The sequence below is a fragment of the Lutjanus erythropterus genome, chromosome 1, assembly GCF_056507025.1.
Source record: "Lutjanus erythropterus isolate fLutEry1 chromosome 1, fLutEry1.hap2, whole genome shotgun sequence".
Lineage (NCBI taxonomy): Eukaryota > Metazoa > Chordata > Actinopteri > Lutjaniformes > Lutjanidae > Lutjanus > Lutjanus erythropterus.
In genome coordinates, this window is record NC_139317.1 from 45,461,324 (window position 1) to 45,533,412 (window position 72,089).

The 72,089-nt window shown below is 38.6% G+C and overlaps 3 protein-coding genes and 1 long non-coding RNA gene across 5 annotated transcripts; 3 read left to right on the forward strand and 1 right to left on the reverse strand.

Moving 5' to 3' along the window:
- Positions 1-10,696: 10,696 nt before the first annotated feature.
- abhd17c (abhydrolase domain containing 17C, depalmitoylase) lies at positions 10,697-47,406 on the forward strand. 2 transcript variants are annotated; one of them, XM_084722264.1, is made up of 3 exons: positions 10,697-11,594; positions 30,178-30,357; positions 46,385-47,406. In XM_084722264.1, the coding sequence occupies exons 1-3, from the start codon at positions 11,110-11,112 to the stop codon at positions 46,602-46,604; spliced, it is 885 nt and encodes a 294-aa protein (XP_084578390.1). In that variant the 5' UTR covers positions 10,697-11,109; the 3' UTR covers positions 46,605-47,406. The 2 variants fall into 2 exon arrangements, with proteins under 2 accessions (XP_084578390.1, XP_084578383.1); XM_084722257.1 differs by lacking the exon at positions 46,385-47,406 and adding an exon at positions 39,093-39,675.
- A 5,360-nt stretch (positions 47,407-52,766) lies between these two features.
- LOC146333358 (uncharacterized) lies at positions 52,767-55,165 on the forward strand. Its single transcript, XR_014771329.1, has 3 exons — positions 52,767-52,974; positions 54,624-54,703; positions 54,944-55,165. It is a non-coding gene; the product is annotated as an uncharacterized LOC146333358 (long non-coding RNA).
- Positions 55,166-55,582: 417 nt separating this feature from the next.
- Positions 55,583-63,313, forward strand: LOC146333359 (dual specificity tyrosine-phosphorylation-regulated kinase 1A-like). The gene is made up of 11 exons (XM_084725575.1): positions 55,583-56,358; positions 56,738-56,919; positions 57,095-57,218; positions 57,721-57,831; positions 58,756-58,830; positions 58,925-59,043; positions 59,281-59,367; positions 59,565-59,723; positions 61,125-61,340; positions 61,651-61,872; positions 62,003-63,313. The coding sequence occupies exons 1-11, from the start codon at positions 56,155-56,157 to the stop codon at positions 62,220-62,222; spliced, it is 1,719 nt and encodes a 572-aa protein (XP_084581701.1). The 5' UTR covers positions 55,583-56,154; the 3' UTR covers positions 62,223-63,313.
- Positions 63,314-68,919: 5,606 nt separating this feature from the next.
- On the reverse strand, positions 68,920-69,807 carry LOC146333360 (general transcription factor II-I repeat domain-containing protein 2B-like). Its single transcript, XM_084725586.1, has one exon. It carries the CDS (start codon positions 69,805-69,807, stop codon positions 68,920-68,922), a length of 888 nt encoding a protein of 295 aa, XP_084581712.1.
- Between the last annotated feature and the right edge of the window lie 2,282 nt (positions 69,808-72,089).

Genomic DNA, 72,089 nt, shown 5'->3' on the forward strand with positions numbered 1-72,089 from the left:
CAGGTTGGGACAAAACTGCCAAACTGTATAATAAGAACTTAAGTCAACCTCAAGCTACAACAGAAAATGCTGCTTAGATAAAGATAACGAATCATCAGTATTAATCAGAGATGAAATGTCCAAACTCAAGTACTGTTCTTAAACTGACATTTATTTTTTTCCCCCGGTGCTATTTATCCCTCTAGATAGTTTTTGGTGTGAGTTGTAGAATTTTTTGAGATATCAGCTGTAGAGATGTCTGACTTCTGTCCAGTATAATGGGACTAAATGGCACCAGCATCTTTTCCCAAACCACAGCCAGGTTACACAAGATAATCCACAGACCTTGTCGTGAGCAGTTTCATGTAGGAACTACTTTCTTGCTAGTAAAAAGTGTTCATCTTCAGTGCATGCAGCTTATTCCCACTGATATGTCTGTTAATCGTTAGGCGGCGCCTCCTAGTGGGAGTAGTAAGTATCACAGTAGGTGTATAAGGAGTGGAAAGGTCTGGATTTTGAGGAGGTGGATGATTCAAACAAGCACAAGACAAGTAAATGGAGAGTTATTTAAAATTGTGAGTAACTTAAAATTTAGTTATGTCTTTCACATGACCAGTGTTGGGCAAGTTACTCAGGAAGTCAAATAAGTTACTTTTTACTTTACTTACTTTACTTATTATTTAGAACAAAAGTAATTAGTTATATTAAAAGTTACATTACCATATTGCTTTTGCACCTCGTTGGCAGCTGGGTTACGCTTCAAAGTTTCTCTACTGATCCAGTGAACAGTTAACACCCAGAAAGCATTTGTTGTCAGTTGTCCAGATGTCAGCTGAGGTAGAAAAAAAAAGTCGACTTCTCTGAGTGACCTTCAGATTAGATTTCATCACCACAGATTGTCTCTGGAGAAGCCAAACAAACTCAAAATAATGACAATACTTCCACCTGTGGAAAGTCTGCCTCTCTCCCTCATCCTCCATCCTTTGTTTAGCTTTTTGGCTGCAGCTGATGTTACCTGAACTGACCTGCTGCATGTACACATGATCATAAGACAGCCTACCTGGGTCAAAAAGTAACTCAGTAACTCAGTGCCACTGCAGGGGGGTGAGAGGAAGACCAGGGCAGAAATAAAGAGTGAGGAAAGTTGAATTAAAATGATCTATGTGGGGGAAAGAAACAAACAAGAGTTCTTTGATTCTATCCTGCTAACCTTCATTTCCCTAAAATTCAAAATTTGTATCTTTTCAATCAGTTCCATCACCAACTACTGTCAATGATTTCTCTCATTTGGTGTGACAGATGTAAATTAATCATAAGTGAGATGGGAGGCAAACTTTTTTTTGCTTCTGAAAGGGGGACATGCCAGAAGAAGTTTGGGAACCACTTTTCTAAACTAACCAAACTTCTGTCACATGACATACATAATGTAGCTATTTTTTATACCAACCACAATTTTTTCCAAACCGAAACCAAGTAGTTTTATTGCCTAAACCTAACCAAACTGCAACCGTTTTACAATGTAAACCATGTGTGTAATGTCATGTGAGTTATGTCATGCTGCCGATACTCTGCACTGGTAATATATGTCATTTGGGAGTGATTAACAATCAACCTACTCTGGCGTTCAGCTGTGAGGATGTGTTGCCAGATGTTAGTGGGTGTTAGTGGTTTTTCCTCCAGTGTAAAAGCGGCTTAAGAACATTGTGGAACTAAAGAGACACACATTGTTGGTGGAGACCAAAAAAGACAGTGAATATTAGACTTAGATTCCCAGAAACAAGAACTAAGTGATCCAGTGATAATGTGGTCTGCATTTTCAGGAAATTAACATTCTATAAAGCAATGAAAACTAACTGGCTATTACAAATAAATGAACACAGATGATGACAGACGATGAATTTCGACCGTCTGTATTTGTACAGTTTTGTGTGAGGCTGTCAGTCACACTCCTCCAGCAGCTGGCACTGATGAATACCAACCTGTGCTGTGATATGGTCCCACTTAACAGCCAGTTTAGACATGAAGCAGACAGGAAGCTTCACACATAGACTCTCATAGTGTTGCAGTAACTGGCCTGCAGCCAGCCTCTGGCTCTCAGTGGTCCCTGTCTCCAGATAAAGCGGTCTGCAGGGAACCCGGCATCCTGCCTCCAACTGTCCCGCCTATAGGAAACATCCCCAGCCGGATCTAATCTCTGAAGGCATTCTCTTCAGATACATGTCCCTGCAGGCTCTGACTGAGCATCAGTCTGTGAGCAAAACACCTTGAGACGGATGAACCTAAACAGGCCTGAGATCTGTCAGCGCATTTATGTCATAATTGACCCTCAGGACCTGCAGCTAAGCCCCCGCCATGACCCCTCCTGCTGAGAGCACACCATTTCAGCAAGAGTCTATACACCCCTCAAATACTGGACTGTTTAAAGTGCAATCATCTTATGTAACACACAGCAGTCACCACTGCTTTCATATTGATTCTTGAGAAGGAGTGAAAGAGGATGATGCATCTGTCTATAAATAAACTCAAGTCTCTTTCAGACATGCACCTCTTTACATGAATCTCATGGCAATTTAGCATCCTGGTCACTTCTTTAAGTCACAACAGGAATCTTGCTAGGTGAGACCTGATAACATTTCCTCTGCACTCGTCTGAATTAAAGATTAATGTAAAGACAGCTGGACCACAGGATAAACATATAGAGAGGAAATTGTTATCTCAATCATCATCATCTCTTATGCACAAAGAAAATTAAAGCAGTTGAATAAATTATGAAACATTGTGAAATACGTAATGTTAAGTTGCTGAGGAGTTTACTGACAAAGCAATATTTGCAAGATCCCTTTTGCAGCATGACAAGATATTTATTTATGTTATTATGACATATTTTCTCATTATGTCAGGTGGTCAGGTCAATTAAAACATTCTAAGGTCTGTTATTTTTATTTATATCAGACCATTGCTCTGTATAACTATGAAGAGAACTATGAAGAGCATTAAGTTGCCATTGATGCAGTTCTAGTCCTAGACTCTGAAGGAGCAATAAGACTATTTTTTAAACCAACAAAATAATATTTTAATTAATATTTTGTATCAACTTATTGATTGTTTTGGTAGGTTACTATATTGTTGCAAAGAATTCAAGACCCTTCTGCTTCACGTCAGGATCCTAAATCACTCTGTTAGGGTTTCTTTCTCAGCAATGACCTGTTCACTGTACATTATTCCTTACTCATCACACAGCTTTGTTACAGTGCCTGTAAAAAAATATTCAGCCCCATGAATGTTTTCCCCTCTTGTTGCTTTTTATAAATGGAATTTTGACAAAATTACAAAAAAACCTCTTTAATATCAAAGTGAAAACAGATTTCTACAAAGTAATGTCAATCGATTAAAAAAATATAAATATTCACCCCCTTTAAGGTGACTGACCTAATTCAACAGAAGTCCAGCCAGTTGGTGCTTGTAAACTCACAATTAGTTAAATGGAGATCAGCTGAGTGCAGTGAATGTGTTTCAAGTGATTGTAGTAAAGACACTCATGTGTGGAAGGTCCAATCATTGGTTCATCAGTATTTCTGGCTACAATTACACCATGAAGACAAAAGAACACTGCAAACTACTCAGAGACAAGGTTAAGTATACGTCAGGGGATGGATACAAAATATTTCCAAGTCACTGAACATCCCCTGGAGTTCAGTAAAATCCATCATTAAGAAATGGAAGGAATGTTGCACGTGTGTAACTGTGCCTGGAGCAGGACGTCCTCACAAACTGAGTGACCGTGTAAGAAGGAGACCAGTGAGGGAGGCCAACAAGACACCTATGATACTCTGAAGGAGTTCAAAGCTTCAGCAGCTGAGATGGGAGAGACTCTGCATCCAACAGCTGTTGGCCAGGTTCTTCACCAGTCCAAGCTTTGTGGGACAGTGGCAAAGAGAAATCCACTGTTGAAGAAAGCTCATATTAAAGCTTGATATTAAAGTTCACCCAAAGGCATGTGAGAGGCTCCATGGTCGAGTGGAAGAAGGTTCTTTAGTCTGATGAGACCAAAATGGAGATTTCTTGCCCTCAGACTAGATGCTACATTTGGAAGACACCAAACACTGCACATGACCACAAACACACCATCCCCACTGTGAAGCATGGTGGTGGCAGCATCATGCTGTGGGGATGCTTCTCAGCAGCAGGTCCTGGAAGGCTTGTCAAGATAGAGACTAAAATGAATGCAGAGGAATATAGTGAAATCCTGGAGGACAATCTGACTCAGTCTGCAAGACAATGACCTGAAGTATACAGGAAAAACTACACAGGAATAGTTTAAAGACACCAAAGTTAATGTTCTGGAGTGGCTGAGTCGAAGCCCAGACCTCAATCCAATAGAGGATTTGTGGCTGGACTTGAAAAGGGCTGTTCATGCCTGATCCCTGATCAACCTGACAGAGCTTGAACAGTTTTGCAAAGAAGAATGGAGTAAAATTGCAGTGTCCAGATGTGTAAGTCTGATTGAGACCTATCCACCCAGACTTAGTGCTGTGATTGCGGCCAAAGGTGCATCTACTAAATACTGACATGAAGAAGCTGAATATTTATGCAATCACTTATTTTACATGACATATTTTTATTTGTATAAATCTGTTTTCACACTGACATTTTTGTAATTGTTTTCTCAAAAAAGACAAATTATTTTGACTACGATTCCACTTATGAAAGTAATAAAAGGGGATAACATCCAAAGAGGTGTATATTTTTTACAGGCACTGTAAATACTTGATTTTGATTGGTCAATTACAGCAGTCTAAGGTCTGTAATGTGTATAGTAGACCATTGCTATAGATGCAGCTCTGAGCATAGACACTGGAGAAGTAATAAATAATTTCTAAATCAACATGGTCCTTTTTAAATCAATATTTTGCATTAAATTATTGATTTATTTTGATAAGTAAGTGTAATAAGTGGGATAATTTACAGTGAGCAGGTTATTATTGTGAAATAAGCTGATTCAAAAGCTGCATTATTTCACAATAATGACCTGCTCACTGTACATTATCCCTTACATAATACCAGTACAGGAAAATATAACTGAACTTAACTGACAATAGTGAGGTCAAGATTAGTCACAGAGGTGATGGTGCCCTCACTGTCAAGGCTCCTAGACCTCGGAACGACCAATAGAATTAAGACAGCAAGACCAGTTTTGCATTAGAAGCTTTTAAGTAATTTTTGAAAATAATTTTGCTATTTTGGCTTGTCTCAATTTTCTGTTTTACTGTTTTTTGTCAGCATGTTGCCAGTGTAGTTCTTCACATCCTGGAGAAATATAAACAGGATTTGGCAGCTCTGCAGGAAATGGCGCCTGGAAAAATTAAGCTCCAGGAGAGTTTTTCAAATATAAAGTTGTGTTTATATTTTGTGGTGCTAAAATCCTTTTTTTTTTTTTTTTTGGTGTGCAATGCAGCTTTATTTGGTTTTCACTGTAAAGAATGGCTGTTGTTGCAAGCACCATCGACTGGGACCTGTTATACTGATAGTATAATTAAGTGAATGTGCACATAATTTACTAAACGCTTTAAAGTTTCTGTACCAGTTCTCAAAGACATTGAAGATTAGGGTTAACTTCTGCCTGGTGCTCCTCATGATTTGGGGGGAAGCAATGACCCTTTTCTGTCATCCTAATGAATCGTGTTGTTTTCAGCTACAGTTGCTTGGACGCAATGAGGACAAGAAAGAGAAGAAAACTGTGCAGCTCCACACGCAATAAGGTGAAAGATTGAATTTGATTGGACTTTCATGCTGGCAGGTTCATGATCCCATATTGTGTTGTGTTCTTCTAAATAAACTGCATGTCTGACAGGCCCTGAAACATGTCTGTGTGGACGCTTTGTTCCACAGTATGGTTATAGAATGCATTTGTAAGGGTGAGACGTCTTAGGTTAGATATCAGACTCATAAATATTCCACTTATGCTTGGAAAAACATAACTTTACCCTATCTGTTCCAAATATCAGACATATGGTGCTGAGCGATTGGCACTTCTTTCTGCTGTGTTTGTGTTGGAAGCTGGCACGGACTCCGTCTCTCGCAGTCTGTTAGATTTGAACACATTAGACTGTCTAGTAATGGCTTTCCTCCTCCAGGCTATGACAAATGCAGCCCACTCCTGTCTCCATATGGTTATTAGTGACAGTGCTGAAGTGTGTGTGTGTGTGTGTGTGTGTGTGTGTGTGTGTGTGTAGCCGATCCTCCTCTCCCTCTCAGGTGGGTTTTCAAGTACTTTAGCTATCTAAGGATACATGCGTCTGCTGTTGTAGTGCAACCATTCTTGAGAACTGGGACAAATCATGTCCTACCTTTAAAATTATAATCAAATTAAAAATTATATATCAACACTAATTTATTTTGTGTGTGTGTTTTTAAATGTTATTTAATTTATTCTGACTGAAGCTTGGGTTTAGTTTTTTAGTCCACAAAACACTGCTGGAGTTTCACAGGAAAACAGTGTTGCAGAATCTCACAAACAATGGAAGTGAATGGTGACCAGTTTTCAAACGGTGAAAACAACAGAACAAAAACTTAGAATGCCTCCATACTGCCCGTCTGGTATAATCCAAGTCTCCTAAAGCCCCAGCTTGCCGATCACTTGCACTCGCACCTTTTCACACCCAGTTTGGACTGTGCACACGTACATGTGAACATAAGATTCAGACTAAAAGCATGGTGCAAATGATATCTTTCAAGTCAGCTTAGCATGTCGGGGTAGGTGTCAGTATAGTTGAGAAAACAAGCCTCCTATAAATTACAGTCATGTACAGCTAATTAGAATGAACAAATATGTTTTCCACCATATCTGTAAAGCATTTACTCTCAGTATACATTTGCAATATTGTGCTTGTGGTGAGTATGATTAATGATTTTGTGTTTGGACAATTAAAAACTCTAAATCTGAATTGTCAGCTGTCACCATCACAGCTTCTCATTTGTCACTGTTGATTGGTTGTCAGTCTCAGGATGGTGGGTGTTACCTACAGTGTTGGGGAAGCTGTATTGAAAGCAAAGCTTATAAGCCATAAATGACTTCATACTAGAACAAGCTGAACTACAGCTAGTAGTTATCCCAGGGAGAAATCTATTTGGGTTAATTAAAGCTGCTTAGAAGACTACTACTTTGTTCACAAAAATCAAATTAGCAATGTACACGTGATATGACATTAACAAAATATAATTTCCCACTTGATTATTTTTTTATTTATTTTATCTAGTACTTTTATTATTTTCTCACTTTTTTGTTACTATTTAGGCTCTGTTTGCACAGCAAATATTTTCTCACAACTCCCTTTTTTCATTAGATACAAGTTTACTTTAAAGAAGTTGTTCAGTATGGTTTATGTATTCTTTGTTTGTTTTGTTTTGTTTTGCCTTTTTATAATGCATTGAAAAATGATAATAAAACTTTAAATCGAAGAAAAACGTGCTCACTTGTTCACAGGTCATAAACCAAAAACTGGTTGCAACTTCACTCAACCATTGAGTCAAGTTGCAGTTTACGTCCACATCTGTCCAAACTCATATAATGTATACAGTGAAGACACTTAAGAAATTTACTAAAAGGTATTCAGTGTATTTTTTGGCAAAATGTAAGTTCTCATTGTGTATGTGTGACAGTAGCGAATAATTTCCAGGGACAAACATGCTGTCCTCACTGAAAGACTATTTTTACAGAGGACAGAGGACTGACAGAGAGCTAAACATTATGATGTCACAATGAGGTTGACCTTTGACCTTTTTACCACCTTTATCCTATTAAACATTTGTGTGAAATTTTGTCATAATTAGTACATGACTTCTTGAGTTACTGCCAAAAATGTGTTTTGTGAGGTCACAGTGACTTTTGGCCACCAAATTCTAACCTGTGGATCCTTGACTCCAAGTGGATGTTTGAACCAGATGAATGGATGTAAGAAAATCCCCTCCAAGAATTCCTGAGATCTTGTTTTAATGAGGATGGGATGTACGTACCTACAAATGGATGGACAACCCAAAAACATAATGCCTTGAGCCATGGCTGCTGTGTGTGCAGAGGATAAAATACCCCACTATTCACTGGATTGTGCAAAGAATGTTAGCTTTGGTTTTAGAGACAACGAGCCTCATGCAAGAACCTTTTTACCTTAAATTTCTCTTACTTGTTGTCATGCCAATGGATCTCATGAACATGCCACGTCAGATTCAGCAAACATTCTCAACTTCAGATAACTCTATAAATGATCCGTCTGTGTATGAGACTTGTAAATTAGCATAATTAATGTCCCAATAATACCATATAATATAACCATATAAAAATACAATTATGCTTCTTGTCCCATATGTCAGGAAATGTTCATTCATGAAAAAAGACATAAAATAGTAAAAAGTAAAACTTTGTTTGACATCCTGCTTTAAGTGATCCAATAAAGAAAACTGTTATTTTAACAATGTCTGCAGTGGAATTAAATGACCTGTTAAACAACGGCAAAACCGACTGCTGTTAACGCCATATTGCCTGAGTGTCAGTTTGTCACTGAAATAAAGAGGAAATGTCTCTCAGTCTCTGTTGTTAAAATGGCATTACATTAGGTGAGGAGCACATTATGACTTGTTTTGTTGAAACTCAAAGTTTAGAACTTGGGATTTGACTCTGGACCTGAGTGCCATGAGTCCCCACGAAACAACTAATGGAGTGCTTAACGCTTACATGTTTCCTGTAAAACAGGCAGCTAGGGAGGGACTTGTTGCAGACATCGACAAGTCTGCCATGCAGCTAGGGCAGTTCATGGATGTAACACTGTGAGGGAGAACAGTCCTGTCATGTCCTACTTGCTGACTCTTCCTGGACTGGAAGCTCCCAGTTAACACAGCCAGATCAGGACCAAAACAGCCCCCAAGACCAGCAGAGGCCAGTTTGACAATAGGGAATACAAGGTGACAGTACTGAGGTGGTGCTTTAGCTAGGCAAGTAAGTTAGCTAACCCCTAAGTGAGGTGCCTGTGGTGCTGGGAGCCAAACCATCAAGAACACCACCTCAATATGACCTTGGTGCTGTATACCTTGTTAGTCTCCCTGTCAGGAGCTTGTGTAGATATGTGTTGGCCCGCCTTGGCATTCTGGAGACGCACCCTGAGAGTGGCTCCAACCCTGTTTGATCCATTCAGCTGGCCAGAAGATGCCTCTGAGCTGGCCACATTTGGAATCTCAGACCTACACCTCATCATGGAGCATATCCAGCCCCATGCTGTGTGCATGTTCTGATTCTCTTCTGCGGAGGAAGCACCGTCACTGCAGTCATCTGCAACATCATCGACTCCTCTGTAGTGACGCTAGGAGGGAGGACCAGTTTATGCACATGAGGGTAAATGCAGAAATTACCCAGGTCTTCTCCACGAGCAGCTCAGGCTGTGAATAGGGATTGTCTGAGATGAGGAGGAAAATTGTCAGACTGTCCAGCAGCAAGTGCATGGAGCAATGGCTGCATGGCAAAAGGACAGTTTGCCAATAAGAGTAGGTCAGTCTGACACACAGCAAACATTAAAAAAAAAAAAACTGCTGATTTATGAATTGAATGACTGTGATATGAATAATAAATATATAAATGTGTGTAGGTAACAAATATTTTAGTAAAATGTAGGGTAAGTTATAATTTAATAATTTCCATGGTGATTTTTATTTATGCCATTAATTATCAAGATAATTTACTTTGGGACAGAATAAACTGTATTTCAGGAAAAGAGAGAGATGATGATGATGATGATGATGATGATGATGATGATATTTTGGCAATATTATTTACCTGACATTCATATTGAATTGAACTGAGTTGAACTGAGAGAGACAGACCTGTTTCCCCAGAGAAGAATGACTGTGCACCCCACTGCACAGCAGGAGGTGGAGACCAAGCTGCACTTTTTAACCACCTGCCCACCTTACCAAGACAGAGACAAATGCTACACACAGTTTACAACCAGCCAAAAAAACTTTGGAAACATATTTAATAAAACAAAAACTTATATTTATGGGGCAAGATACAGCAATGTGCAGACACAGCAGCAAGATTTGTGAGCTGCTGTGACTGCTGCTACAGTACAGCTGCCATGAACACTGTCAGTCATCACCTGTGTATTCCTGCACTGACCACTTACACTGCTTATCTCTGTACATAGACTCCTGACGATTAGTTTTATCATCTCAATTTTTCATTATCATTAAAACTGTTTGATTACTGCACCTTGATAAACTCACAGTACAAACTGTCCAGCATCAAACAAAGATATCACCAGTCTCCCAGACACCCCAGACACTCCCAGCAAGTTTTCAGTGTAAACCTAGGTGAAATGATTTCATTGTGTGTCAGAACAACAATGTCTCTGAACATTTTCAGCAACTGTCATTATTTTGGTCACTAAAATTGCATCCAATTGTTGTTATTATACTTTATGTATTTTTTACATAATGAATTGTATGTTTTCTTCCCCCTCATGTCATTAAAATATGCATTATCCATGATGCTGAGACCATATCATTTACCTGATATTCATGCCAAGAGAGAAAGGTAAAAACATTTGGCAGCTGTCTGAAGTCGTGAGAAAAAAAGGTTTTTATTTTATTTTATTTTATAAAAAAAAAAAAAATCCAAAATGTACTCATTTAATCAAAAACAAACAATGAATTAAAAAGTTGACATAAAAAAAAAAAAAAAAAAAAAAAACTAAACAAACAAAACAAAAACCAAACAGGATATCCTGTTGTACCGGAAGACAAATGGCCGTTCTCTCTCTTACATTAGCATTAGCAACAAACCTGGACGGATAGAAAGTAATGTGTTATAAGACCGGAATTATTCTACAGAGACTAGTCGCTGCACAATAACATGAAGTGAAATGTTGCGTTGTAGTTCGTGTCTAATGTACATGAGATGTGGGTTTAGTTGTTAGCTAGCTGCCAGCCGGCTAGCGCGTTAGCTGCAGAGCGGAGAGCTCAGCCACCTGTCAGTGAACGCCGCTCTGCTACAGTCTGTTCATGGGAAATTAATAGCAGCTCCGCCACAAGAGAACTGTCTTTTTGATTTAATAGCTGCTAATTAACCGGTGAGCCCGCGTCTAAATGCCCGAACAAGGCCCCAGGATGAACGGGTTTTCTCTCGGTGAACTGTGCTGGCTATTCTGCTGTCCGCCCTGTCCCAGCCGCATCGCGGCCAAGCTAGCCTTCCTCCCCCCGGAGCCCACGTACTCTGTGCACACCGATGCTAACGGGGTAACTAGCTTACATTTAACGGAACGGGCGGACTGGCAGTACTCCCAGCGGGAGCTCGATGCAGTGGAGGTGTTCAGCACCAGGAGCAGCCGGGGGAACCGGGTCGGGTGCATGTTTGTGCGCTGCGCCCCGAACAGCCGGTACACGCTGCTGTTCTCCCACGGTAACGCCGTGGACTTGGGGCAGATGTGCAGCTTTTACATCGGCCTCGGCTCCAGGATCAACTGCAACGTGTTCTCCTACGATTACTCAGGCTACGGAGTGAGCACCGGCAAGCCCTCCGAGAAGAATCTGTATGCGGACATCGAGGCGGCCTGGCAGGTGCTGAGGAACAAGTGAGTATGAACCATGAGAGGAGTGTGAATCAGGACATGTTCCCAGTTTTTTGGTGAACAAATGTGAAAAAAAGGAATTCTGTAGCAATTAATCCATCAATCAAATTTCATTTAAATAGCCTAAAATCATAAATCACAATTTTCCTTCAGGCAGGTCAGGTCAGGGTTAGGCAAGTTTATTTATATGGCACCATTCAGACACAAGGCAAAGTACTTCACAGGAGCATAGAAATACACTGAAATAAAACGTTAAGAGTATTAAAAATACATTGGAGAGCATAAAAACAAAAGCAAGCCAATAAATAGTTAAATCATTACCGAAACTGCATTTAAAAGACATAAAAACAAAAGCAAAAAGTTACGTATCTACTTTACTAGAATGCTGCAGTAAATGGTAATGCTTTAAACACTGATTTAAATGAGCTGACAGTTTCAGCCCACGTCAGGTATTAAGGAATCTGTAAACTGTGCGACACCCTGTGTCTTGTAGATCCTCTAAAGAGTGAGGAAAACAAAAATGCTTTTAGCAGGAAAAAACATGGAAGAAACCTCAGAGAGAGCTGCAGAAGAGGGATCCCTCTCCCAGGATGGACAGAGGTGCAATAGTTGTTGCATGTGCAGAACAGAGCAGCAAAATCACAAAAATGCATTATTTGATGACAGAATTTGTAATACATAGAATTATAATATATATGTGAAGAATGTGACCCCATGAGGGTGTCAAACATCATCCTGTGTCGCCCACTGGACCCAAGTCAGACAGCCTCCTCTATCATGTAGACCAGGAAGAAGTCAGGCCACAAAATCACATTAACTACAAAATTTGATAACAAAATTTCTGATATAATGAAAATATCAAATAAGTAAATAATGAAATAATAGGCATAGCAGAGACCTGCAAGCTGTCCCATACATAAAAAAATATTTTAAGGCATAAACAATTTAGAATACAGTAGTCAGTCATTAAAAAATGACCTCAAGACCTCAGTTCAGTATTTATTGTCCTTTCTAAAATTTGGCTTGCAGTAAGGCCTTGGCAGTATATCAATATTGGTCTATATTGTAATGTGAGACTAGATAATGTCTTACAATTTGGACATCAATGTATCATGATATAGGTTAAGTGTTGTCATTTCCTGGTTTTAAAGGCTGCATTACAGTAAAGTGATGTGACTGTTCCAGCTGCTCTATTATTTCACTGTACCCACTTAGTCATTATATCCACATTACAGATGACTATCAGAAATACTGTAGTAGTATGTTATGAAAGCACCAATAGTCATCCGTACAATATTGTTGCAATATCGCTAAATATCAATATTGAGATATCGCCCAGCCCACATGGCAGCATAACAAATCCAGACAGTGTTCAGTGAATTTTTCTGTATTGGCACTGTGTGCAGGTTGTCAGTTGGAGAAAAAAAGAAAAAAATATATATCCTATTTTATGTTCCAAGGGCTTGTCTTGAAAGAGGTATTGAGTAACATTTTTATACTAGGATTTTATCACAGTTTAAAATTCTTGTATTGTAACCACTCTAACTCAGTCAATGCCAAGAACTTGAAAAACACTGAATACAGCGTGACAAGAGTCATAGTTTCTGTGGTGTAGTACTGCCCAAATCCCAGTTTTTAGTCTAAAACATTGCACAAACATGTCAGTCAATTTAAAATGTAGCCTATTTGTATTTACATATTAAATTTCTACTGATTCCTTTAGCTGATGAACAGGCTGAACCATAATACATGATGCAGAACAAACGATTGTTGCATCCCAGTCTGTGGGCTGCATCCCTCAGTCCACAAAATACATAATTTGAGAAAATAATCTGACCACAAGATCTGGGGTGGGAATGTTTGGGACTGTCATGATTCAATTTGATTCTGATTTGTGGTGTCATGCTTGATTCAGAATCAACATTTGATTCTCCACTGAATCAATAGAAAAGGGGATGTAGGGATAAAAATCTTGCTTGATCTTTCTTTGGGCCAGGGGTTCCCTCCTTAGCAAGACCAGACAGCTGCTATTGTATTTCCAGCTTCCAGCAGAGCCTAGTGAAACTCAGAACAAACTGTGAAACTGGCAGACTGTGCTGATCAAACATAGATCAAAATACTTGCCTATTTCTTGTTTGAAGTACACACGTTTTTTTGTGGACTGTTTAGTTGTAATATGAGAAAGATTGTAACCAGGAAGGCTGGCATTGTTTCCTGCTAAGCATATGAGCTAAAACAAGCACCACCCAAGTTTCAGCACATCATCCACCAATCCCACGGTCTTGTCTGTAGTGTTGTCACTATAGTAAAATTTTGACTTCAATACCAATACCCAGTTTAGTATCACCATACTTAACACTGAAACTATACTAGTTTGATACTCGATACCTAACAGGTCAGAAACAGTGTGTCCACGGGGGACATGAACTCTGGACAAAACCATGAGACCCACAAAGTGAACAAAATAAATTTACACTGAAATCTGAACTATTTCATTTTAATTTCATACACACAAGGCCAAACTGTTAATCTGTGGTTTATTTATTGACTCAAATGTTAATATATTATTTATTATTGAGCTGCTTGTCACAATGTATTATTCTGTGAATAGTTCCAAAACAACTAATCATGAATTTACCAACAGGACATTTACACTCAAACATTACTCCAGCAACAGTCACTTTTTTATTCAGAGGCATCATGCTGATGCCTGATCTGATGTATTTTACTTTGAGAACACAGACATACAGCAAGGTGAAGCATAAAAGAGACCGGAGGTATTTAGCTAGAGCTGCAACAATTAATCGATTATTAATCAATTATTAAATGAATCAACAACTATTTTTATAATTGATTAATCATTTTGAGTAATTTTTAAGAGAGAGAGTAAAACATTTCTGCTTTCAGCTCCTTACATGTGATTTTTTTTTTTTTTTTTGGGAATGTCTTTACTCCTCTATGACATTAAACTGATTATTTTTGGTTGTGAGTAAAACAAGACATTTCATAAACTTTGGGAAACACTGAGTGACATTTTTTCAGCATTTTCTGACATTTTAAACAAACGGAGATAAATCTATTTATTGAGGAGATAACTGACCAATCAATTGACTGTGAAAATTTTTGTTAGTTGCAACAGCAAAAACAACTGGTTGCTCTTGAGGGCACTGCACTGCACTTGGTGCTATGGCAGAAATTTGCTTTACTTTTTGTGCAGAAACATCAACACTGACCCTCAACAAGCACCAAACTTAGGGAAATTCGTTTTTAAAAGTATTGAAAAATACTGAAATTTTGGTATACTGTGCAAGACTACTTGTGCTCTGGTTGCAAGAAAACAAGATGACAACTCTGTAATGACAAACTGAAGGCTTTGAAACAGTTGTTCTCAAACCAATGGATGACGTTACAGTGGTCACGTCTCTCTGTCCACTATTTTGACGCTTTCATTATTGATTAATTAATCTATTATTTTCTCGATTTGGCTAATAGGTTAGTTGCTCAGTCTTTAAAATGTCAGAAAATGGTGAAACATGTTGATCAGTGTTTCCCAAAGCCCAAGATGATGTCCTCAAATGTCTTGGTTTGCCCACAACTCAAAGATATTCATTTTATTGTCATGAGGGAGCAAAGAAACCAGAAAATAGCCACATATAAGAAGTTGAAAACAGAGAATTTTGACTTTTTCTCCTTAAAAAAGACAGATTCATTTATTATCAAAGTAGTTGGGGAATAATCTCATGGTTGACAGCTTAGTGATTAATCATTCCAGGTCCATGTCTCTATGTCTCCTCCCCCTGACATCTCAGGGTGACAGGTGATCTGATGCTAATCACATTGGTGGCTAACTGTGTGATTGGTGTCTAACTTTTTAAATTGATTGAATGCTTGTGAAGTTAATACAAATTTAATGATAGAGAGCCAACAGTGTTAATGTACTATTGTTATTGTCACCTTGCTGTCACATTATAGGCCAAAGGCTGATCGTTACTTCATATAAAATTAATCAGACTAGTAGATTATAATTCAGAACATACAGCAGATTAATGTTCCATTTGACAGATAGTCTAAATGCCACTGAAAGGAAACCAAAAGCATCTCTTTCCCCTCGCAACAAAATGAAACACTCGATTATTCCTTGACCCTCTGGAGAGCAACCTGCCCAAGCATGAAACAGTGTTGATCATTAGGCTCTCCTTGAAGGAGCTAAGCACCTGAGGAGGAGGAGGTTTATGTTTATTCAATATCTTTTTAATCACATTTTGTGGAAAATCATTAAGACAATGCCCTTAAACAGCAATTTCATTTCATAGTGGTAGTCTTATTACTCAGCCTGCAGGGATTTGCTCAATTGGAACAGTTAGAAAGACTTTGAAGATAAAGATTTGTTTGCACAAAGATCAGCTGGCTTAACATTTTGATAATTGGTAAATGAGCTTATTGCACTTGTTCTTCCTCTGAAATTACATTTCCCCCCATCAGGCAGTAAGGATGTACTCCCTTGGCTTGTGATTTCCAGTAGTGCCCCTGACCACCCCCCAGTTTCTTCAGAAAGTCTCTGCGGGTTTGACAGAAATTTTGGGATTTGAGTTGCAATAACAGCATGGTTTCCTTTTATTAGTGTTACACAAGCTTCATTACGTCAGTGCGAATGTGGGCTTTGTGGATGGTTGAAAAGCAGCCCAAACTAAGCTTCCTCTGCTCTTACTGAGAGATAAAAAATTAAGCCTGGAATCTCTTGCCTTTGAGCTTGGGCTTCAGTCTGTTTGTGCCGGACATCTCTGTGTCTGATGTGGCTGGTGTTGGCAGAACAGACAGTGTGACCCAGCACTGATGATGTGTGATTTCACAAATAGCTTAAGCAAAGATTCCCGTCCACACAATGGATACACAGAATCCTTTGAATTTGCACAATATGTAAAAAAGAGAATCATAATGCGATTATTTTGACAGCTATTGATTGATAGTGCAGTGTTTCCTCTGGGATTTTTTTCAGCAGCGGGGGCAGGCGTTCTGTTTCTCTTCTTAGAGAAATATTTCAATAAACTCATCTGAAAAATGCAGTCAGTTGTTACATAATGGTGTGTAGATATAAACGTTAGCCTAATACTATCAATTAGTTTACTCACGTTAGCGACACTGAGTTGGCACCGGGCCAAATTAATTTAAACTACCGACAAGTTATGTAACGTTAGCTGGTCATCAACATATTGTGAACGTCTGTTTAACTTGTAAAATCGAGTCGAATCGAATGTCGAGTTATCTCAAGCTAATAACTTACGTCTACCTCTTTTCCGGCCGGTAATTCGCTGCTTTATTGTTTCGCTCCTCTGACTCTGCCCTGTCGCCTAGGTGCTTGATGTGCTTGACGACCGCGCCCCCCAAACAACGCTAGCATCATGCAAATGAGCACGCGCAAGTATATTTCTATACTGAGCAAGATAGTTATCTGCAGTTTACCTTAGTGCTCGCAAGTACCCGACAGGAGTCTGTTTTGAAGGTGGAGAGATGCGGCGGTGGTGTATTTGCGTCAACAATAAAAAAAACAAAAAAAACAAATTTGAAGGAGTGGCGGCTAGGATTTAGGAGTGGCAGGCTGCCACTCCTAAATGAATGTAGAGGAAACACTGTAGTGTTTAACAGTCTTTACGATGTGATTCACCATTATTGGGAATGATCATTTTTGGATCAAAATGTTCATTTTCACTGAACAAAAGTTTTCTTGGGATGCCTGATAAATATTGGGGCCAATAAATTATATTATTCTATCGATGATTATCATAGGTGTCAGTGTATATTAGCTGATATATATCCGCTATAATTTGACTGAGTGATTTGACAGACTGTCAACGCATTTAATTTGACTTCTAAGGCAAAATGCTCTACAAAAACCAAAGTGAAGTCTCAAACTCCTTTCGGGAGCTACGCCTTACCGTGTGGCCTGGGAGATTGTTGTTACTCAGGCCTTTTCTCTTGTAACTCTGAAGTCACTGGGGCTTTGCTGCTAACTGTGCTATAGCTGCCATTAGCCATTAGTCAGTTAGTGGTCTCATCAAACTGGGATATGGCCTCTGGGACTGATGGAGGCTGGTTTGATGTTCCCGAGACTGTTACTCTGGGGATGATGAAGACAAGGCAGGCTCAGGTGGGGACAGGAGGTGTGAAGCATTTGCAGAGGAGCAAATTTGTAGCGTAACTAGTTAATCAGTGAGTGTACATCATCCTTCATGTTGACAAGTCTTTTGTAAAGCTGAAAGTTATTTCTTGCTGTGGTTTGAACAATGCTGTTATACTAAGTTTAAAGAAATGTTTCCTTTTTGGTTGTTCTGACACATTCAGTCATTACCATTTGCTGGTAGTATTTAACAGCTGGCTCACTTTGTGCCCCAAAAATGTATATTTAAATAATTAAATTAATATCATAAAAGATTAGTCGACTAATGGCTTGAACTGAAGACCACTGGAAACTGTTTTGTTTGGGGCAGCCCTAGATGCTGGATAGTAGAGATGCACCGATTACAATTTTCTTAGCCGATTCCGATTTCCGGTTTTTATAAGGGTCTGACCTACCGATTCCGATTTTGGCTGATTCCGATTTTCAGTCTTTCTAAGAACTGTAATTGACAGCATTCACAAACATTTTTGCAACTTTTTTTGTAAAAATTAAATTAGATGTTCATAATATGACACTGACTATTAAATATTCATTAAATACTATTTAAATCTTCTCCAAAGTCCTCCAGGTCACAGCCAGGGCTTATTATAGGTTTACATTAAGATTATGAATCATCTGAATGTGATCTCGTGAGATCTCGTGGGATTTCGCAGGATGCAGATGTAAACAAACCGGAGACAGACGCTCTGCAACACCTTGCTACGGTAAAAGTGCTATGAGAAAAACAGATGCAGAAGTTAAATGAGTCTAGATGAGAAAATGTTTGAGGAGACACATCAACACAGGTTGTTTATTCTTCAGCCAGAACAGGAGGTGAGATTTTAACTGTCAGTCTGTAAACAGTAGCCTGCTGCTGGCTAACATTAGCCTGAAGAGCTACATAGTTTACAGGCTGTTTGTTGTCAGCTGCTCTGTCTCGTTGTAGACTGTCTGTCTTCTCTTTATCCTGTTCTTGGAATCTGTCGCTAACATCAACTTCATGCAAGCATGTGTCTGAGTGTGTAGCTGTTATCAGCGCTGTGTTGATGTCACGGTCAGTTTGTCTGCTGCGCGCATGACGTGATCAGCATGACGTGACCATCGTGCAGAACATGTGTGTGACAATGACGGGCACAAAATCGGATATGTGGCGCTGACCGGCCGGTCACCGGTCAGGGCCGGTCACGCTGAAAACCGGCCGGTCGATCGGTGCATCACTACTGGATAGCATTTATTGTGAGTTTTTCAAAGTGTGCTATCAGACATATTTTTAATGATAATTAAAATCTTAAACTGTAAAGGAAATTTCACTAGTTTATCATGAAACTGGTTGTTTCATCCCTAATCGTGGGACTGTATGTTTAATCTATCTGCATATACACTCTATTGTATCTGTCTATTACAAAGCTCTTGTTTCATCAGTGTTTTTAGTCTAAAACAAGATCACATAACTGCAGTCAAAAGAGTGAAGTTTGTTTCTCTTAAAGTTTTTATCTGTTAATTACCTTGTTCACACCTTACAGACTGTCTTCCATAACTGGTACATTCAGCAGAATTGGAGAATCCAAATAATTCTAGCTCGTAAAAAGATCCTAGAGAGCATCTTTGATGTTACGGCGTGTTTCACTCACTCCGTCTTCCGTCTCTTTCGAGAGTAGTGATGAGCTGTTGGCTGTGTTTTGTTAATCATTGTATTTTCAGGCAGAGTTGTTTAAAATCAATTTGCACTGGGCTTCATGTCTCAGAATATGGATGTTGTTTTCATCCTTCATAATGCTGCCTCTGGCAATCCACCTGAATGCCTCAGGCATCGGTGTGGGCATACCCACCACATAGGCCTATTTACTTGCCTTAATCAAAAGTGATTTGTAATGCTGGTTGTCGTTTTTCTCTCAAAGCTTTTTTCATACAGTCTCCCACAAGGCTTCATTGAAGTCGCATGATTCAAACTGCATAATACAGCTTTGATTTTTTTTTATCAGTGCAGCTGATCAGGAAGCAAGTGACATAATGTCTACTGAATGAATTCTCACCTAAAATAACTCTATTTAATCTTCATTGAAAGGCTCCTGTGTTTCCTATGTCCTTTAGAGAGACTGGCTTAGCAGACATAGTAAGTTGCCTCCCTGCTCCTGTTCAACTACACCTGAGGCTTTTTCTATCAGTGTGGCCTAAACGAAGTGTTGTTTACTGAAATAAAAGACCTGCCAGAGCATTTGAAAATGTTGAGCTCCTGTTTGTTTCCGTTTTTGACAGAGGATTGATGAGATTTTAAGCCTGTGTTGAGACAGGGCTCAAAAATGAAATTTATTTTCAGGATGAGGGAAACATTTCTGTCTGTAACGTCAGTCTTGTTTGTTTTGGCAGAGTGGATTGTTCCACAGAATGCGTAAGATCCATTGCCTTGATCACTTGCCACTTCTTAACTTTCACAATCACTTAAGCCATTCATTAGGCCAGTCTCTTGTGCATGTGGCTATTCATTAACCCTCACTGTCTTACTTGCTTCCTTACATACTTGAGAACATTTCTTTTTCCATTTGGAGACTACCTTGGCTTTGACTTCAAGGTTTTTCATTCCATCCCTGATTTTTCCATGAAATTTCTACACACAGTATGTTTGGATAGGCCATTTTATACTGGCCTGAGTCTGCATATGGAAACCTCTCTTTCTGTCTGTCCCTCTGTATCTCTATTTCTTTGGGAGTAGCTCTCCATTCATAGTCAAGTTTTTTTTCTCACTAAACATTGTGTTTCTGTTTCCTTTCATTCCAAATGAATCTATGCCATTATCTCAGAGAAAAAGGCCACAAATTCTTCTAATCAAATGGGTTTACTTCCTTTACTATTTAACTAGCTCCCTAGCTTCTATTTTTCCACTTAAAAGAAGTGGAGTTCCTTTTAGCTTCCTATTTGAAGTTACAGCCCTGTTAAAGCTTTACACATGATCAAGGGCCAAATAACCGTAGTGTCATGCTGTTTGTTTTACACAAGCACTAGAACATAATCAGTAAAAAATTAATTGCCATCAGAATAAAAAAAAACTGGTTTATGTGGATTGTTAGGTTATACTGACCATGAAGCAAAGGTGTACCCTCTTCATATAAACAGACACTGGAGATGCAACAGACCAGTGTAAGATTCTTAAAGGTTCTGGAAATCTTGAATACACTTGAATTTAATCTTATGTTTTCAAGGTTTTAAAAGTGCTTGGATTTTGGATAAAGTGCTTGAACCTGCTTGAAATTGTAACTGCAGTTTCAATGAAAAAAAAAACTTTTTAAAATTAAAATTACAGTTACAGTATAGTTGAAGTTTATATCGGCTCAGACAGGTTATGCCAAGTCTGCTTAAAGATGGATGACAATTTTGAAACATGAAACTTTGCTGTATTTTCGTTTAATTTGTCACTTGTATATATGTGTGCGTGTATACCAGCCACTTTATTAGGTACACCTTGCTAGTACTGGGTTGGACCCCCCTTTGCCTTGAGAACTGCCTTACTTCTTCGTGACATGGATTCAACAAGGTGCTGGAAAGATCCCTCTGAGATTCTGGTCCATATTGACATGATAGCATCACGCAGTTGCTGCAGATTTGCCAGCTGCACATTAATGATGTGAATCTCCTGTTCCACCACATCCCAAAGGTGCTCTATTGGATTTAGATCTGGTGACTGTGGAGGTCATTGGAGTACAGTGAACTCACTGTCATGTTCAAGAAACCAGTTTGTTATGTGGCGCGTTATCCTGGTGGAAGTAGCCATCAGAAGATGGGTACACTGTGGTCATAAAGGGATGGTAGCAACAATACTCAGGTAGGCGGTGGCGTTTAATTAAACATTTAAACGAAGGTGCCCAAAATGTGCCAAGAAAATATCCCCCACACCATTACACCACCACCAGCAAGATGGATCCATGCATTCATGTTGTTTATGCCAAATTCTGACCCTACCATCTAAATGTTGCAGCAGAAATCGAGACTCATCAGACCAGGCAATGTTTTTCCAGTCTTTTATTGTCCAATTTTGGTGAGCCTGTGTGAATTATAGCCTCAGTTTCCTGTTCTTAGGGAACAGCAGTGGCACCCAGTGTGGTCTTCTGCTGCTGTAGCCCATCTGCTTCAAGGTTCGACGTGTTGCACGTTCAGAGATGGTCTTCTGCATACCTTGGTTGTAACGAGTGGTTATTTGCATTACTGTTGCCTTTCTTTCATCTCGAACCAGTCTGACCATTCTCCTCTGACCTCTGGCATCAACAAGGTATTTTCACCCAGACAACTGCCGCTTGCTGGATATTTATCTTTTGTGGACCATTCTCTGTAAACTCTAGAGATGGTTTTGTATGAAAATCACAGTAGATCAGCAGTTTCTGAAATACTCAGACCAGCCTGTCTGCCACCAACAACCATGCCACATTCAAAGTCACTTAAATCACCTTCTTTCCCCATACTGATACTTGGTTTTTAGATGTATGTATGTTTATGTAAATGTTTTTAGATAGATGTATGTATATAAATGCCATTTACTGTGGTTGACAGGTCCTTGAAACACTTAAAAATGCACCTTGAAAAATGCTTGAAAAGTGGATGAATTTGACTTTGGAAAAAGTGTATGAACCCTGCCGGTGGCACTACAGTGGAAGTTGAATATTCACCTTTATGCTAGGGATGGATACGGCAATAGATTAATTGGTTTGACACATATCTGAAGGGTCTTTTTGGTTCTCTAATATTTTTTCTTGTAAGTATCTTGGAACATGTGCACCTAATGGGAAAAACGTACTAAAAATACTGTATTGGCCCGAATGCGAGACAGCATTTTTTGTGTTAAAAAAAAGAAGACAGAATGAAAAAACAAACACCCCACCCCAGTTTCTGGAAATGAACCATGTTGGTGTATGCCAGTAGCGTAACAACATGAGAAAATAACCACCAAATTCGAGCTGAGTGTTTAAAGTGCCAGATCAACAAAAAGACACCTGCTGGATTCAGGCTTTTAAGAGATATCCCACCGCTTTGAAACCCTATGTGTGGCCGAGAAGTTGAGATAACCAACCGAAGGCCAGCTGTACATCTGTATGAACAATGCTTACACCTGGCTCTGGATGAACTTGAGTCATCTTTTTGTGTGCAAGCAGTTTAACCACCAACCAGCTGACATCCCCTCTTTTGGAATAAACAGCTGACTTTGGCTTCGCGTAATATTGTTGTTCCTCAGTCCATTCAAGGCCAATGGTAATAAATGAAGGTGCTCAATCTCTCCAGCTGGGCCTGTGGTCAAACAGGCTGACTCATGACACTTTCCCCTTCATCACCCTGTTTTTCTTCTGTTTTTACGTTTCTTTATCTAGCCTCTCTCTCTAACACCTGCTCCCCATTAGCAACTACCAGTAGTTTTGGCAGCCACTGGATGCAATAAAATCATTGGTCGCTCTTGATTCGCTACAAAACAAGTGGAGTTACTTTTCTAATAATCTTTTTGTGCCAACACCTTTTCCTGATTTAGAAATATGATTGCTGTAGTAGTAGTTATTCATTTTATTAGACCTGATGAGAGCTTAAAATTGGGCTTGATCAGTACTGCTGTCTGCCCAGAACCACCTCCAAAAAATGGTCTACAGGCCAGGCACCCACATTTCATGCACGCACAGAGCATAAATTCTAGAGCCTGAGTTTTAACAGAAAGTCTGTTAGTTGTAGCACACTGGTCAGCTTAGCCTGGTTAGCCAGGTTAATCACATGCATGCAGGTGAAGTTGTTCTTGCCTTGATAGCTTTAATATAATGGAAATAAGCAGATACAGCAGAATTGTTGTCATCTAAGAATGAGATTGAAACAGAGACATCAAGATTGCCATTTTGATAGAGTTACTTGTGCAGCCTACTGTGATTAGGGCTGCAACAAATGATTATTTTCATAGTTGATTAATTGGTTGATTATTTTCTTGATTAATGGATTAGTAGTTGTTTGTTTTAAAATGTCAATATAATGTCCTCAAATATCTTGTTTTATTCATGGCCCAAAGATATTCAGTTTGCTGTCACAGAGGAGTAAAGACATGAGAAACTATTCATATTGAGAAGCTGAAATCAGGGAACTTCCTTAGAAAATTACTCTAATCAGTTAACTGATTATCGAAATAGTTGGCAATTAATTTAATAATTCATTAATAATCGATTAATTGTTGCAGCCCCAGTTGTGATGTTTCTCACAAGCATGTATGTAAATTGACTTTTTTCTCATAAACTGTTTAATAGTTGCCCTTGACTGTCTGTCCCTCCTGGATTTTACAGCCTTTTTCTTGGGATTGTTATGGCCTAAAATACCTGATTTAACAGAAGTGTCTCTAAAATGTTGTGATGCATGTTGCAGTGTATTTAGGCATTTTTTTCAATTATAGGAGCAAATTAAAATTGCAAAAAAAAGTTGGTTTTATTTTGTATAATTCATTGGAAATCAAAGGCAGCTTGTTCCAGGGAGAATAAAACTGTACTCTGTTCTCAGTGTTCTAAGTAACCTTCCTAAAAGGGTCAGGATTACAAAAATGATAAAATATGCTTTCTTTCTAAGTGTAGAAGTGTACCTGGGGGGTTTTCCACAATGAAACAAAATCTTTTTGGAGTCCAAACTCAGACAAAACAGCAAACAGTGCACAGAGCCTTTAAATGTCAACAACTGCGACAAAACTTGTGTTTTTCGGTACCTGTGACAATATTAAAATACAAAACAAAGTAAATAAAACGTTGAGACAGTTCAATAAAATTGTATGATTGGTTGAACTTGTAGGAAACTACGATTATTGGTCAAATTGGCGGAAAAATTGCAGTGACATAACAATTTTATCGAAATCACAATTTTCAAATTACAGGAGGTGCAATATTTGTTAAAGGCAAAATGTGTGTCAAACTTTTTTTTGTTGTGTGGCTGAGATGTCCTGTCTTACAAATTTGTTTCTTAAAAACCTGGATGGACTGTCAGTCGTCAATAGGATTATGAGACTTTGAAGTCTTAACCCTTCAAATGACCAGATTAACTGACACCGACTATCCATCTATTAGATTGCAGAATTTTTTGACAGCCATGATATGATTGTAATCATTCTTAAAGTTGTGGAGTGTGTCCCTAGTCTTAACAGTATGCTTTAAGATGCATCAGAGTCCAGTGTTTTGTTCGTCAGCCGGCAGTTAGTGGGCACTTTGTCCATCCATGCGTGGGGTCATCATAATCTGCTATCAGGACCACTGCTCAGTTCAGTTGCTGCTTATCAGAGGCAGGATTTGTCTAGGCCAACAGATTAGTCACACCCAAGCTGTTATCTGAAGAGCTCTTATGATGGCATCACTTCATAGGACAGATGCAACGTAACACCTCTTGTCCAAATCCTTTGTCATGGCTGTCTGTGAAGCAAGGGTCTAATCCTTCTGTGTGTGCATGTTGTGGCAGAGGGCTGCTGAACATTTCTGCTCGGCCTCTCTCCGCATTCCCGGCACTGTCCGGAGATGGGAGGGTTTGCTGAAAGCTTCCTCCCCACCTTGTGAGTTCTGGCAAGGGAACATGTCGTCCCTGTTCTCCCTCTCTCCCTGACAGGCCTGTTTTCTGTCAACACTGCCGTTTAGCTGGCTGAAGAGAATCTGGGAAAATCCTTGCCCCTATCCAGGTCCCATATCAAACAGTTCTCTACTGTGCACCACCCAATGCATACCTGACGTCAGGCATCCCCTATTTTTTCCAAGTGCTCTCTAACAAGTTCAGATATAATCTTTTTCCTTAACAAGTTTGGTTCTGAATGTTGCTACTGAACCTCTCACCACAGATCTACAAACATTCAGATACAGTAGGAGCGTGGTCAATGTCATGTCATCTGCTGTTTGTTTTAATGTGTGCTGCGCCCAGTTGCTATTAGTCAAACTTTCCTTCTGAACATGTAGTGGTTTCACTGAGCATTGGATAAATATTTGTATTTCATATCAGGGATAGACTCTAATATTTGGGCTGGGCAGTATGGCCTAAAATCTGTATCATGGTATACTTTGGACAGTCTGTATCATGGTATATTTGTTGTTGTTCTTCTTTCAATCAAATTCTTCCGCAGCGGTAAAGCACTGGTATGGCAACTACATGGCAGCTACTACTTTACTCTGAACTCTTACTACAACACATTTTACATATGTATTTTAAGAACACTTAATATGCAAAACTGCAATAATAAATGGAAATTAAATACAAAATCTTTTCTCAGATATATCAGGTATTAACACCGCTTAATTACCACTGTTTCCTGGCATGATTTAGAGACCATTATTTTTTGCTTGTTGCCTGACTTTTTAAACCTGAACCATGTCCATATAAAGGCAGTTGCACCAGTCTTTCACTGTAGTAAATTGTTAAACAGGCTGAAACTAAAGCTTTCTGTATGTAGTCTGTTTAACTTACTTTAGGGCTAAAAAAAAAAGGGAGAAAAACTCTTGACAACACTTGTAGTACTTGGAACAGCTTTATTTGTCTACAAATAAAGCTGTTCCAATGGCTTCACACCCTGGTAAATTACATCAGATTTGATTTGAACTCCTGCTTTCTTTCACTCCTATTTTTTTCCCCCTTTTTGTTTTTTGATAGTCCTTATTTCTGGTTCTTCTGTAAGCATCACATTGGCAGTTTTAGTAGGCTTAGTAAACCTACACATCAGTAGTAGCCTGACATACCTTAGCTGGTGACAAGTACTATTGGGTGATAAAGCCGTGGCTACATGGAGTAAACTGTTTGGTAGACACAGGCCATTGGGACATGGTTAATGCCAAATCCTGTTAAACCAGGCCTCTTACTTAAGGGAGGCCTGCCATCCCCAAGACAGGAAAATATGAATCAGGAAGAATAAAGAAAAATTAACTCTGGGAAGGTAGGGAAGGTAGAACATCTGACAATCATGACAATCATTCTCACTCTCTATCCCTGATTTTGCACATTCAACCGAGACACATTAAAGGCAAAAGTTCTCTGAGACATTTCAAGGGGACAATGTGATATAGCCAAGTCACAGCAACAGGCTTTTGGCATTGGGCCATTCAGAACAGGTTTTTGGGACATAGCCCAACAACACCTTCTATGACCTAGGCTAGTTCATTCGAAGTATTATGCCTGATCACTCTCATCTGCTAAGCTGAATCTGTCACATCCTGAGAGGATCGCATCCCTCTCATTGCGCAATTCTCAGTGTTTCTATAGGGCCAGGTGATATTATATCCGTGTAAAAGTAAAAGCACCACTGGTAAATCTGACCCTCTCATTGTTTTGCTTTCAAATGTTCCTATATTAGCTACAAGGAGGACTTGATCCTGCTATCATCCGACCTGTAAACCACCTCAGAGACGTGTAATCCTAGTCTTTCCATACAGCATAACAAAATCTTAAATAGACAGGATACTGTGTAGATGCAGATACCTGTCACATCTTGTGTATCTATCTGTCAATTTGATGCAGATTGGATTGTGTTCCCGAAAGGAAGAGTCGGCTTCTGTGTCTCAGGTGGCTCCTTGGTTGGGGTTATAGAGCCATGCCTGTGAACAGCTGCTGATTATCGGAGAGTATCATCTCCATCTTGACGCTGGAATAGTCTCATCAGTGTGATGCAGCATTCATATCCTTTCTCCCCTCCCCTCACTCTCTTTATTTCCTCATATCTGTCTGATGGCTGTCTTAAATTTCTCGCACCAGTCTCTCTCTTCCTATTTCATTTCTACTGCTTCTTATTGTACAGACTTGGAGACAGCCTTACGTTGGTATAGAACTCTGATATCATGTCATCTGTGATCAGGCATGTGCAGCCTCTATGCTAGACAGCCTTTTATCAAAAATAAGACATCTACCACTGCCAGTGATCTGTCCATATCTGATATTAATAGTGGAAACTGCTGAAAGTAGTCACAGTTACAGTGATCAGCCACTTGTATTCATAAAAAAAAACAAAAAACAAAAAAAACATGAGTCAAATCCTTCTGAAACAAATGCTGTTTAATTACTTTGCTCATAGTAATCAAGTAGTCCTCTCACAGTGTTAATTTGGGGTCTTTCATGCATGGCAATATGAAAACCAATTCCAAACTATGGTAATTCTGTTTTCTTTTTTTCTTTCTTTTTTTTTTTTTTTACTTAAACCCCATGATACTTTGCTTCAAGGTAACCAATCTGCCTCCAGCTAGCTTCCTGCGGCTGCTGAGTGCACGTTGAAATCAAAATGATAATAAGAAAGTAATTTTCTCTTGATGAAAATCAGAGCTTATGAAAAACTGCCAGAAATGAGCCAACAAAATCTACAGTATCCTATAAAGTACAGTACTGTACAGTATTGAAGTGTCTTTGAATCAGTCATATGCACGTTACAGATATTTAATTTGTACAGAAATTTGGAAAGTATTTATATATCTATATATATATCCAGGTATTTATATATCTATATTAGATTATTTTTTAAACAATTAAGCTATCTTTTTTAATTTATCGATTAATCTAAAATCTATTTTTTTTATTATTCAATAATATAACAATTAATTTACCTAAATACATATCAAAAACCTGTCTCATTTATTTTAATACTTTATTCAACAAAAATCCTGAAAAATAGACATAAAGCACATAAGTAATAATTAATAATGATAATAGTGGCATATTTTAAAATTTGTCTAATTTCACCCTATTTAACAGACTCCATGTCAGATGCCTGATCAGAAAAATACTTGACCTCAAATCAAAAGGAGCTGTGATGCATATTAATTTAATAACTAAGCACTGTCAGCCCTTGAACTGAACTGGACAATCAATATTTTGACTTAAAACATTAACTGGTTATGACATGGAGTTATTTCATCACTCATGTCATATGTCATATGCAGGTAAGATGATCACTGGCAGTGTATTTTTGCATCAGTGCGAGACAAGGAAAAAGCTTTTTGTTGTTTTTCTGGTGACTGAAAAGAATTACAGACGTCTGTAACATTAGCATGGTGTAAAGTGAGCAGTATCGGTGCAAACATCAGTTTAAACACAGAGTTGATGAAGAAACATCTAGGCTATCTATGTTAAGTGACTTCTGCTAACAGAAACATGTTCCACGTGTTGATAATCCTCATATATGGTGTTTGGGTGCTGACAGAAAGTAAACAGGACATTGCTGCTGCTGCAGCTGCATGAGGACAGAGTGCTCGGTGCTTCATTCTCATACGGAGCAGTTTGTCCTGCTGTGATGAGTCACACCTAGTTTGTGAAGAACCAAACTGTTGCATCTATGTGACATGACTGTTCACCAAATACGGTGCAATACCTGTAAAACTTGACAGGTAAATAAAGAATAGCATGCAATTTTACTGCACTAAAGAAAGGAGAATTTCAAGGAAATAACTTGCATATCTGTATTTAGGAAACCAGACCAATTTACCCTAGGTCAGATATGATGATGATGGCTACTAGGGTGGAGCGAAGTCAACCGAATTGGCATACGATGATGTTCACAGTTGTTGCTTCGTCAAAGGGTCTCTGTCTCTGCACCACACGTCCGTAACTTAGGTGTGTTTAAAAGGAAAAGAATCATTTTGACACGGAGATGTAGTGCAATGAACAGGAGCCACAGCTTCTTTTTTGTTTTATCTCCAGTATGTCAAAAACTGAACCTAGACAACATCTCTGTAGGAACTCTGAGGAGACACACTACCTCAAATATTGGATTTTTTCAAATCATAATGTCATGGTGGTAGATGAGTGGTCAGTGGTAGATGACTGTCAGCTATCAGCCCAACTTTAATAGCTCCATTACTATAATACATTATTCTCAGCAATAGCCATCACATTCAAAACAGGGATTATATTTTCTGGTAACTGGCTGCTATGTGGATATGGTAACAATGATAATCTTCTGGTATGCTACATCTGACATTTAAAGCCGTAAATAGCAGAAAGTGCTTAAATTTCCCCCTTGACAGTTGTGTCTCACTATGGCTGCTGAGCTGATGTTATAGATTCACAGTCTGTGACAGACAGAACAAGCTGCTACTCAGCTCTGAATGGTGCAGGGATCCAATTAAGGCAATTTAATTATCACTGTGACTGATGTGCTTAAAGTATCGCTGAAAGATTATGACTATTGTTTACTATACACTGTAGTGTTAGCTGTCAGTCAGTGCTTAAGTGCTGTCTAACCGAAGCTTACTGGGCTATGAAATGACCCGCAGAGGAAGCTAACACCAGAGAAGCCTGCTAATGTTGATTCTATCCTCGATGTAATGAAGGCAGTTGAGCACAGTTAGGTTCTAAAGCAGAGCTTTCGTATGTTTGTTAAGTGAGTCATTTTCGCCATCTTTTCTTCTTGTTTTTGCAGTATGATGTCTTGTTTTATGCAAAATCACTTTCTAAAAGAATCTGGCTTGTCTGTGCATTGTTGTACAGGTATGGTGTAACACCTGAGAACATCATCCTGTACGGGCAGAGCATCGGCACCGTGCCAACCATCGACCTGGCTGCTCGCTATGAATGTGCTGCTGTCATCTTACACTCACCACTCATGTCAGGACTGAGGGTGGCCTTCCCTGACACACGAAAGACCTACTGCTTCGATGCCTTCCCCAGGTGAGTCTTGCGCACACAGCATCATACATGCACACCACAGCTATTGTAACGTGGGCAACTAGCAACAGTATTTTAAAAACCAGTTGTCACTGTTGGCAACCAGACCAAAATGCCATGTCCATGTCTCAGTCCTCCTGGCTTGCTGTGCTGAATCTATTAGTTTTAGTTAAATTTTAGTCATTTAATTTTTATTAGTCTTAGTCATAAGTCACTTTTAGTCATTACTTGTGATTTTTCTGTGTTCTAATTTAAGTAACTGAATTAATTGGTTTAAGTAATTCTTAAGAAAAAAGTAAAAATTCTCTGAAAGCAGCCTATTACATGCTAATATTTTACAGTAATATCTTTATTCTTTTATGACAGTTAACTGATTGTCTTTGAGGTTTAGGCTTTTTATAGGCCAAGCAACTAATTGATTAATTGAGAAAATAAGCAATAGATTAATCGACAATATAATAATTGTCAGTTGCAGCCATAGTTCTAAGCATTTTGAGGCTGCTGTAGACCTGGGCAGTAAAGTGAAAGCAAAATATATATCAATGAAAGATGCCATCAATACTAAGAGGAAAATAGTTTGATAAAATGTGAAATAGTTTCTCTCAATGCATTAAATGCAAACCAACATGAAAGCACCTGGTGAATACACACTGGCTTGTAAACAGCCTATCATATTCCTTGATTGAGCTTGTTGTGCGAACAGCCAGTCATTTATCAGACAGACCCCAAGTGTGCTCCCTCCATGGCTCATACACAGTAAAATGCCATGTTGGGCAAGTAAATCTGGTAATTCACTTGTCCAAGCAGGCAAGTGGTAAAAAAAGAATTAAACTATTTTGGTAATTGATTAGTCTAATTGTTAAAGCAATATATATTGCAAAAATGGGAGGAAATATTCCTTTCAGCTCTCAGTTATGGAGATTTTCTTCATTTATTATCATATTAAACTGAAAATCTTAGGATTTTAGACTGAAAAAAAGTCTGCAGTAATACAACTCTCCTCAGTAAATCCAGTTGTCACTTCCAACCTCTGTCTGTTTGAACATAGCGACTCTCATTAACCACCTGTGCTGTCCACAGCAGAGCAGCTATTTTTGAGGCTGGATTCAGTCACTCAGTCACTAAAATGTGTTGCACTGTCTTGGTTTAGCTTGAGATGAGAAGCTTAAGCCACACAACATAGTTTGAGCTTCTATAGTAATTTGTGTTATGATGAGGTTTTCTTACTTGTGGAACTTGACCTGAAAGTTTCAATTTTGACTTCAGCTCTCTATTGTTACCAGTTAGTAGTGGTCAACTGATATGTGTTCTTCAATGGCTGTTTCAATGTTTAGAGTAGGGTGACCGATGGCTGACATATAATGTCAGTATAAAAACAAAGAAAATTCATGTAGAATTCCATTATTTCATGCACATTACAATCTAATATACATGGTTATCTTAGCCAGTGACATGCTGTTTTGGAGGGATGACTGAAATGCATAGAAAAATACATTAGGTTATGCTGTAGATTTCAGAATGTGTATTTAATATAGAGCAGGGTACATTCAATGGCATTATTCTATACATTATAACATGTTATATATTTAGCACTAGGCAGTAGTGGTTTTAGATTAAATTTGCTTTCATTTAGGATGGAGAGGTGTTAACATTTGGAAAAGACGATGGTGACTGAGGACATTTAGGCAAATGTTTACAGCAGGATGCATTGGTTTTATAGTGCAGGGCTCCAAACACAGTTTGTCACCGCTTTCCCAAAACTGGCTGCCTGCAGATCTTTCTGCAGATGTTTTTTGTTTATCAGCCTTGTGAGCCAGCCATTCACAAATGCTGATCTCAAAGTGTCAGATAATTGGCCAGATTAATTGGCTACCTGATATACTGATCTTTAGTCTATCAGTAACCAGTCTGACAGTTTTTTTAATTCATTTTCTGCGATCTGTCTGTGGTAGCCTATACTATACATACATTTCCCCACATCCTCCAGCTCCTCCTGGGGGATCTCAAGACATTCCCAAACCAGATGGGAGATGTAATTCCTCCAGTGTGTTTCTGGGTCTGCTGTGAAGTCTCCTCCCAGTAGAACATGCCTTGAATATCTGCGCAGGGCAATGTACAGGAAGTATCCTTGTCAGATGCTTAAACCACCACATCTGCCTGCTTTTGACATGAAGGAGCAGTGGTTCTCCTCCATGGTCTTTCCGGGTGTCTGAGCTCCTCATCCTACCTCTCTCCTTGTGAGCTCTGTCACACTGCCAAGGGAACACCTTTCACACACTTGAATCTAAGATCTCAGTCCTATGGCCACTAAGACCCTTAAGGGCTGGCGTGCACTGTAGATGGACAGACAGCTTCACCTTCAGTCAAATGTCAAGCAGTCAGCATCACAGAATAACCCACAAGACATTTGCACTGATTGTGAAGGGGCTGAACACAAAGCCTCCTGTAGCTGACTAAGCAACTTCGTCATTATTGTACCTGTGCAAAGAATACAGATCAACAACCTTCGCCAGCTTCATCTGTTCCAGTAACATGGATCATTTGATAACAGAGCATACAGGATAATTCTGTAGTTATGTGTCATGTTATGTGTTAGTTATTCCCACATCTCTCAATTTTCTAGCTTTAATTGCAAGAAGAAAATATTTTTGCTTGCTTAGTTAATTTCTGTTTTGAATGATCTGATGGATTTTGATTTCCATATTAGGTGTAAATCCAAAATGAGCTTTCACTTTTGATAATCAAAACCAAAGGCAGGATCAGCAGTTCTCTCATTAGCTTTATTTCCCTCCACCCACGCCCACTTGCAGTGTCCAACACTTCAAAGACAACACAGTCAGGACTCTGTAGTAACATTTCATGAACAGAGTCTTTCTATTTCTTTTCTGTGATAGAGAACACAATACACAGCCCTTCCATTAACTTTTATGCTTATTAAGCCAAGTTTCAGCTGAGGAAAGTAATTTACCTACCCCTTATAGCATGAGGCACTTTGTTGTGGAGAGTGAGTCTCTCCTAGTGCCAGTGCACTGCTGCACACACAGCAAACACCAATATGGGCGATATGTTAAAATTTTCCAGCTGACCATCATTAGCCCATCCATCAGCGATTGCAATATCTTCATCTGCTCTCCCACCTCCTCCCATCCTCGAGTCTCAGCTGGGAGATGTGGGCAAGTGGAGAATTCACTAAGTTAAGTTACATACACTGTGCACGTTCAGTACGTCCAATAAATTAAATAAACTCACTAAGTGTCAAAAAATGAAATATTTTTCATACTTATTTTCCTTTTTAAACAGAAAAATACAACTGCTCTCTCTCTTTTACTGAACTAAGACAAACTTGACTTGTTAACTCCTCATAAAACATACTTTCAAACTCGACAGAAAAAACATGTAAAACTCACTAAACCATCTTTGTTAGTCTGTCCACTCTTCCAACAACCACCAACTCTGGTTTGGTTAAATTAAATCCTTAAATCACTGTGTGCAGGCTGTTTACCTCTCACTCCTCACCCAGCTCAGTCCACTCATGGTCTGGGTCAGTGGGTGTGTACTGTGCGGCTGGATGAGAGCGTGGCACAGAGCAGCAGCTGTCACTCTGCAGACCGTTACATTAGCAAAATAAACTGACAAATATCGCTCCGAAAATCAGCCAAAAAGCAGTCTGGGATGGATCCTGCCCATCATCAATAGACGATATATGCATCCAGTCGCCCAACCCACATCACATGGCCAGCTTCGTTAACAAGGGCTGGTGGCTTTTTGCAGACTGATATAAAGCACTCTTCTGCCATTTAGTGACTTTTATTTTTAAGTTTGTTGCCACATAACTGGTGAAATACGTTCTTTATGAGTTTTATACAAATCAGGTTTCAGTAGTTTAACAATGGCAAAAATCAAATCATGTTTTTAGCAATTGTGACACCCCTGTTATCCTGTCATTTATTCAAATTCTTCCTTACCCGCCATGCTCAGGCCCAAGAAAATATGCACAGCTTTATCCTTGTTTGGAACTCTTAAAGTATTCATTTGAACCCCCGACTTGCATGGAAGTGTGTGATGATGATTTGTGATAACAGAAAGACAGACTTTTGTGACAGTGTTGAAGTGCAGTCGTGTTAAATAACTCTTATAGGCAGTACCATATCCAAACTGCAGGCTTGTGATTTCTGAAAAAGGCACCAACTTAGACTTATAGAATGAACAGCCCACATGCAACAGAGTAATGGCTTTTAATATGCAGAGGTTTCAATGGAACTGCTCTTCAATTAAATCCATCCTGCTGCAGATGGTCTGTCTCATCTGTCCTCCTTAGGAGTGAGCAAAGGGAGCATGCCGTTACTGCATATTAAGCGGTGTCAAAGTAGAATATTGGGGTGGATTGATCATTTTAATCGGTCACATCAGTTAAACCATCTGTAAAATTGGTGATCATAACACAGTGGGTGTTACACAACCTAATGTAGCACATTTGATCAATGTCACACCCATTTTTTTGAAGGAAAGCAGCATTTACTTCACATCTATATGGTTCAGTGGCTCATGGTGCTGCAAAATGCCTGTATTGGTATTGTAGTTCATAGCAAAAAATTCTCAGAGTGACGCATTTTGGTCCTACTTTTAGGGTAAGAGTTAAATTTTTTTTATCAACTTTCTTAACTTAAAAAAATCCCTCCTATCTCACGCAAAATTCAGTGTTAGGTCAAGTTGTTGGATGTTTTAGGACTGCATGATGACGGTTGGCTTATTAAAGAGATTTCTGTGACTGACTTTGTGCAAGATTCAGAGGAGAACACAGTGCTGTTTGTACAGAAAACAATGTCCTCACTAGGGTTGGGAGATGTCTGCTGAATTGGCATATGACAATGTCCATAGTGAAACATTGAAAAGAGAGGAACATGCAAAAAACAAACCACCCATGAATGATCTGGATTGCCTGGTCTCTACAGTTTGTTCCGGTGACGAAGTGTTTCAGCCCTCATACTGTCATTTATGTATAAACACCATCAGTTTCTCCCGTTTTTCTTGACATTGTTCCTCTTTTTCCTTATGAGTCAACTGATTCATAACATATATTTCACTCATCATTTTCAACCATTCATCTTGTGTTAGTGATTCTGGCTTGCACCATCTCTTTGTGATGGCTAAGTTGCTAACAAGATTTTCAACAAATATGATTGAAGAAATAGCTTATTGCTGTTATTTTGACTGATGTTGCAGTTTGTAAATGATTTGCGATATTAGAGGAAGTTATCATTTTTATACCATTCTCATTTTCACTGAAAAACATATTAAAGTGATTATGGTGTGTTATCTTAGGGATCTCTAGTAAACAGATGTTTTCTGAAGTCTAGAAAATGATATGCACACCAGAGCACATCTGCAGCACCACACTATTTAATTTAGATTGGTATTTTGATACACATTTCACCTTTAATAAATATTGTGCATTCTGCGATTTAAAAATTGTACTAGGCCATATTGCAAATTCGATAAAATTTTGATTAATTGTCAGCTCTACTAACAACTAAATATGTAGGTCTTAAAATATTAATTAGTTATGTCAAACTTATAAAACAATTAAACATCTATATGTGTATCATCAATTTTTACGATGACTCTGTCTTTAAGAAACAGCTGTTGGGTATTAATAGGTAGGTAGTATTGCACTGGTTGTAAATTCATGAGGCGGCATTAAACTGGAACACAGCATGTAACAGCCCAACAAAACTCTGTACTGTAACTGCAATTTAAAGTCAAAATAACTGAACCTTATCTGGCATAATTATTCATCCTTGCATGTGTCAGTGCAGTTTATGAAAAACCCTCACTCTTTTTGTTGAGTTTGTACCAAGCGCAAAATGAACGGCACAAGCCACTATCCTTGTTTGACCAAAAACTGGTGCTTAGGCCACTTCAGAGCCAAGGAGTGTCATTATGATAGTGTTATCGAAGTATCATGCCACCTCACTGGCTTCATAATGTAGTCACACAAGGGATTACCGCTTGTGTGACCAAATTATGAACAGTGAGCCGATGTTAAAATTTAATGAGTCTGCTGTGTCTCCACAGATTTGTCGTCTGCAGTGTAACATGGTGAGGAATATTAAGTGTTGGTTTCAGGGAAGTGTTATAAGGTTGGACCCATTTGCATGTTAGTACATTTGGACATTTGTTTGTGTATATCTGTGTATGATTACAGGTGTGCCTCGTACATTGTTGATGGAGCTGAGTTAGGGAAGAAAATGCAAATTCTTTTTTATTTCTCCTCAAACTACATCCTCCAAAATGATCATGAAGTTGAATAAACACTTCTAACACAGTTTTAACAAAAACTTAGCATTATGACTTTTGTATCAAACCACATCAGTTTTTAGCTACATGTAGCAAAGATGCTTTAGCCCGGTCTCATTCTCAACTCATCAAATACTCGACTCACACATCGCACAGTGTCTGTTGAAGGAGGTGGAGTGGATGGATGGTTCAAACAAACACAGGACTTTCAGCCACAACACCAGGGTTCATGTACCATGCAAAACCAAAAGTTATTCAAAGTAGTAAGCTACATAACGTTACATGTATCACTTGACTTTTGTCTTGCGAGGTGCTTTAGTGACACGTGACTTTTGCCAACTTTCACTTCAGTGACATAATGTGACATACATAACAGAACGTAGTTATTCTAACTGCATCCATGGACTTTTCCTAAACCTACTCCAGTAGTTTTATCGTCTAAACCTCCCCAGATTGTGACTGTTTCACAGCATCAACTACATTTTAAAAAGCAGTGTCTCTTCCAGTTGCTAAAGGGTACCTTGTGCTTCAGTATAACACACCAAGACGATAATCTATTTTTAAGACTGTGTACATAAGAACTACTGTCTTTCTAGTGGAAAGAAAGTAGATCTCGTCGATTCTACTGCAGAAAGAAAGTAATTCCTACATGTAACTACTTATAACAAGGTCCGTGGATTATCTTGAGGAATAAGGTCATGATTTCTGAGAAGAGACACTAGTGTTGAGTTTTTCGAAAGTCTTTCCTGTTTTTTTGTGCTCTTACTTAGTTCCATACTGGAAAGAAGCAGACATCTCTATGGCTGATATCTCCAAAACTCTCTAGATGGATAAATAGCAAGCATTCATACACTAATTCTGACAAAATTTCACACAAATGTCTAAAAGGATAAAATGATGAGCTGATGATATTTTATATTCAAAAGGTCAAAAGTCAACTTCACTGTGACATTGGCTGGAGGAAGCATGCAGCTGGAAGGTGGTAATTCTATTTTTAACTTCAACTAGTGGGGCTGAAGGATTAATTCTTATATCAAAATCGCAGTTTGAAAGACTGCACTTTTTAAATGGATCAAAAGATTTCAAATGACTTGATCTTAACTGATGTAGGTGATACCCTCACATCATATTCAGACAGGTAGCAAGTAGTTGTGTAGTTCTTGTGTGTAAATGACAGCTGGCTTCACAGAGTTCAGAATATCATTAAGCTTTTAAGCCCATCATTTTATATTATTACCTTTAAAGTGGTAATTGAGGACTTCTGGAATTATAGCGGTCTGTGATGCTAATGTTGGGTTAGGATATGCAGCTCAAGTGCAGAGTTATCAACTGTATCATTAGAATCCCTCGGTCTTATATAAAATAACAAGGTTCAGTTGTAAATATAGATTTTATGTTATTGACCACTGCCATGAATGTTATTAATTACTAGCAAGGTTTACTTACAAGTTGGCGTCTTCATTGTGACCTTTATGAAGGGCACAAATACAGGGATGTAGATAATAGTAATTTACTGTAGTTGCAGCATTGGTCAGAAGAAATGCTGTTAGATATTTTCCTCAAAATTGTCCATCCTCGCTAAGGAACAAATGGTATGGAGTATATGGTTTAAAGAGATCAGAGGTCATCAAAAGCACACGTCACCTCCACATAAAAATACATCATTTCACTTCATCATTTCTTCTTGCCTGTAGTGATATTTATCAATCTAGATAACTTTAGTGTGAGTTGCACAGTTTTGGTGATATCAGCTGTCGAGATGTCTGCTTTCTCTACTTCTCTACTGCTTTCTCTGGGACTAGATGGCACTCAGCTTGTGATGCTCAAACAAAATACCTTGCTGTGACCAGTTTACTGTAGAAACCACTCAGTTTCTAGTAAAAATAATGTAGTTTCCATAAACTCTACTGCAGAAAGAAAGTAGTTCCTGCATGAAAAAGTTGTAACAAGGTCTGTGGATTATCTTAAGTAACCTTTTTCATGCTTTCTGGAAAGAGACGTTGCTGTTGAGGTTTTCTAATGTATTTTTTGGCAATTTGAGCATCACAAGCCCAGTGCCATTTAGTCCCATTATATTGGAGAGAAGTTAGACATCTCTGTGGCTCTATTAAGCTCTGCAACTCAACTATTTAGCTGGCTAAATAGCACTTCAGGCAAGTAGAAAAATAGGCACCCTGTCCCTTTAAAGTACTGACATGGATAGGGAGGCAATGCAGGGAAGCTAAAAGTGGTCTAATGTTATCAGATCTTCTATTTTTAATTCAGAGTGTAGCTGCAGCACTATAAAGAATTTAAAGAGTTTTGTTACGAGCACACAGCAGGACTTATTACCCTCAGCTGGTGTTGGTGGAGGCACTTTTTGCCATTGGTTGTTTGCATACTGCAGGTCTTTTGTCAAGGCTTCCTGGTTCTGAATTATAATTGTGTTTCTGTCTGAGTAGGAAGATAAGATGTCTGGTGTCAAAGCTTCCCAGCTGGACCTCTGCAGAAACCAGCAGGAGAGCCTACTGTCAGCATATACCAGGAGCTCTCCAATCAAGTGTGATGCTGGGGTTTGGCCCACTTTTTGTTTTCTGTAGCCTATATCTTACATCACTTCTAGAATTGCTCAGAGTTTTTTTTTCCAAGGGTGACACCATTGTCTTTGAATTAACACTCCTCACAAGTGATACTTGGGTTTTGATTTTTACAGTTTCTCCCAGAGTGAGTCATTTCAGTGTGAACAGGCTGTGGATGAATAGCTAGTTTCTGTGTGCTGAGCACTCTTTGTTCCAAGCTTCAGAACAAGGCCCAAAACAAGGCAGAATAAATGAATGGGTGATTTTTAGAGCACACTCCCACACCTTCTAGTAAAGAGACCTACAGATTTAAGTTTCAAAAAAAGTCCTTGCATACCATAATGTCCCATTTACAGGTGCCAGTTATCAAAAAGTCTTCAGACTCAGAAAGAATGTGATATGAACACAGCCCGATGAAGGCCGAAGACTTAAACGTTATCACTAAAAGTGACGTGAGTACAAGTGATGTGCAGGATTCTTTGTTTTCCTTCCATTAAGAACAAAAAATGAAAATTGAGCTTGTGCTTCAGATAGGTCTACCCAAAAATGAAAGAGAAATGCAATGAAATGGTTTTTTTGCTGCTGTTGTTTTGTTTTTTCCTTAAGATGTAGCATGCTTAACATTTTTTAAACAGTTTTACCAATGAAAATGCTGTTGCAGTTATGCTCTGTTTGCTTCTGGACTAACCCTGGGACTGACCTTCGAGCACAGTGAGGGAAGGAGAGCTCAGCCATTCAGCATTCAGATGAGAAAGTCAGAAGCTAGGAAAATGAATAACGTAGTGATATTGATTATGTAATTTACTATTGCTGTGGTTTGGCTCTACCTGAGGAAAAGATTTAGGATTTATAATGTTTAGCGTGTAATTTTTAATACATTATGAGGCAATCAACATGTCCATGGAGAGGAAAAATAGATAAAGCAATAAAGGCTAATAAGACAAATCAAGTACGCTCAAATTATGCAAAATAACACAAGGCACAGCAACCACAGGGAGAAAAGAGAGATAGAGGAGAAGGACAGCGACAGAGTAGTAGGTGCAGCAGCTTGGAGCAGAGCAGGTGGAGATGGTGTTGATATTAAGTTATGTGTAAGACCATAATTAACTTTAATATAACTTTACTTCTCCCTCCATTATCATCTTTGTATTAAATCCCATTTACACTGTTTACGCCTGGTCTCCAGGGGCAGATTTTTCCCCGTTAAACTGACTGTCACAAATTTACTGACCTTCCTGCATGACCAGGTAAAAAAACAATCATCCTTTCTTAGCGTGTCTCTAATTATTTTCATGATACTCGCCTGAATGTATATGCAAAAAGGAGAGAGTTGCGAACCTGCAAAAATGACACAAGCTGACTGCAACCTGGTGCATCTGTTGGACTGTATAGACTGGTGAGGTTAAGCTTACAGTTCTAGTCACGGCTGCTCTATGATATTCAGTAGGCAGAACAGAGCAGCAGAGTAGTGAAGTATCTGACTGAAGGACTTTAGTGGGGACAAAGTCAAATCATCAGTCAAATGCCCTTTTAGCTGACAGAAGACTCCTGATGGAAGGATCCTGGGGACTGATGAGTCATTGGGAATACTGAATGCCTCACTTGTGGTATTGAGAATTAAATATGATATGTATGGACAGCTAATATACCTGTCTATATGGCTCAGTAAATCAGTTCTATCTCACATTTTTCTCTTCAGCAGTCACGTTTATGTGAGTCATATATCGTGGCATTACGATGCGTTCATTTCCTTTGGTTATTTTATCACCCTCCACTTTGAATGACCGCCGAACAAAGAGGCTACTCTGAATATAAGTATCTAATTTAATTCTGCTTGACAAGCAGTTAAATCGCTGAATTTTGTAAAACAAATATGACATAAGATTTGACACTACGTTCACAATTACAAAAAGGAGTATGTCATATTCACGTTAAAGTTGGTTTGACTATCGACATGATTGAATGTACTTATTATTACTCACTCAGTCTTGAGAATTTTCTGACTAAAGACTAAAAAAATTATTAATACCAACACTCCAATTCCTTTTTTTTTGGTGAAACTGTATTCTTTAGTAATTTAATATATGAAATAAAAGCCTTCAAAATCTAAAACTATCAATACTTACTGATAACATAGGTATAAAAATGTGTTTTTTATAATTGTATTTGTTTTAAAGTATATATGTTATATATATATATATATATATATATATATATATATATATATATATTTTTTTTTTTTTTTTTTTTTTTTTTTTTTTTTTTTATATTGGCCCTTTCAGGTTGTGTCCCAGATTTCTGTCAACTCTATCAGACTTTTACAAAACCATGATTTAATCAGGCATGAAAAGGGTTATCTATACTTTAAGGACCCCTGTTTTACTTCCTGGTTTAAAAAAGGCAGAAATACTGCTTGAGCTGGTAAACTTTCTATTTTTGACAAATTCATTGAATAATATTTCTATCTGATGTGTTTCAATCATAGCATGTCAACTCTGTAGTCCCTCTAAATCAAAACTAAAACAAAGCAACTTTAAAAAATAAGATGGCTGCTCACTGAAAAAATGTACCATTTTTTCAACTCCAAAAGATGTCAGATTTTCCATCTGATGGAGCTGACATCTACATTTACAAAATAAATTTCAATCACTTGGAAGCTGGCCCATTACAAGGTTTAATAGCCAAGAGTTTGATCTTTTAAAATATATATTTTCCAGCATAATTGAAGAGTAAAAATCAAAACCCCTCAACATAACAGTTATGTCCCAGTTCTCAAGAATAAGTGGAGTCCTTTTTGATAAAAGCAACAGCTAAATAAATTAAATTAAATGTAATGCATTCCATTTTTCAGTTTTACCCTGAATGATTTTAGGTTATCATGAGTGAAATTCAACAGTTTCTTCAGAATTTTCATATTTGAAGTCTTGCAGCATTCTCCTTTATAGTCAGGACTTTAATGTGGAAAGTGTGTCTAGCTGGCAGAAACTTAAAAGTGATCAGGAGAACAGCATTAAAGAAATGACTGGGATTAATTGGAGTTTGAAAACATTTCTGTTTTTAAAAAAAGGGAAACTCAGAACAACACTGTGTTACATGACTGTTGGTGGAAGTGCTGTGAAAATGGACATACTAAATGTACTGTGTGAGCTGTTGTAGAAGGCCACAAGTAATTCCACCACCCTCAGTCTTACTTTTCCTGACCTTTTCTGGCACCCATGTCTGGTTTCGTCAAACCACTTAGCCTAAGGTTTCCGTAAAACTTTGATCTAAGGATACCTTTGGACAAGGGATTTCCTTAGGATGTCCAGTGTTTTCCTATAGCTACTTAAATATTTCCTTATGTGTTGCTAGAAGGTCCTTAGCAACCATTGTCCACGGAATATTTTAAGAGACTTATAACAGACCCTTTAAAAGTGAAAATATTTGTGCAGTTTATGGTGCTTGAATGCGAGGAGGAGATATCTGCTCTGTGTGTGATTATAAACAAGCAGAATCACATGGTGCAATGATGCTGGTTCACTGTGTTAAAGGACACACTGTACAACATAGTGGGTGATATCTGTTTTTTACATATCATTTGTTTTATTGTTTTGTATATTCTTCACTTTATTATTTTCTTTCATTTCTTGTTTTTCAGTTCAGTTATATTGAAAGTTCATTGTCATTGTGTTAAAAAAAAAGTCCAATACACACATAATGTTCTCAAATCAATGAATAATCTTGATGTCAATATCAATCAGAATAGTCATGAGTAGGATTTTGCCATAATCGAGCAGCCCGATGTTTGTAATAGTTAGCCAAAAGCACTCAGATATATATATTATTACATATATTAACGTTTTTGGTTTTTTCTTTTTGACTCCTATCGATGTTAGCTCTCTCTCCTTTCTTGCTGTCACAGTAATATTTTTTGTATTTCTTCATTATTTCATCTACAGTTCCTTTCACAGTAGAATTGATTTTGAATTGATTTAGTCATTTACTTCTTGCCACATCTGCTTGCATGTATTTGTTATGGTTGCTTGGTTAAATAGACTTAAAATTATGTGCTTGTGCTTTCCATATTCATCGAGGAGTAAGACACTACCATTTTTATTTCTTTTTCTTCATGTTATCATCCATTTTGGCAAACCTAGCCAACAAAGGCTAACTGAATGTATTAGCTAAGCTAGCTAACACCTGTCTAGTAACATTAAAGAATGATGTGAGTGAAGCATAACCATGGCAACTAAATGCTGTTAAAGCCTTAGTCTAAAAAAAAACCTTAAGTTTAAAACTTCAGGTGGTTTATGCGCCTGGGCTCTGACATCTGTTCCTGCTGGCCAGCTGTTATTTGAATACTCACTTGAATATGAGAATCTACAGTATGTTGACTTTATTGTGTGATATGATGCTGTTTTTCTCTGAAAGTTCTAGTTTTTCCAAACCTCCTCCACAGTACTTAAAGTCATTCATTTTCTGGAATCAACTCCTCCACACTATGCTGCTGTATGCAGTCATGGTGTACTACTCATGTTACAGGTTGTTGCACTTACAGGTTGTCAACATTAATTAGGCTGACAGCAAAAATTGCAAGTTACTGGCAAATGTTGACAGTTAAACTTAATTAGATTCTGTATGAGATTCAGAAAGATTCTGTTTTTATGAGCAGATTAGACACCGGACTCATTTAAAAAATGCTATCAAACCTCAGCCCTAATAGTCAGTGTGTGCAAACCAAATGTTTGCCAGTGTTAGAGAGGTAATTCAGTCCTCTGTGCTGTGAGCTCACATTCATTCAAATGTTCCAGAGATAATGCGTATGACAGCCATGCCTGCCGTAATTCAGTCTGTATACCACAGCTGTGAAGTGAACAGTAATAGTTTTATTCCATCTGGAATGAAATTAGCTCGCAATGATTTCCCTGCATTAATCTTCCAACTAACCTCTATCTGAACAGCAGGGCAGCACGGAGGCTGAGCTGCTATACCTAGCTATGGGCGAGGATGATTAGTAAGGGATTTGTATGCATGGCAGGGACCGGAGCTTTGCACAATTACATGTAAGCCACAACAGAGCTGATCGTCATTCGATTAACTCGACGCCACAGTCCACACGGCCATGTTTTTGTATGAGGAATAAGACACCGTATTTTCACTCACCAGCTTTTCTGCACATATTGAACTCTAGAACATCTGAGTAGGAAATACAGAAACCTCCAACAATGGCAAACATAAGAGTTCCTGTAAAGGCCACAGTGTCATAGTGAATGAAAAACATTTTACTTCTGTTTGACGTGTAGAGTTGTTGTCATTTTCAATAATTCATCTGTCCTTACCACAGTAATGCAGCCACACACTTGTTGCATCTCCAGTCCCACTGTTGTCGTCTCAGAGTCTGCGGTCTCACTGTGATAAGCTGTTTTGAATTTGTACACACGGTGGCTTGAATGTTATTTTAGAAGGTGGTGGAGTTCAAGGTCTTTCTTTAAGGGCACCTTTCATGCTTTCCCTTATTTTCTGTCATATATTCAGTATAATGTGACAGCGTAGGATTTTCATTTTAAAGTTGACATCAGCTTCACACTCATGAAGTACGGGGATGCACCCATCCACCTACTCAGTCGGTCTATTCAAACATTTCCCAGACTCACAGTGGAATCATTTGTATTGGGTCGCCAATTAGCGAATGAATGCATACCGCATATCCTCGAATAGTGACTAGCAGCATGAAATGATAGGCAGCAAACAGCTCTCAGAAAAAAACAAAAATAATAAATTACTACCAACATAAATCACCACAATCTCCACAGATGCATAACAAATAGTGGTGTTAGAAAATATTGATACACTTGAGTATCACGATATTGTGTTTTATGATACTGTATTGATTCTCAAACACTGTTGTCATATTGTAATGTGGGCAAAGATTCATGGTAGACGTTGATTTTGTGTTTTCCTTAAACCTCGGCTGCTAGGTAGCACTGTTATCTATCTTCACTATTCTGGCTGCATAAAGTAAACTTTAACAGTATTGCAATTTATCACATTATACTGAACTGTAGCCCCTATATCGTGATACGTAACGTATCGCCAGATTCTTGCCATTACACAGCCCTAATAACAAACACTGATAAAAGGTAAAATTGGCATTTTGGATCATAAAACGGCAAACGTAACAAACCACCCAGTCTAGCACAAGGCATGAATACAAACTAAACAGAGGCTACGGAGCTTTTTGCATAGACAAATTACTAACCATTAATCATTTATCAAAATTGTTTAATAGTTAATTTCTTTTTACGACTTTCAGTTAAAATTCATGGTTCATTGTGTTCTTTATCAGTACCTTATAAATGTAGATGTTAAGGCAACTCATGATGTATTTTTGTAAGTTTGTATCCCTGTGAGACACCAGATTTCTCTTTTGGGTCTTTATCTGAAAAAGTCTGGGAATAACTTGTCGTAGCACTATGATTTACAGTGACTCTGACCAGGTTTGTGATCTTGATCATATTAAATGGTGAAAATGTTTTCAGGTTTTCCCTCTGAAGTCCTCCAGCTGCTCTGCCTGAACTTGATCATTCTCTTGGACAGATAACTTGTTGCAGAAGTAATCGCTGACTGCCCTGTCCTGGGTCCAATTAGCTCCTTCTAGGACAATGTTGTGTGGTGTATAATGTTACATTTTGTTTTCAGTGCTCAACAGTAAGGCTTGCTTGATTGCTTGGGGAAAGTAATTGGGCAAGTAAATCTGGCAACTCACTTGCCCGATCAGGCCCGATTAAACCATTAAACAACTGTGTTAATCAATTTATCATTAAGGTCATTTTTTATGCAAAAGTGGCAGAAAATGTGCTTTTCAGTCTCTCAAGTATGGAGATTTCTTTTCTTTGTTTATTATTATTAATCTGAATATCTTTGGATTTTAGACAAACCCCTTGGACTTTGGATTGACTTAGATTTGAAAGTGTCTAGATGTTGTCACCCTAGATTAAACATGACAATTAGTAAATAAAACAATTTGTTCAGGGGCAAGTACAAGTGGACTTCAGACAAGTAGATTTTTGACCCATTTGTCCAACCGGGCATGTAAAAAACATAAAAGAAAATAAATAACTATAAATGTTGAACCCTGATTTTACTCTTACGTATACCATTATGTTACACTCTTTCTGTCTCTTCCCTCTCCACAGCATTGACAAGGTGTCCAAAGTGGCGTCCCCAGTGCTGGTGATCCATGGTACAGAGGACGAGGTGATTGACTTCTCCCACGGCCTGGCCATGTACGAGCGCTGCCCCCGCGCCGTGGAGCCGCTGTGGGTGGAGGGAGCTGGCCACAATGACATCGAACTGTACGCTCAGTACCTGGAGAGGCTCAAGCAGTTCATCTCCTTCGAGCTCCCCACCTCCTGAGGGGGGGGGGGCTCAGCACTCAGGCCGGGGTTCATCTCAACACACTCAAGAAGCCTCCTCCTTATCATCTCCCGACTCCCTCTGTTAGTGTAGAGGCAGGGCTGGAGTAAACTGATCACACCTTTCTCCCCCTCGTCTTTGGAGCCATTTCAGGGTGGGAATGTGTCGTTAACTGGAAGAGGAGGTGGTTTTAGATTGTTGAGGTGCAGCTGAGGGTGAGGCCAGCACCAGCCAGGCATGAAGCTTGGGGCTTAACATGTAGTGCCCCCAAAACCTGGCTGGTGCTCCTACATGTGGACACAGTTTGCCAATGAACCCGGGCCTAGATGGTGTTTTGCACTTGCTGCTCAATCTGGATTCATTTCCCACTCCAGCTCTCAGCCTCCTTCCCTTCTCCTACTCTCTCTTTGTCTCCCACCTTTTCTGCGTCAGTGTCTGTCACTGCGAGCTTCAGTATGTCACATGTCCTCATTCTTCCCTCTGTTTCTCCCACAACCTCTTGTTTTTCTTTCGACTGAGAGTCTCTGCGATGTTCAAGCTTGATTTTTGTATTCTTTTATACCAGGTGAAGAAGTATAAATTTTGCACCTCAAGATACAATTGAAGTTTTTTACTTTTTCTGTATTTTTAAGTTACCATTCAGGGTTGATTCAAACAATTGCACTTTTAATGTGCAGATATTTTCAGGTAATGATTTTTTTCTGTGTTTGGATGTGTATATGTTGATTGCTTCTGTTATCAGCATTCCATGTTTTTCTTAATTGCAGGTGGAACTTTTTTTTGTCAGTATGTGTGCTTAAAAGCTGTTAACCAGAGTGCACCTGTACATCTGGCTTTTGTAGCTGTGATCTTCATAGTCCTGATACATGCTACTCTCTCATGCAGGAAGCCAAAACACCAAACTTCATTTAGAAATCTAGTGATTTACAAAATGCCCTAGGACTGCCCCCAGTGTAAGGTTTTCCTTGTCACCTGGTCGTTACACATTTATGATATTATACAAATTATTTAAATAAATGAATTTTGGACATGAAGGAAAAACCAGCAAGAAGACTTAGTTAATTTATTTCCACACAGTTTAACCTCATTTTTTAAAATACAGGAAGAAAAAAAATCACAAAAATAGAGAGTCGCAGATTTATTAAATTGATGGGTAATGTATATTTACAAATTAACTTGTTCCAAACTCCCTCCTCAACTGCTTCACGTTTCCTGTCCCCACCTGAGCACACCGTGTGTTTGTTGGTTCCAGTAATTCACCTCAGTACTGTATTCCTTGTTGTCAAACTGGCCTCTGTGTGTCTCGGAGGCAGCGTCCCAGTCTAATAGGAGTGCTAACTGAGCTAACTAGCAAATGGCAGCTACAGCACAGTTAGCAGCAGGGCACCAGTGACTTCAGTGTTAGAGGAGAATAGGTCCGTGTTGCAACAATCCCCTGATACTTTTGTCCCAATGTTTTTTTTTTTTCTTCCCCGCGACTAATGAATAAATGAAAACTTGGTCAACCAAGATTCCTCTCGCAGATTAATAATTAAGTTGACTATTAGGGGACAGCCCTAGCCAACTCACATACAGCTGCAGCTTAAAATTACTCCTTGGCTTCTAAGTCCTTGAATACTCTGGAGCCACCAGTAAATTCATTCAACAGCAGTAACATTCAGAATTGGTTCACCTGTTCGTAATGATTGTAGAAATGATAAACAATGAAAGCTGGTTGTAAAGAGCAGCACGAACCTGTTTTGAACCTGATTGTTTATTGAAATACATTGTATGTATGCAGAATTAACCAGAGACCTAAATGCTTTGTAAAACGGCTAAAAACACCTGTAACCAACCTGTAACCTGTTGCCTTGGACCTAGAACCTGATGAAGCCATTGTTCTAAAAGTTATACTGTTTTGTAACTCACAGTCTAATTAGGTTTGTCATTTTATTAAAGCATCAAAACTCGCCTTTATTGTATCTGTAAATTGTGTCACACTACAGTCAGGCGATAGGTTAACATTTTCCAACTAGCCACCTTCGACCCATCAATAGGTGATGGCCGATATATATGAGATGTGGTGCGAGCAGCGAGTGTGTCAAATTATGTACGCTATGTATGTTTGCTATATCCAATAAAAAAGCAAAACAAGTGTCAAGAAACTAAATATTCTTACAACTATTTTCCGTTCAGTGTAACTCGGGAAAAACAAAACAAAATTAAACTCACCAGAAGCATCTTCGTTAGTCTTTCCACTGGCCCAACAATCACCAGCTTGATTTTGGTTGAAATAAATCCTTAATTCCCTGAGTTAAACGTGAAAATATTCCTAAAAACTTTCTCTCACTCGTCCTTCAGCTTTACTGCTGAATGAGAGTCTGACGCTGATCAGTGGCTGTCACCCTGCAGACCACTAAATTAGCAAAATAAAAAGACAAAAATCACCAAAAAAAATTAACTAACAGCAAAGCAACAGTGAGTATCGGAAGCGTCAGGTGATACAGAACCTTACCTCAGTAGAAGAGAGAGTAGCAGGTATCAGGGCTCAGCTCTTGTTTACTGGAGATCATGTGTTAATAAGACTTGACGGCTGTTTGAAACAGAAGCACACTCGACTCAGTACTGTAAACTGGAGCCAGGGAGCGTGTTGCCGGGTTTACCTGCAGACACAAGACACTGAACTGTGAACTCTGCTCCATTCGAAGGTATTCAAAAGTAAACGTCGCTGTCGACTGTGTGTGCTCAGTTTTATCATTTCACACTACAAATGAAGCCTTATGTTCGTAGACATTTCACCCAGTCCTATCGACTACAGCAGGGCTCTCGTGGTCTTCAGGGGGGGGACTGATAACTGCTGCTATTCATCAGAGGAATCAATCAGTCAATCACTGTGAACACCGGACAGTTTACGACAGCAACGACAGCAAGGTACTACAACCAAAATTAACCCTGACCACTGTCATCCCCTCTTGTCAGCCATGTGTTCCTGCCTGCAGTAGGAGAGGAATCAACCAGGGATTCCCTCTTTTTTTTTTTTACCAACACTGTCGTCTGCTGAGCCCTGTGATAGTTCGCTCTTACCCCAGCTCCAGCTCCAAAGACATCTGAAAGAAGCGCGGAGGGGAAACGGAACGCTGTGGAAGTAAGCGACGCATGCAAATCACCTCTCATAGTCGTGGACATTTCAACTTGTATCGACCGTATTGAAACATTTCTTCTTTTACCCCCGCAAATGAAAAAGAAGAAGAAGTAAAACACTAAAAAACGAAGTTAAACACTACAATCATCAAAGTGAAAAGTGTAACACTATCGCATTGAAGTAATTGCTGAAGGATTGTGTCTGAGGGATATTTTGCATAGCGACTTGTGATGATCGTTTGATTGATCCGTGTATTGCTGTGAAGTGGTTTGTCAGTTGGGTATTGGTGTTTTCTGATCATAGCTAATGTCGGGCCGATGTTTTTGGATAACGGGCCCTCGATCATCTCTAGTCTGTTTCCTCTAGCTCCTCTTTTTAAAGGAAATGAAGACCCTGCTTTAGTCCTGATTCTTGTTTTGATACTGACATTTTTACGAGGTTTTCCAGTCTAAATGTTGATAGATTTACACTGTCTCTGAAGCTGGTTTGTACGATAATCCTCTGTAATAGTATTCTTCAATATCTTCTCTATACATATTAGCCCTCAACACGGGGCAGTCTAGTCTCATTGATTTTAACACTGGAATCACAATATGCAAATGAAAGGCAGATGAAGCTTGTAGAATCCAATTTTTGGTAATAGTGTTTAAAACAAATGAAAAAAGCCTTAAACATGCCGTGAAACAGATTGTCATACATGTGGTGGTTGTTGCGAGAAAGCAGCACAATGGATGTTTTAATGCTTATAATGGAATAAAGGATGCATGATGGATGGGTGTCTGACCTCATTGTTTCTCTGTTTCAGAGCTTAAAGGGATAGTTCAGCCAAAAATGAAAATTCAGTCATTGTCTTCTGTCATGCTGATTGAAGGTCAGGTGACTTCAGTTGTTTGGGAGATTGTGCAACACTGTGAAACTCCAGCAGTGTTTTGAGCATTAAAGGACTAACCCCAACCTTCAGTCAATATGAGGGTGAGTAGATAATGACAGAATTTTCATTTTTGGCTAAACTATCCCTTTAAAGCCTCTGGAAACGTGACTTTGAATTGTAAAAATGCATATATGACATCAACTTTAAGCGTTGCATTAAGCATCCACAAACATCTGAGTGAAAACAAATGTCCCTAAGTATTGGAAAACCTAGTTTAAAAACAAAAAAAGTTTTGCTTCTTAGAAGTTATAGCTTGAACATTCGAACCCCCTCCAATCACCCAACCCTGTTGTCTACATTGTCATCAAAGCCACAAGATTCCTTTGCCAAAATATTCATTTTACCTCACAGAACATGGGAGTTGTCATGTTACTGCAGCCTCGATCTGTTAGTTTGTGTTATTGTGTAACTTTGGTGTTTTAACCATGTCAGTTTGCATCCAAACCTACGTTTTATTTGCACACCAACTGCTGTGCCCTGTGAGGTAAATTACAGTTCTTGACAAAGGAGTCTGGAGAGATTTAACAGCTTCTCTTTCCCGTTGTATTGACTTGAACTCATGCAGTCAGAGAGAGCAGAGAGGTTTTGTTGCTCCTGTTTGAGTGGCACAACTGACACACACTTTTTATGATTGGCTTGTGGACTTTTCATAATAAATGCCTGAGCCAAAAAAACTTAAATGACAATAATTTGAATTTGGATATTTATACATAACTGTTGTGGATCTGAGTTTCCAAGGCCTGTATTGTGTCAGTTAGGTCACTCTCACCCCCATCTCTCTTTCTTTTAACAGTCCTCTAACGGTTCTCAAACCTTTTCTTACATCAGAAGCCAAAACAAGTTCACACCCCATCAGTAATGACATTTCTAAAACGTCCTCAAAACCTTCAAGATCAGCTTTATCTGTCATAGCAACAAAAAAGGGATTACAAAATCTGGATAATTCTAATGTGGATTACAAATTCTGAAATTCTGGTCCCGGTCTTTGACAAACCCACCTGTAGTTGCTCTGTGCCCCACCAGTGAGATCGGCCCCAAAGTTTGAGAACACTTTCTGTTTCTTATACAGTGATGATAGTTGTGTTGTGTCTTCCTGTCTGTCTGGAGATCTAGTCTCCACTACAGGTAAGTGAGAAAATATGTTTTTCATCATTTTGATGAATTAACCCTTTGAAAAAAATAAGCAGCCACTTCTCAATGTTTCATCAGTCTGTTTCCATCTACAGCATCATTTCTGTGAAAGTCACTTCTACTGTATTTTGTGCTGCTCAGTATTACTGTCATTAGTCAGAAAAAAAGGACAGGAAGTAGCTGTAATTCAATTTATATTCCTTAAACTGACAGTTTGTTTGTGTTCTCTGTGACAGGAGCTGGATAATGTTTGAATTTTGTTAAATTCCATTCAGCTCTTTCAATACTTACTGTAAGTTACTGTAAAAAAAAAACTAAACAAAAAAACAACAACCTTTTTTTTAATTTAAAGAAAAGGTAAATGTTAAATATTGTCTAAACCCATGTTTTACAAATATTCGGTCAACTGAAATTATCCATTTGATTATACTTTTAATTGTAACCTTTAATAAGTGCATTGGTGTGAGTTAGAGATGTATTAAATAAGCCATAAAGGGCAGGGAGGATATGAAATGACTAATTGGTTATTGTGGTTTTAACAGGGAAAACAAACCCTGAGGCAAATTAAATTGACAATCGGCAGAAAGTGTAAAATGTGAGAAAAAAATCTGGATTATATTCAAAGATAATTAACAAACTGATACTGAAATTTCCTCCCAGTTCACTGTTGATTTTTTCACCTCCTTTCACGTCGATACTCGAGTTCATTTGGTCTGGACGAAGGGAAAAATCAAACATTTTTGCTTTTAACTTTTTAAGATATGAAAGTTTTCTAGGTGTTTATTGTAGTATAAGCCACAATTTGCCCATTTAAAAAACCAGCAGATTGAATGATGCTGCCACCTTCATCTCTCATCTGTTCCTTAACCAGGTAAGAAATTAGTAGAATAAATAAATTTGATAGACATGAGCTGTTCTTTCTCTGTCCAGTCAGATTGTCTAAGATTGTTTTTTTTAGCTAACTGCGAGTTTAAATGTCTCATGATAGCAAATGTTGATATAGTCATTTACGTTTTGTTTAAACTTGTTTAACAGAAAGCTAAAAAACCAAATTCTACTTTTTAAGTATTTTTCAGTGAATCTTAGCGCGTCCTTTCTCTCTTTCTCCCACATGCAAGGATCCAGCTGATGGCTGAGAAGTTGACTGATCTTTATCTGCTCTGGTACACATTCACTGACCTTCTGTGGTAAATGATTACTTATTGATACACTGTATAGTTAGGATTCTGTGTAATGTAATGTTTGTCTGTGTACACCCAGGGGTCAGGAGAATATTGTGGTTAACACTACAAAAATGACAGATAAAAAACAGACTGAGCCCCTCGGTCCAGTTCCTCCTGGTGTGTACTTTATTTGTGTTTAAGTTTCCAACCCTACTTTACTTGAAACAGAGAAATAATTGTAGAAATTGTAAATGTATAATTTCTTCATTATGTTTTCAATTTAGGATGTTTAACAGTGATCTTAAAGATCAGATCTTACAGAAGTGCTAGTGCTGTCCCTGTTTTTGGAGGTGTTTGATTGTAACTTTTAAAACAAAGTTAAAAATGTTCAAATGACTGGCAGGGACTGCCAAACAAAAAATGTAAAATTAAAGTAAAATAGTCTAATGCAGGTAAGTGCAAATACAATACGGAACAAAATTATTATTATTAATTATAATGTCTTTATTCAAATGAAGTGCAAATACAATAAATTTACAAGAAAAATCGGAACAAAATTATTATTATTAATTAGAATGTCCTTATTCAAATGAAGTGCAAAGATCAATAAATTTAGAGGAAAAACAATCTATAAAATAAGTGTTTTTCTACAAAACTATTAGTGTTATCACTTTGTTAAAGATGTGTGATTTTTGATTCAAGAAAATTCTGTAAAATAACGGTGTTTCTCTCTGAAACTATTAGTGCTATCACCTTACTGAAGGTGTTTGATTACAATAAAAATGTTAAGAATGGTCAAATGACAGCTGTCAAACAAAAAACATAAAATTAAAATTAAATAGCTTAATACAGATCAGTGCAAAAACCATAAATTTACCATATATATATATATATATATATATATATATATATATATATATATATATATATGGTGTTTTATGGTAATTCTTTAGGATTAAAATATAAAATAACTGTTTCTCTGTAAAACCTTTAATGTAAATTTCTGTAAAAGTATTTGAATTAGGATTTTTTACTGTAATTTTATGGCTTTTGTTTGGCAGCCTCTGCTTCCAGTCATTTGACTTTTTTTTTCTTTAACAGTGAGCCTCACATGTTTAATGTGACGTGACTTATGTCTTCTGTTGTATTTTACTGTAGGTCAGTAAGCTCGCCTTAGCATAATATCTGATTTATATTTTGATTACTTGCTTCTCTTTATCTTAAGGAAAATTGGCCCTGAACACTAAATCAGCTTTCCTTAAGCTACTAGTCATGAGGAACAGCAGTGACATATGATAATTCACAGTGAGTGACAGGACATGTCATGTGATTCATTTTTTTCCTACATAAAAATGTGACTTATTTGAGAATAAAATGATGCATTCAATAATGTATCTTAAGTATTTCAAATACTCTAATACAAGTAAAGTAATTTTCCTGCCCAGCAAAATGCACATTACAAAATACTTCAAAGTAATTAAATACATATTTTGAATACATGTAATTGAAATACTGTCCATCTCTGAATAGAAAGAAAATCGATTCTACATGAAACTGCTCACAATAAGGTCTGTGGATTATCTTGACTAATCATGTCATGATTTCTGCTGTGTTTACGTTTCTCAAATGTATTTTTTTGGCACTTTGAGCAACACAAGCTGAGTGTCTGTTAGTTCCATTATATTAGAGAGAAGACAGAAATCTCTACGGCTGATATCTCCAAAACTATCTGGATGGATAAACAGCACTACAGGTGAGGGGAAAATGTGTGTTTTTGAAGTTTGGGTTAACTGTCCCTTTAATATAACACTTGATCACCTGAGAATTAAAACCACACCACTGGCTGTATCTTGTAGGACACCCCAGCATCAGCACCATCTAATCTGTGCATTTATTCACCCTTGTGTTCAAACTGAGCTCTGGTTATTGCTGAATGAATCAGTATTGTATTTACAGTCAAACTGATATTAGTGTGAAAACATTCTCTTTACAGCTGAAGATAGAACTCAGCAGGTTCTCCTGTGATGATGAAAAGTTCTAGAACTGATGTCACAGAGAGAGCGGTTCTGAGTGATGTCATCAATCTGTAAGCACTTGGACTCACAACCACCCTCCAGTTAAGGACACATCAACCGAGAGGCCCGGAGAAGAGGACTGGCAACCAACCGGCACTATACGGCTAAGTATCTTTTGTTAACACAATCTACATTATTCATATTTGTTCACATCTGCTGTTTTTTTCTCTTTAATTTCTGTTTCCATAGGAAAAGACATGTCTTCCACGAGAGGCGCCGTTTCACCCTCGAACTCAGACAACAGTCCCTACAGTCTCCCCAGCCAGTACAAGTTCCTGAAAGTCCTGGGAGAGGGGGGCTTTGGATCTGTCCTGAAATGTTTGAAAAAAGACACTCAAGAAACAGTGGCTATAAAGATCCCCATATACACCGAAATCAAGAAAGAGGTAGGACACTGTTTGATGTTCACAGCTCTAACAGACACTTTATAGTCAAAGGTACAGTAAGTGCCAACTATTTAGTCAATTGTATTTAGCAAGTACAAGTGCAAAAACATAATTTCCTTCAGTTAGTGCCATTAAATAATACATTAAAAGGTACAGATATCGACAGATGAAACACCTGTCACGATAGTGAAGTTTCATATTGGTCGATATCAGTAATTATTGATCATATAGGTTGTGACTGACAACATGTTGTGTACTGCAAAGGGTTGAAGTGGCCAAGGTGTATAAAATAAGTTTGGGCGATACGGATAAAATCACATATGATCATTTTTTTTCAACAAATACAAAACAGATACAGAATATTAAGACTAGGGTTGCAAGTTTTTTGCATTTTCCTCAACTCATAGTTGAAAATGCTAACAACCATTTAATTATTAATAATTAATAGAATACGTAACATGTTTTCAAGTAAGTAAAGACAAATAACAGCTTGAACAGTCAGCAAGTTTAGAAAATGAGATCACTTCACTGTAATGCAGCCTTGAAAAAAACAGGAAATGGCAACACTTATTCCATGTCACGATATCTAGTTTCATTTCACAATACAAGATAATATCAATATATTTCCCAGCCCAAATATTGTGATTATTTGTACAAAACTGCAGTTACCTGTAGTGAGTTTGTTGCTTCATACATGTGAACATCTGAACTATCTGTGAACAACTAATCATGTCAAACTTGTCATGTGTCTCCAGGCTACCCTGTTGAAAAGGTTCATGCGCCACAATTTCGACCAACACAATATAGTCAAGTTTTTGGATTCTTTCGACACGGAATTTGGAAAAGCGCTGGTGTTCGAGGAACTGGATATCAGCTTGGCTACATACTTAATAAAGAGCCGGTGTAGACCTATGAAGCTGAGAGACATCAGAAGCATCATCCGACAGGTATGGATACAGCACCATCACACACAAAGCAAATTACTGAACAGTCAGCTTTAATGCCCAAATTCACAACAGCCTTCTAACTGTCATTGACGCTTCATGTAGCCGACATATTATAATAAAAGAAATCCTCCTGGCTGATTAGACTTGGTATTATTAGCTAATCTTGACTTTAAAAATACTGCACAATCCTTTTTATTTCTGATTTCTCCAGGGAAAAAACACTCTTCTCACCTGCTGCCCACTTCCACTTTGTTCATTTTTACTGTGACTGTACCTGTGAATCTATATAAATATATTTTTACAGAACTCAGGAGGTGCAGGACTTTGCTGTGAACTGTGGCTCAGTCTCTGAACTGTATCACTGATCTTGTATTTGCAGACTGCTACAGCTTTGGATGCACTGAAGAGCTTGGGGGTGATCCACGCTGATATAAAACCAGACAACATAATGCTGGTGGACCGACAGAGAAGACCTTTAGAAGTCAAGCTGATAGACTTTGGCTTGGCCCTGCCCACACGTAAAGTCAGACAAGGCATGACGTTACAAATAGAAGAGTTAAGGTAAGTTATATAGACACTCTGATTATTATTATTACACTGGAGTGACTTGGTAGTTTGACAGTTTTATCATAAAAAGTAGCTGAGTGCTCGCTTCCCTCAATGAGCTAACTGGTATTTTTCATCTTTATAAAATGTCATGTACACATTCTGTGTTATGCTTTTCTTTCTCATTCAGGGCCCCAGAAATTGTTTTAGGACTACCATTTGGCGAAGGCGTTGACATGTGGTCCCTGGGCTGTGTGATGGCTGTTATGGTCACCGGCGATGTGCTGTTCTCAGCAAACACTGAATATGAATTAGTAAGTCATCTACTTAATTCCACTCTGATTCTAAGAGACTGAGTGCCGCACTTCTTTTAGCCTGCTAGCCTGACGGCTTTAGCTCGCAGCTTAAGTTAGAGCAGACGTGCACGCTCATTTGTCAGTTTCTTGCAGTTTTTCCTTTGTGTTTTTGGTTTTCTTTTGCTGTCCCTTCTGCATGATGAGAAATCTAAAGCCTGACAAACCTGCATCACCAGGTTATCAGTGCTAAGTTGTGTTCAGACAGCGGCTGTTCAGAAGAGGGGGTTAGTTAGCAGTCAGTCAGTTCAGAGGGGAAAAGTGCAGAAGAAAACAGGGAGGGGAGAAAAAAGACGGCCGTGGAGCTTTGTTCAAACAGAATTTACTTTCAGGATGACAGAAAGAGGTCCTGTGAATTGTGCACGTTAGCGATGATGGGAGTTATTAGCATTAGCATCTTTAGGAAAAGAGAAAAGTGCTCCTGTTGCATACAACAACATTTGGTTCTGTGTTTTATCTCCAGCTGCAGCGCTTTGTTCACCTCCTGGGTCAGCCAGCGGACCACCTTCTTAATGACGGGATGTATACAAAGCGTTATTTCACCAGGACTCAGACCGACGGCTGGAGGTTTAAGGTACCACAGTGAACCTTTTCTGACTTTTCAACACAACATTTTTTCATCTTTACCACTCTCTCTATGTAACAGGGATGTAACAATATCAAAAAATTTTCAGTGTGATAAAACCACAATACAAAGTCTATGATGGAATAACAAATAACAAATCAGATGTGTATTTTTTGTGTGCATAAAGTTTTTTTGTCCTTTTAAATGAACATACCTCTGCTTTTCTTCTTCTGTGCAAAAAAATGGCATGAATTATGTTTGGAAATGAACCTGTCCAATTCTGGATTTTGGGATTCTGACGTTATGGAATCTAAAAAATTTTCAGAAATCGATACATTGGCTGATTTTCTTACTATGCATCCAAAATTACGTCTGGACACTGAAACAATAAACTTTCACTGGTATTTTTAATCATTTAATTAAATTAAATCAATTAAATAACTATTAAAAACACAAATCGAACAACCTGAATTAAGAAAAATGATCAAAAATACATAAAATTTGGCCTATAAAGCTAAATAACACTAAAATAAAAAATAATCTGCTTTATGTTCTGTAAAGTAAATATCACACAATGTATGCACTGAGACCGACATGGACGATACAGCTGTTCCAGGCCAATATGCAACCAATATTATTGGCTGAATGATTTATCTGTCAGGCTTTATGGGCCTTAAATTATTCATGTCAGTCCTTTTATAAAATCAAATCAAAATAATAAAAGAAAATAATTAACCATGTCATGATATACAGTATATCGTCACAGTCTGGTTCAGTATTGAGACATTTTATTACTGTGATATGGTGATATTTGATATCGTTACATCCCTACTAATTAAGATTAAACATGTTTACTTTTCTCAGCATTTAAAAGTTAGTAAGTTTGTTTTATTAAGAAGAACATTCATACGAACACACTGAACCTTCTTTCAGACACCTCAGAATTATTGGGGAGTAGAGACTGAAGACATGTGCTTAGGACTCTCATCTCTGGACAATCTGAAAAAAGTAAGTGAAGTAACATTTACTGTGATTGGCTGTCTCCATGAATCATGAGGATGACTTGGCTGATGGTGGATTTGAACATTGTTTCCTTAACTAGAGACGCAACAAAACGGAGAATTTGGAGTGGGAGCATTGTATCGAGCTCCTGAAGGCCATGCTGACAATAGATCCCACACAGAGGATCACTCCCCGTGAAGTCCTCGATCATCCATTCATGTGAGTGCTTTTGTTAGTGTTCTGAGCAAAAACAGTCTACTGCTTTGATCAGTTTCCTGTCCTGTTTCCTGGACACTGGTGTAACAGTGAGAGCTTGTCTTTTGGTAGCACTCTGAGCACAGGTGACATTAGGTGAGATTATTCTCTCCGACCGTAAAACCCGTGGTTTTTCTTTGAAGATGTCAAGACAAATATAGGAATATTACACATCCTGTGTGTGTGTGTGTGTGTGTTTAGATCGTGGACTGAAGTGGACTCTTTGTCTTTTGCCACAACTGAGGACACGCCGTCACTGGAATCTCTCGCGGGGGAGTATTCAGACAGGTGAGATGAGCTCTTCTGGTCATGACACTCATTTCTCTGATTGGTTGTAGATCTTTGAATCCAGAAGCATTTTGGCCTGCATGTGTTGGTAACTGAAAATCATCTGAGAGATTCCAGACTCACTCACGTTTGTGAGGCGACGCTGGGCTCAACAATAACAGGAATAATATTCTGACAGTTTGTGTGTCTGTGTTTAGTCTTCTGTCTCAAGAGGATGAGATGTCAGGATGCTCAAGCTGGACAGAGGAGGACTTTGACGTCCGGCCTCATGCTGCTGCTTCACATGACGACAACACCACCAGCATCCAATCAGACAACAGCAGAACATCATCAGCGAGGAGTGATGAACTGTGGCGGTCCCGAGTCCTGCAACAACATATGTCCTTAGGTCAGCCTACCCAAATTAAGGACGCGGTCCAATCAGACAGTCAACACAGGTGAGATGACCTCCTCTGATCATGACCTTCATTTTACACACAGAAGAAGAAACGGTTCATTTCAGTTGGACCTGGAGCTGAGAGTGTGTTGGGAATATCATGTTACTAAGTAACACATTACTACTGTTTGCAGTACCTAGAAGTGTATCTAGTTACTTTTCAGATTCAATAACACTGTTATAATTACTGAAATTTAAAAGGGCCTATTACTTGTTACTTCAGATTTGAGGTCACATGTAGTTGATCTGATGGATTGTAGGTTATGTTTCATTGCTGCAAATGTTTGTAAGACACGTAGTTGGTCTGATTGGTTGTAAGTCATGTTTTGTCGCCCTGGGCCCCGTTTCCCAGAGCCTTCGTAGCACTACGTACGTCTTAAGTTGTATCTTAAGGTCTTCCTTAAGCTTACGGGCTGTTTCCCAGAGTTGAGAAACAGCCCAGGAGACCTTAAAATACAACTTAAGACGCACGTAGTGCTACGAAGGCTCTGGGAAACGGGGCCCTGATTGGTTGCAGGTCACTCATTCTAACACTGTGTGTGTTTGTGTGTTTAGCTTCCATGTGATCAACATATCAAGAAGTGGATTATGGACATCTTCAAGTGAGGACTCTGACTGTGAGCCTCCTGCCACCACCCCAGAAGACAAAGACACCACCACCACCCAGACAGACGACCACAGCCCAGCACCCGCAACCACACCATCACGTGTGATCTGTGTCCGACCTGCTGCACCTGAGAACACGTGGGATAATGTGGGGAGTACAGACAGGTGAGATGACCTCCTCTGATCATGACCCTCATTTTACACACAGAAGAAGAAACGGTTCATTTCAGTTGGACCTGGAGCAGATTTGAGAGAGTGTTTACCTCTCAGCAGTGTTGGATTGTTGGATTGAATAATGCATTACTAAGTAAAGTATTAATGTAACTCCATTACTTTTTGCAGTAGCCAGAAGTGTATCTGAAAGGGCCCATTACTTGTTACTTTAGATTTTAGGTCGCATGTAGTTGATCTGATGGATTGTAGGTTATGTTTCATTGCTGCAAATGTTTATAAGACACGTAGTTGGTCTGATTGGTTGTAAGTCATGTTTTGTCGCCCTGGGCCCCGTTTCCCAGAGCCTTCGTAGCACTACGTGCGTCGTAAGTTGTATTTTAAGGTCTCCTGGGCTGTTTCTCAACTCTGGGAAACAGCCCGTAAGCTTAAGGAAGACCTTAAGATACAACTTAAAGGCTCTTGAACTTGAAGGCTCTGGGAAACGGGGCCCAGATTGGTTGCAGGTCACTCATTCTAACACTGTGTGTGTTTGTGTGTTTAGCTTCCATGTGATCAACATATCAAGAAGTGGATTATGGACATCTTCAAGTGAGGATTCTGACTGTGAGCCTCCTGCCACCACCCCAGAAGACAAAGACACCACCACCACCCAGACAGACGACCACAGCCCAGCACCCGCAACCACACCATCACGTGTGATCTGTGTCCGACCTGCCGCACCTGAGAACACGTGGGATAATGTGGGGAGTACAGACAGGTGAGATGACCTCCTCTCATTTTACACACAGAAGAAGAAACGGTTCATTTCAGTTGGACCTGGAGCAGATTTGAGAGAGTGTTTACCTCTGAGCAGTGTTGGATTGTTGGATTGAATAATGCATTACTAAGTAAAGTATTAATGTAACTCCATTACTTTTTGCAGTAACTAGAAGTGTATCTGAAAGGGCCCATTACTTGTTACTTTAGATTTTAGGTCGCATGTAGTTGCTCTGATTGGTTGTAAGTCATGTTTTGTTGCCCTGGTTACAGGTCACTCATTCTAACGCTGTGTGTGTTTGTGTGTTTAGCTTTCTACCTAATGTGATCCACATATCAAGAAATGGATTAAGGACATCTACAAGTGAGGACTCTGACTGTGAGCCTCCTGCCACTGCCCGAGAGGACAAAGACGCCACCAACACCCAGACAGACGACCACAGCCCAGCACCTGCAACCACACCATCACGTGTGATCTGTGTCCGACCTGCTGCACCTGAGAACACGTGGGATAATGTGGGGAGTACAGACAGGTGAGATGACCTCCTCTGATCATGACACTTATTTCACAGACAGAAGAGGCAACAGTTCAGTTCAGCAGATTTGAGATGTTGTTTATAATTGTGAATAATATTCTAACTCTGTGTTTGTGTGTGTGTTTAGCTTGCAGGCTGGGCTGACAGAAACATCAGAACCACTTGTGACAGACACTGATAATGACACTTCGACACCTGAAGACTCCACCGCTCCACCACAGTTGTCTTCACCTGTGTCTCAACTATTCCTGAAAAAGAAAAAGAATTGTTTCCGGCGTTTCTACTATTGGATGAAGAAGAACTTCTTCTGCTGCTTGACCTGTGTTGATGACAATGAGGAGGAGTGAGTTGTGCTTTTTTAGCATGATTTGAGCCTCTGAGTTGTCAGCAGGGTCAGTAGCAACCTAAAAAAAATTGCGAGCCATATAATTGGAAAATTTGACATCAACCGAATTTGACACTCTTATATCACATTGGCTATCAGACAGAATATAAAACTGCTGTTAAAACGCGATGAGAAGAGAAGCTCTGTGAGGATTTTTATCAGCATGGTTTCTGAGCCCTTCAGGAGTTGTGCCATAAACACCCTCACAGGGCTTCTCTTGGGCGGCACGGTGGCTCAGTGGTTAGCACTGTGGCCGCGCAGCAGGAGGTCTCCTCCTGTCTGTGTGGAGTTAACTTGTCCTCCCTGTGTCTGCGTGGGTTTTCTCCGGGTGCTCCGGTTTCCTCCCACACCAAAATAGAAAAAATATGCCGACATTATATTCTGTTCAAAGAAAAAATCAATCAATAAACACTGAAATTGAATTTTATAAAACTGTCTCATGATTTTTATTAAGTAATACCACTAATATTCAGTATTTTCCTCAGTGTTGGTTTCAGGTTCAGGACATAAAGCTGGACTAATCAATAATATGTATTAATGATGAGGTAAATGTGTCACCCACAGAGTATTATCAGTTTTTTTCAGTGAAAAAGCTCTAACAAACACTTCACACTACCTGCTCAGCAGCAGACACACACAGTTAAAGACACGAGCTGGTGAACACATGGATTATTTAACAGCTAAAGACATTTTTCTGATGAGCTGATGGAGACCAAAGCAGAGCTAAAACAGAGTGAATATTGAACACAAACACAACTCCTAATGAATGTTAATGTTGCTCTGTGTCTGCTGGATGTGTCAGTAAAATACTGTGTGCTGCGAACATTTAGCCATGTCTAAATTTATAGGGTGTTTACAGCTTGTTGCACACAAGAAAAAAAAATCAGTGAATGCTGCTCTGAGTTTAAATGAAGTCTATGTGACACTACAATAAATGAACTGCTGGACAGAAGTAACTCTGAACATTAAAGGTGTCAGTATGCTTCATCAGCAGTGATTGGTGGATGGTTGAACAGCTTTGGAAATCTTCTTCCCCTAAACCGTGGTCCAGTGGCAGTCACCAAGTGTCTGTCAGGTTAAGAACGAACTAGTAAAACCTCAGGAGTGTTGCAAGAATTATGTTCTGTTATCAATGCTAATGCTGTTAGCTAAGTTTAGCATTTCCAGTGGGCTCGATGTATAAACACATGTAGATCTGGTGAGCAGGTTCACTTGTTCTGACTATTAAAGAGGTGTTTAGCTTTATTTAGATTTAGATTTATTTATTTTTTTAAATAATTAATGACCATATTAATGAACATTTCTATGTAAATATGTTTGCAATTGTAGCCAAGGCTAATTTCCATCTCTAGTCCTATTGGCAGGTTGGTGTTCACAAAAAAAAAGGTAACAGTAAGAGAAATATCAATATAGAAGGAGATTAGAAAAGAAAAGGAAAAAAAGAAATTAAAGAAAACAAGCAAGGCAATAAAATAAAAGACAAGAAGTTAGTGATTACAGACCAGACTCCATCCACAGTGAAAGTTTGTCAAATTCTAAAGTGCAAGGTGCTAAAGTGCTGCAGGTCCCAGTTAAAGTGCTAAGTGCTAGCATTATTGCATACTGCCTGATTTCATATGACCTTAAAGTGTTTAGTGGATTGCACACTTCCTTATTGTACATGTTGGCGTTACTGCACGTTGCTCGACTTCGTGATGTGTAAAGTGCTAGTTAAACTGCACAATGCCTGTTACACAGTAAAAGGTCACATGGTGTTGCTCGTCTGGTTTGTTTTCAATGATAAACAGGTACAAGTGAGGTTATGTCAGTCTATGGGAACAGATTTGGTTGTCCAGTAGCCATGTTTTCAGATGCTTAGTAAATGATCTTAGATTTGGCAAAGCATGTATGTCATTTGCTGTTGTATTCCAAGTTTGGGTAGCATGATATGAGAACACTGCCTGTTCAAAAGCACTTTTCCTAAATGGGACTAAGCAACCACCTCTGGAGTTTGTTTTTTTAATATGTGGAGCAGGTGCTAGACCATGGAGGATTTTAAATACCAATATCGAATCAACATATTTGATCATATTCTTCCAGTTCAATAAATCATGCAGTGATGATACATGTTTGTTTTTTTATCTAAAATTTTTAGAGCTTGTTTGTATGTCGTTTCGATGGTTTCAGACTGGTCTTGTATGCCACTGCCCAGCTAGTTATACAGTAAGTCATGTGTGGCATAACCATAGCATTAAAATATATTTTGAACGATTCAAGAGTTAAGTCATTTCTAATTTGTCTAAAGTTAAACAGATTGAATTTCATTTTAGTAACAAGTGACTTGCTGTTTGAAGCAAAGATTAGAATCTATAAGAAGACCTAAATATTTATATTCATAAACCACTTCAAGTCTCGTTCCTTGTACCACCACATCTGGATCAACATGATCAACGTTCTTTGATATGAACATACAGACCGTTTTTGAAACATTAAGGTGCAGCTGAGATGCTGAGAAAGGACAGTTCCTGTGCATCTTGTTTGTTTCTTGCGTGAACATACACAACAGCATCGTCAGCATATAACTGGCTTTGTACACTGGGTGGACAGCTGCTTGGAAGGTCGTTTATGTACATACTAAATAATAAAGGTCCTAAAACCGAACCTTGTGGACCACCAAGATCACTTTCACAACTCATGGATGTTATGTTGTGTACTCTAACACACAATTTTTTCTTTACCAAGTTTGATTCCATCCAATTCATAGCATGTAAAGAAAAGTTAAAGTGGGACAGTTTAATCATTAAAATCTGGTGATTGACAGCATTAAATGCCTTCCTACAGTCGAGGAAAACTGCTCCTATTACACCACCTTTGTCAATCACAGACTTAACTTTATCCCAAAAAAAGCAAATGTTTCAGTTGAATGATATTTTCTGTTTTTTTTATAAAGCCAAACTGCATCGGATGAGGGGTAAATGAACCATGATTGAGGTGTTTGATTAGTTGCTCAGCTATACATTTTTCAGACAACAGGGAGGATGCTTATTGGTGTGTAGTTACTAAGTTCTTTAGATGCTCCAGATTTAAAGATTGGTGTGATTACTGATGATTTCCAAGAAGTTGGAAAGACACTGTCAGTTATCAACAGGAAAACAAAAGACACAAACATAAGGAGATTAAAAATGGATGATTTCATTATAAATCACACCTAAAACATCAATAATACTGATCCTGGTACAGCAGTAACACGGTGAAGTGATGTGGAAGAGTCTCTGTGATGGATGAATATTACAGAGGATTTCAACAACAAGGACAGTAAACTCTACAGAGCTCTGAGACCACATCGACTCAACCTGAGAACCTGACCTCCGGCAATTTATGCTCCACAAAAAGATGTCCAAAGTCCACCCTGTATCCATCTCCTTGACAGAAACCTGGACAGTGGAGGAGATGAGACATTACTATCACTCTAAATGAGTAATTATGAATAGACATTGTCAGTATCAGAGGTGGTAAAAGTGCACATATTTTTTATTCAAGTAGACGCAGTGTAAAGAAGAAAGTACTGATTCAATGTCTTTACACAAGTAAGTGAAAAAGTACAGGCTCTGAAATGTGCTCAAATTATAAAGGTAAAAAGTCGCACTCTGAAGGACATTTCTACCAGCTGTAATTTCAAAAATGCTGAATAATTTCAAACTTAGAAAATTTAAACTTAAAAACATTTGATGTATTTATTTTTCATCACCTCTCAAGGCCCACCTGCAGGCCCTTCACGGCCCACAAGTGGGCCACCGCCCATGCTTTGGGAATCACTGGTGTAGATAGTTCAGGGTTGCAGTGCATGTGTGAAGAGGATTCAAAAGAGAAGTGTACAGTGGAACTGATAGATGTGGTAGTAGAAGGACAGAATTTCTTCATGAACACACACTGTAACACTGACTGATTTATATAATAATTTATTGCTGTCTATTTTCAGCACCATCTGAAAAGCCGGCATGTAAAAATTGTGCTTTACAGCATAAAGGCAGCAGCCAAGATAAGACTTGAAAGCTGCCGTTTGTGTGTGTGTGTGTGTGTGTGTGTGTGTGTGTGTGTGTGTGTGTGTGTGTGTGTTAGTAAGTGACTGTGAGTGGACGGCAGTGTGTGGTGAAGGTCTGCTGGAGGAAGCTGGTCTATAGAAAACTAGTCCTCTTCAGTGTGTGGGAGCTTGATGCAGCTTGATGTGAGTCCACAGCAGCAGCAGAACCAGCAGCGTCTCTCTGGACTTTTGTCAGATCCGTCCACACCGTTGGATCTGGATGCTGGATGATCTGAGCTGCTTTCTGAGCTCTGCTGGAGGCAACATGCTGTTTCAAAACACTCGCTGCTTCCTCCTGTCAGCAACGGCTGGCAGAGGACGACACACACAACTAACACTGGAGAAGCAGACCCACAACTTACAACTTAATAACAGTGTTACTGAATATCAATCAGAACTTTTGTTTTGTTGCTTTCAGCTATGAAAAATAAAATAGCTAATTGAATTTATTAGAATTAAATCAAATGTTTAATTCATTAGAAGTGCCAAAATCTCATAACTATTAGCATGGTCATAAGGGTTCATTTTGACATTTGACTTTTTATTTAAATAATGCATTTATTCTGCTAGATTATCTTGTTAAAAGCAAAATAACACCAAAATGTACATTTTGTCAAATGTATTTATATATTCATGAATATGCAGCCATCACGTGTAGTAAACCATATTGATTGCATATATTCACAGCAGTATTTTTCTGTAGGATAATAACCATCAGTGATCTGATTCAAATATTAGATTCATCTAGAATCACTCAGAGTGAGAAACAGTTAAATATATTTCATAAGATTATAAACATGTCATTTTAACATTTTCACCTGGAACCGTCACAAAAAACAATCATATCCTGAGCGAAAAGGCTGGAAACAAGTACAAAAATTAAAGTCAAGACATTGCTGTTTTTAATAAGTAAAGACTTTGTTTCAAAATTTGAGACAAAAAATGTTACAACCATCCCTGGTCTCCCCTACTTTATTTTTAATTAAATATAATTAATAAATACATGTAATTTAATAATTAAATTTTCTAATGTTGGGAAATTGGAAATCAAGACCATTTGTGATTTTTTATTGGCCAAGACAATGGTAGCTGCTAAGCAACCAAGATGCATCTCCAGCTGTGCAAAAAGTAACAATATAATAGTCCATGTCTGTCCAGACTCATATAATATTTGTAGTGAAGACTGTGAAGGAATTTAATATGAATCTTATGTTCTTGAGAGATCATATTCACAAGAATTGGATGACCTGCACAAATAATGTCTCCAGCCATAAAAACGTAAATGCCCAAAATAGGTCATAAAAAGATTTTTCAAGAATTCTGGATCATGGGGATAATAAGGTAATACAGGCAGAATGTCATGGTTTTGGTTGGTCATTCCCTGTTTTATTTTTGTAGTCCTGGTCCTCCCTCATGTGTCTTGTCTTTACTTCCTGTCTTTGTTCTTTTTCTGCTCTTTTTGATTGTCATTAGTTTCACCTGTCTGTCCACCTGTGTCTAATTTGGTTCTGTCTATTTAGTCCCTGTTGCCTTTTTTTGTGGATACTTTTGTTTCTTTGGACCTTGGATTTTGTAACTGTAATGGAATACAGTCACCTTTTTGTGTCCTAATTACCTATTCCTGTTGCACATTAGGAGAAGAATCACTCTTTACATCATTACATCTTTTGAAAATCAGTTCATGGTGCAGGGCAACTTGTTGCATATCCAATGTTTGAGTCTGTGTGTGTCAACAGGGTATGATGAAAACCAATCAAAGTGAGCGATTCTAAGTCCGACAGTATCTAAGGGACAGTTCATCCCCCGAGAATAAAAAAACCCCCATATTTTTCCCTTTAATCTGTAGTGCTATTTTATCCATCTAGTTTTTTTTTTGGTTAGGTGTTACATAGTTGTGGGGATATCAGTAATATAGATGTCTTCGTTCTCAGGACTAAATGGCAGCTCAAAGCACCAAAAACAATAAAAATCATGACCTGCTTGCTCAAGATAATCCACAGACCTTGTTGTGAGCAGTTTCATGTAGGAACTTATTTCTGTGTGCAGTAGAATCTACTGGAACTATTTTTGGAAACGGACATTGGTTTTGACTTTTTCAAAAGTATTTTTTTAGAGCTTTGAGCACCACAGGCTAAGTACCATTTTAGTTCCATGATGCTGGAGAAGTCAGCCATCTCTACGACTGATATCTCCAAAACTTTGCAACTCACATGTGGATAAAAAACACTACAGGCCAGGTGAAAAAAATACATTTTTGATTTTGGATTGAACCGTCCCTTTAGAAGGTCACAAGAAAACCATGAAAAACAGCATCAAACTTTATGTTGCAGTTATAGTAAAAGTATTTTTGTAGGCATGCAGAACTGGAAGGATGCACTCAGCCACAATCTTCATAATACAATGTATTGTAGGCTATAATACAGGGGTGGGGAACCTTTTTCATATCAAGGGCCATTTCAATTTTTATAAAGTCCTCCGAGGGTCATACCATTATGAACACATACCTAGAGATGCAAAAAAAAAGACAAAAAGAAAAAGTCTATAATCACTGTGTTACTAAGCCTCATGATTGCTGCATTTCTACGCATGTCAGACTCACCTAATGCGATGGTTGGAACTTTTTCTCTTTAGCGAGGCATCTGATGTCAGCTGGCAGTGATGATGATGCTACTCGAAGCTGGTTTTCCAAGTTCGGGTCAGTCAGTCTTGAGCGGAAGCGAGTCTTTGCAAGTGTCAGTTTTGAAAAGAACCGTTCACAGCAGTAAGTTGTCCCAAACAGAGATGCAAACTTCAGGGCATGTCTCCTCAAGATGGGAAAATCCTCAGCACAAACGTACAGTTTGTAAAAGTCCAGCAGAGAGAGGTTGTTGTACTTAGCTTTGAGCTCGTTGTTGTTTTGCAGCTCAATTATTTCCATTTGGAGATTGCCTGGCACATCAGATGGTTGCACATTAAACGGCATAGCAAACATGTCCAGTTCCCTTTGTATATTTTTCACATCATGAAACCTCTCATCAAATGCCTGAATGAGGTTTGCACACTCATCAGCATATTCAGTCGTAACATCAGGCTTTTGTTCTTGCAGGGTGGGAAAGTGCACGGTGTTTCCCCTTTCCAGTTGTCCTTGACACAGCCTTAACTTCACTTCAAATGATTTCACATTTGAAAGCAGAGAGCTGACGAGCTGGTTGGGACCTTGCAGCTTGATGTTTAGCTCTGACAGGTGCTTGGTGATGTCCACCATGAAGACCAGATCACTGAGGAACTTGCCATCACTGAGCTCCATGACAGGTTTCCCCTTCATCTCCATGAAGTGTCTGACTTCTTCCTGCAGTGTATAAAACCATGCGAGCATATTTGCACGACTCAGCCATCGTACTTCACAGTGATAAACCAGATCACTGTACTCTGACTCAAGCTCACTGAGTAGCTCCTTGAACTGGCGGTTGTTCAGCCCTCTGCTTCTGATGAAGTTTATGGTGGACATGACGGTTTTCATCACATTGTTAAGCTTCAAGGAATGTGCACACAGACTCTCATGATATATGATGCAGTGGCATACAACTAATTCACTTGGATCCAGACTGAGACGGCTCATTTCTTTTTTGACTAATGCAGTCAATCCTTTTTGCGCGCCAACCATTGCCGGTGCTCCGTCAGTGGCGATGCCGCTCAACTTCTCAGCTCCATGGCGGCTACGAGGCACTCCTTCACAAACTCTCCATGCGTCCTCGCATGAGGTTTCAGCTTCGTGGCTATTAATTCACTAACCACAAAACTTGCACGCGTAATATTCTCTCTGTCAGTATGTGGTCGTGTTAAAGCTGCTTGTTGAGCACCCAAACTCAAACGAAGAGCGTTAATTTTATCCAAACGCATCTGTCCTCTCAACTCGTGGAGTTTAGCATGTTTCGAGCTGTAATGGCGCTCGACATTTACCTTTTTCATCACTGCCAGCACGTTGCCACAAACTAGGCACACTGGCTTGCGTTTCACTTCAACAAAAAAAAAATCATTTGTCCATTTTTCCTGGAATATGCGGCATTCTGCATCCACCTTCCTTTTCTTGACAGTCGCCATGATGCGTCACTTGTCATCCGTGTCAATCACTCCGGCCCACTGCATCACATGCTGTATTCACTGACCCTGACGTTGACTTGGACATACATAACTGTCTGTTTTATCTGAGAAAACTAATGGCTGTCAATAATTTTTTTTTCCTGATTTTTTATTTATTCATGCTATAAGTATAACTATATAAACATTTTAATGCATTGCAGGTCGGTAGAAATAGTCTCACGGGCCGTATTCGGCCCTGAGGCCAGAGGTTCCCCACCCCTGCTATATAGAAAGAAAAGCTCTGAAAGAAAGTACAGTGTGAAGATGTGGATGGAGAGAAGAAACTCATCGTCCTCAGTTTTGGTTCTCAAACTCTGCACTCATCTGGGAAGAGAAGAAGAAAACAGACGACAGGTTATTAAATTAATTTGTGACTATCTTTCTTTATGAACTACAGAGAAACTAAGTGTAGAATATTGTGCAGTGAACTGTAGACAGACCTTTACGAGCAGCACATGCAGCAGAGACACAAAGTCATGCATCATTTCATATTAATGTCACTGCTGCAGATCATTATTTCACACAAACCAATGAGATGCATCAAATCTGTACTTGATACTCTGACGTTTGACATTTAAACTTTGCAGCTCTGATTAAATATACATTCATGCTGTGAAGGTGAAGTGATGTAACATCATGTGAAATCAAACGAAAACAACCAGGGGTGGAGGTAACTAATTACAAATACTCAGATTACTGTCATTAAATAGCTTTTTGGGTACTTGTACTTTTATGAGTAGGTTTTCATCTCAGTACTTTACTGGTACTTAAGTATTCATTACACTATGTAATCCTCTTAGTTACTTTTTAAAATCTGAGTACAATTTGAATGAATATCCAAACCTTTCATCTGCATTTTAGTAGCCAATCAGGTGATCTGATCACAAACAGGCCATGAAAACCAGGACATATGGATGAAAAACAAAACACTGCAGCAGCATGATTAATCGATTAATCAATTAATCGATTAATCTCCACTGAGAATTTAAACAATTACAAATGTATTCATGGATATTTAATCAGTCAGAAATGTCACTGAACCTCATTTGACATTGTTTTGTCTGGTGGAGCCATTTGTTAAACAAAGAAACTTAAACTTAAAATGACAAAGAAATGACCAAATAAAGCATCTTATGAATTATCAATAATTAATCGATTGTTGGCATTTTCAACTATTAATTTATCAGTTAAGGAAAACGCACAAAATTTGCAGCCCTAGTTGGAGGAGGTGACGGTGACCCCTGAGCAGAAGTGCATTTCTGACACCAGTACTTTCACCTGTAATTGAGTAATAGTTTTGTAATGTAACAGTTCTTGAGTAAAAATTTTCAGTCCTCTTTCCACCACTGGTTTCAGTCTGGACCCTGTCCTCCCAGGTTTCTGTGACTAAGTGACCAATGGAAACGAGTTTTTTAAATTCATGTGTAACAAGATAAGAGTGATGAAGGAAGAGAACTTTCTAATGTGACCAGTGAACAGGTGGAGTGTCGTAATAATGAGACCAGTTTAACCAGAACTCTAACTGGGAGCAGGAAAGTCAGCACTGACACTGCAGCCTGTTTGTCAGCTGTCTCACTTAAGACTTGTCTTTGTTACTCCGTTTGACACAAAAACACACGCTGGCCATTAAATGCTATCATGCAAAAAGCA

Coding starts and splice junctions, on each gene's coding strand:
- LOC146333360 (XM_084725586.1), bottom strand. CDS start 69,807: ATGTCCACCATAAACTTCATCAGAAGCAGAGGGCTGAACAACCGCCAG.
- LOC146333359 (XM_084725575.1), top strand. CDS start 56,155: ATGTGTCTCCAGGCTACCCTGTTGAAAAGGTTCATGCGCCACAATTTC. Junction 57,832..58,755: donor CCGACGGCTGGAGGTTTAAG/GTACCACAGTGA, acceptor ACCTTCTTTCAG/ACACCTCAGAATTATTGGGG. Junction 59,724..61,124: donor AGGAGTGATGAACTGTGGCG/GTCCCGAGTCCT, acceptor TTGTGTGTTTAG/CTTCCATGTGATCAACATAT.
- abhd17c (XM_084722257.1), top strand. CDS start 11,110: ATGCCCGAACAAGGCCCCAGGATGAACGGGTTTTCTCTCGGTGAACTG. Junction 11,595..30,177: donor TGGCAGGTGCTGAGGAACAA/GTGAGTATGAAC, acceptor ATTGTTGTACAG/GTATGGTGTAACACCTGAGA. Junction 30,358..39,092: donor TGCTTCGATGCCTTCCCCAG/GTGAGTCTTGCG, acceptor CTGTCTGAGTAG/GAAGATAAGATGTCTGGTGT.